Source organism: Phaseolus vulgaris, chromosome 1 (assembly GCF_051622355.1).
Source record: "Phaseolus vulgaris cultivar YP4 chromosome 1, ASM5162235v1, whole genome shotgun sequence".
NCBI lineage: Eukaryota > Viridiplantae > Streptophyta > Magnoliopsida > Fabales > Fabaceae > Phaseolus > Phaseolus vulgaris.
This window is the reverse complement of record NC_143498.1, coordinates 7328264-7400352: the sequence shown is the minus strand read 5'-3', so window position 1 is coordinate 7400352 and position 72089 is coordinate 7328264. Positions and strand designations below refer to the sequence as shown.

General features: G+C 35.1%; 3 protein-coding genes and 2 pseudogenes across 10 annotated transcripts; 2 read left to right on the top strand and 3 right to left on the bottom strand.

Annotated features, from left to right (window-relative positions):
• Positions 1-17: 17 nt before the first annotated feature.
• Positions 18-2257, top strand: LOC137815377 (zinc finger BED domain-containing protein RICESLEEPER 2-like; annotated as a pseudogene).
• Positions 2258-6408: 4151 nt separating this feature from the next.
• On the bottom strand, positions 6409-7991 carry LOC137813358 (putative 2-oxoglutarate-dependent dioxygenase AOP1; annotated as a pseudogene). The gene is made up of 3 exons (XR_016519094.1): positions 7533-7991; positions 6856-7185; positions 6409-6783 (listed from the first exon to the last, which is right to left on the bottom strand). The product of XR_016519094.1 is annotated as a putative 2-oxoglutarate-dependent dioxygenase AOP1 (transcript).
• Positions 7992-13604: 5613 nt separating this feature from the next.
• Positions 13605-17333, top strand: LOC137815376 (uncharacterized). The gene is made up of 2 exons (XM_090298975.1): positions 13605-13911; positions 14062-17333. Exons 1-2 carry the CDS (start codon positions 13605-13607, stop codon positions 17331-17333), a joined length of 3579 nt encoding a protein of 1192 aa, XP_090155101.1.
• Positions 17334-27205: 9872 nt separating this feature from the next.
• Positions 27206-29996, bottom strand: LOC137813357 (putative 2-oxoglutarate-dependent dioxygenase AOP1). Its single transcript, XM_068615543.2, has 3 exons — positions 29516-29996; positions 28347-28677; positions 27206-27590 (listed from the first exon to the last, which is right to left on the bottom strand). The coding sequence occupies exons 1-3, from the start codon at positions 29893-29895 to the stop codon at positions 27345-27347; spliced, it is 957 nt and encodes a 318-aa protein (XP_068471644.1). The 5' UTR covers positions 29896-29996; the 3' UTR covers positions 27206-27344.
• Positions 29997-51603: 21607 nt separating this feature from the next.
• Positions 51604-66118, bottom strand: LOC137813356 (transcriptional corepressor LEUNIG). 7 transcript variants are annotated; one of them, XR_016519087.1, is made up of 18 exons: positions 65786-66102; positions 65259-65356; positions 65041-65150; positions 61495-61896; positions 61324-61403; positions 60828-60906; positions 60671-60746; positions 60462-60511; positions 59114-59428; positions 58770-58970; positions 56800-57042; positions 56589-56723; positions 54633-54742; positions 54290-54439; positions 53244-53399; positions 53037-53153; positions 52510-52716; positions 51604-52055 (listed from the first exon to the last, which is right to left on the bottom strand). XR_016519087.1 is itself a non-coding variant. In XM_068615541.1 (18 exons), the coding sequence occupies exons 1-18, from the start codon at positions 65815-65817 to the stop codon at positions 51912-51914; spliced, it is 2688 nt and encodes an 895-aa protein (XP_068471642.1). In that variant the 5' UTR covers positions 65818-66118; the 3' UTR covers positions 51604-51911. The 7 variants fall into 7 exon arrangements, 4 of the variants coding, with proteins under 4 accessions (XP_068471642.1, XP_068471640.1, XP_068471641.1 ...); XR_016519089.1 differs by having other exon boundaries at positions 56589-56696; XR_016519090.1 differs by having other exon boundaries at positions 56589-56696; positions 56800-57027.
• Positions 66119-72089: the final 5971 nt, after the last annotated feature.

Here is a 72089-nt window from a genome sequence, read left to right as displayed (position 1 = left end):
TTAATTTTGAAATTGGAATGGCTGAAGAAGAGGATATTAATATTCCCAAATGTGAAAATGAAATTGGGAAAGGTGATTTTGAAAACCAATCTGAAACTGTTGAAGGTGACAAAAAGAAAAGGGATAAGACTACCACCTCTGATTGTTGGAAGTACTTTACTAAGATTGGGGTGGATAAAGATGGAAAAGAAAGGGCAAGGTGCAATAGTTGCAATAGAATATATCTAACTGGTGGAAGAAAATATGGCACTTCTCATTTTTAAATCGTCATATTATGAAATGTGATAAAAGAAAAACTGAAGATGTGGGTCAAATGATTTTAGATATGCAGGGAAAGTTGAAAGAAAAAAAGATAGATCAAGTTGTACATCGTGAATTGTTGTCTAATCTAATTATTAGACATAATTTGCCTTATAAATTTGTTGAGTATCCCGAACTTAGGACTTGGATAAGCTACTTGTGTCCTGATGCAATTATGATTTCTAGGAACACTGTTAAGGCTGATATTAGGAGAATGCATATCAAAGAAAAGACAATGCTTAAGGAATTGCTTGTTTCTATTCCTAGTAGGATATGCTTAACTTCTGATTTATGGACATCTATTAATACTGAAGGTTTCGTATCATTGACTGCTCATTTGTTGACCTAAATTGGAAGTTAAATAGCAAGCTACTCAACTTTTGTCATATGCCGCCCCCCATACAGGTTTTCAGTTGTCTAAGAAAATTTATGAATTTTTACAAGATTGGGGATTAGAGAAAAAAATATTTTCTCTCACTTTGGATAATGCTTTTACTAATGATGTTCTCCAAAATACTCTAAGAAACCAACTTCTTTTACAAAACGGTTTGATATGTGGTGGTGAATTATTTCATGTTCGTTGTTGTGCACATATATTAAATTTAATTGTTCAAGAAGGACTAAAGGTGCTTGGTGAGGCTTTGAACCAAATTAGAAATAGCATCAAATATGTGAGGGGTTCAGAGAGTAGAATGGTGAAATTCAAACAAGGAAAGGTTTAGTGATATTGATGCATCATGTGGTTTGTGTCTTGATGTCCCTACAAGGTGGAACTCAACTTACTTGATGCTTCAAAGTGCTCTTAAATATCAACGTGTTTTTGGAAGTTTGCACTTGGTTGATGAATCTTATAAATATTGCCCTTCAGAGGAAGATTGGGAGAGAGCAGAAAAAATTTGTAAGTTCTTGTTACCCTTTTATGATATCACTACCTTGATTTCTGCTACAAGTTATCCAACTTCCAACTTGTATTTTTTACAAGTTTGGAAAATTCAAAGCTTGTTGATAGAAAATGTGAAAGATGAAGATGCACTAATTAAGAATATGGTTGAATTGATGATAGTCAAATTTCAAAAATATTGGGATGAATATAGTGTTGTACTTGCATTTGGTGCAAGTTTAGACCCAATGATGAAGTTAGAAACATTGAGTTTTTGCTTTGAAAAAATTGATTCATTGACTTGGGAGTTGAAATTGGAAAACATCAAGTAAAAATTATACAAACTTTTTGCCGAATATTCTAGCAAAGGTTTGAGAGCAACAACATCAAATACTCTAAAGCGTAAGCAAGGACAATCTTCATCCCCATCTACTTCTAAACCAAGTCTTTTTTATGTAAGTTGCTTACTTGAATGTACTTCAGTTCATTTTTTAGTTTTTGTTCTACTTGCCCCATGTTACTAACTTATTACATCTATAATAGGAATTAAAAATGCGCAAGCTTCAAGTAGCTAATCAAAGTGGAAAAACACAACTTGACACTTATTTGAATGAGCCAACTTTGGATTTTGATTTTTTGGAGCATATGGATGTGTTAGAGTGGTGGAAAAATAATAGTCAACGTTTTTCAGATCTTGCTTTAATGGCCAGAGATTTATTGAGTATTCCTATAACCACAGTTGCATCAAAATCTGCATTTAGCATTGGTTCTCGAATTCTTAACAAGTATAGGAATTCTCTTTTGCCTGAAAATGTGGAAGCAATTATTTGTACTTCTAGTTGGAAGCATGGATTTTCTGAAGGTAATTTATTTATTTTAACCCATTCTATTGTTATTGTATTATTTTTGGAAACATGGATTTTTTTAGGGTAAATTCATTCTTTCATTGTCATTGTTCAAATGTATGCAGATGATGGAAAAAATTATAATTATCAAAAAGTAGAAGATGAAAACTCTTCTAAGGTTGCATCTAATGTTCTTGAAGTGGAAGAAGATGACATAATAGCAACTGCATAACAAGTGTTTGATGTGATAACTGCTCTTGATTGTTAATTGTTGCTTATTTATTCAGTGTTGTTTTTGAATTCATCAAATCTCTTGTAACTATTGATGATGTGTACTTGTTTTTTGGCCACCTTGTATAATCAATTTTAGAATTTGTGAGGTGTATTTGTTTGTCATACTTTCTAGTACACCGCAGGTTTGATTAATTCATAATTTCATATTACATCTATACATAATCACGAAAACTGGCCCGCATTATTTTTGCGGGGCGACCCAACCCGGCCCGCATTTTGCGGGCCTATGCGGGGCGGGCCAGCCCGCTTTGCCACCCCTATTTACGACAGGTTTTTGCATAGGCTATTAGCAAACAGCTCTACCCGTAAAGCTGTGAACATATGATACATGGCCACATCCGAACTTAGATTTTGAATATTCAAGGTCACCTTACTAAACCTTTCCATAAATAGCCTAAAAGATACCCCCTTCTATTGACGAATATTGACCAAGGTAATTGAGGTCAGGTGGTGCGGTCGGCTAGTAGCAAACCGCGTTCCAAACTTAGACACCAAAGTCTCAAAGCAATCAATAGAGCATGAGGGGAACCCTGTAAACTAACTCAATGCTCCTTCCTTTAACGAAGTTGGGAGCACTCGGCATAAAACAACATTATTCGAGGTATACAAACTCATATGAGTAGTATATATGTCTGTGTGCTCATCAGGGTCGGTCGTTTTGTCGTAACGATCAATATTAAGTCCCTTCCACACGAGGGGAAGCTGCACTCCCATCACATAGTCAATGAAAGGGTGTCTTCTTGTTATATCTAGAGTCTCAGTCGTGTAAAACGACTTGTTGAGTCGGGACTCCTCCACTGTCTTTTGAGGACAAGTGGGTGCTGGATCATCCATGGGACTTAATAGGTAGGGTTCGAGCATGTGATGTCCCAACGTGTTGACGGGGCTCTGAAGATGGAGCTCCTTCGGTCAACTTCTTTTTCATTTCCTCATTCTTCTTTCAAAGAGCTTGTATCTCCTTCTCATTCTTCTTTTTCAGTTCAGCCATCTCCCTCTGTAGAGTCATCAACAATGTCATCTACTCCGCATCCGACATCTTTTCGCTCTCCATGTTCCTAGTTGACACCATTTGATCTTCTCTTCCTTCAAATTCTCTCGGCCCCACGGTGGGCGCCAATTGTTCTCGTACAGGAAGAGACTGAGAGAACTATTACTTTTTTCTCCGGTTATTCTCCTTCTTTCACCTCACTAAGCAGCTGCCTCCTTCGCACACTCTCGGTCGGGATGGTACTTGCAAAAGGTACTGCGACGCTCAAGTAAGATCTCGGTACTCAGTGCTTGGTGCAATTAATGCGTAATATTTTTTTGAAACTTGTGACTATTTATATGATTATCATGGATTCGTTATTATTGGGTACTTAAGGCTTAATCATTGTATGGACTTGCTAATCTTCCATTGAGCTTAAATATTTGACCATATCACTCGGCTCAAACCAAATATTGACTCTTTCAGGATTCGTTCGGTTCCGACTCATACAGGTACCAAATAAAAATATATATATATATATATATATATAAGTGTATTCAATTTAATTGAGTGGAATTATCATTAATAACATTTTAGTGGCTAAGTTTTTGCGTGCTTAAATCTATCTAACCTTTTTTATGTGCCTTTTCCGTTCATGAGATATATTTCTCATTCTTTTTCTAGTTGTTTGCATTTTGTTTAACACCCTTACATGTGAGCATAACTTTGATGAGAAAAAAATAGACTGGGTGACAAAGTTTAGATTTCTTCTATCTTTAATTTTTGGAATGTTCTAATTAGATACGAAGAAAACAAATATATTTATTTATATATTATTTTCCTTTACATTTTTATTATGATTTTTTATTGGAACCTATTATACATTTACCAAAATTCTGAATTTCTTATAAAAAATGAAAATTATAATATTATTTATATATTGTATGTTAATTGTATGCTCTTCATCTGTCTCTTACATTTAGTTATGTATCTCTTCAAATGGAATTATTGGGTAAAGCTCACCACCACTGAATAAAATTCCCTTTTCCAGTAAATTGGTTTGGTTGGGAAGTGTGTTCCAATTTTTAACATTACTTTCTAGGTTATGTGCCTTTCTTAGACATACTTAAGGAGTCAAGTGACAAATATGCATCAACAATTTTTAATATGTACAAATCATGTGTATATGTAAATATTACTGCACGTGCATGGGTCAATTTACTAATTTTAAAGTAAAAAGAAAAGCTTGAAAAGTGGATTGAAAGGGTGCAGCCAAAGCCAATGCTTTCATCATACACCAAAATAGGAAACTATCACTGAGGAAAGTTTCAACTAAATCCAAAGTCTTCATCAGAAGACAATCACCACAAATGGGATATAAACAATAAAAAAGGAAACAATACCAGAAAGTGAAAAACTCTACCTGCACCTCTTCTTGGACACGTCATTATATAATGACGCGGTCCAAAAAGAGGTGCTGGGGTGGGATGTGGGAGAGGAGGAATAGAGTTGTCTTTAATCAAGTAATTTCAGATGGAGAGGAAATTTTCCAATCACCTCAACTCCTCTTATGGACGTGGTTGAAATATAGGGTGCGTTCTTTCTCCTATGCTTTCTCGGATTTGCACATGAACCCAAATCAATGCATTAAATGTATACGCTGAAGAAAGAAGGTAATTGTGGATACCAGAAGCAGTGTTGGCAAAGAAATCATACTAATGGTTTAGATACTAAAACCGCAACTGAAACACCTAGGAGGTGCTCGCTTGTTGGGGTTGTTGCAGATGCTGAAGTGGAGAAATTGCTGGTATTAGCAGGAGAAAAGAGTGTCAATTGATGAGCTTGAATGGAGGGGTTACTCATGACTGTACTGGAATCTGACAAGGATGCTGTTATGCTGTTAAGTTGTTAGTATATGTAATCCATTGCAGGTGTTTCTGGTGGCAGAGGTGGCAGCAACTATTCAGGGCCAAATCAGGAAAGGGAATCACCTACATTCAAATTGTAGGTGTAATCTCTTTATTTGTTAGCTGTGGTAACCAGGTTTGTTCCCAAGAAATCAGTACTTTTTCACTGGATGTTGGTTGGGATGTGTCACGGTCTGTGGAGGTTCCCTTAGTAGTTGCACGTCTGCACCTTTTAGGATGCTATCTATCCCCTCTGGTTGTGGGGATTGTATGTGCTGCTGGTTTTTATGGTTTTGTGAATTGGAGGAATGTGTATCTCTGCTTATGCTGGAAGCCGTGGAGGATCCTTGTGATTACAATGCTTTTGCAGAGATGGAGGAATGAATGAGCTAGGGAAGTAGAACATCCACATATCTCTTGTCAATTACATCATTGATCTAAAATGTAAAGCTACTATGGAAAAGCTTAAAGCTGAGAAAGTCAGCATCCACAAGGTCAAGATGTAGCCTCTGAAATGCAAGTCTGTCACCTTTTATGTACATAATATGCAGAAGTTCTCAAACCAGCTTTTTTGTCGGCAAGAATTAGAGAGGAATCATGTTAAGGATGGGAAGATTTTTGGGATTTCTGTGGACTGAAGTTGGCAAACGTGGTAGATAGATGATGCAGCTGGGTGGGGCATTCATTATAAATGACCACTTAAGAAAGGTGCAGGGGCGGGGTAGAGTTATGTGGGTATAAGTAGGAGGTGGGTGGGTACAAGCAAGTATTACATTGCTGAATCAATGGAACAATCAAGGTATTAGGTGCCAATCACAGGAATATTTGGCAAAGATCCTAGGGGCTAATACAATGCATAAGTATTATGCAGCTGGTGTATTTGGTTTAGGCCCTGCAACCAGTTTCTAATGCTTTCTTATGCACCAACCTTAATGATGCTTTGAATGATTTATGTGGTTGTTGGTTTTTTATAAGGATTAGGACACCCTGAAGTGTACCTCTTAATTTAATTTTATTCTTTTCTTTTCAAAAAAAAAAAAGAAAAACTCTCCCCTGACCACATTGCAGCAGCTTCTCCAAACCCATCAAACCAACCAAAATGACACCAAGCAAGAGAAAAAGGCAATTCTAAAAGATCATATAAGGCAACAACAGCACTAACAAATCAGTGTTATTATTTAATCCTAGAAGAGACATGTTATGAGAACCAGTATGGACAAGACAACCTTAAACTGCTGGTCAACAATTTGATATATCATGATATGTATAACATTGGAAAAGTAGAAGAAAGCATAATTGTTATTAGGGAGACATAGGTCTAAGAAATTGATGTACACATACAGAATCGATTAATCTTATTTATGCACACCAGCAAAGACCTCTAAAGCATTCGGATTGAGAGTAGAAATAAAGTAGTTGAAGAATTCTCCATAATTGAAGAGGGTGAATGTTGTCTTCCACAAACTCAGCAGGCACCTCAATCTTCACCTCCTCTTTTGGCATTGCAAATAGTGCAAACGACTCTCTCTCTTTTACTTCCTTCATCATAACTCTGTGTGTGGCAGAATGAAGTCTCCCATTGCTCCATGCCTGTGAATCAATCATAAGACAAAATATCACCAATCATGAGATGAACATCAACATCAACAACTACATGCATACCTTCAATACGTCACCAACCATCACCAATACCCCTTCCTGGGGTATCTTCACTGGAACCCATTGGCCTGATTTGTTCAGCACCTCAAGACCCTCCCGCTTGGTTTTCGCACAAAATGGTTAAGGCACTTTTGTCTGTGAGGCAACAGTGCAGGTTCACAAACTTCACCATTTTCATCAACTTTGTACTTGATCAAACGGAAAATACTACAACTCTTCAACTCCTCAATCTCCGAACTGTATTCCTTTGGAAGTCCATATCCCTCCACAATCATCTTCAGAATCTCCAAACTCAGATCAAGCAGCTTGGAGCTCATCGAGTTCAACGTCTCACTGCATGCATGTGCGCAGACAACAACCCCAGATCACGTTAAAACATTTATCAAACTAGTCAATTCTCTGCAAATAGAGTTACTTAGAAAAGGAATTCGTTTAAAATCGGTTTAGGGTAATCTTTATCTAAACCCCAAAACCATACCTAGAATCATAAGTTTAAGATTTAAGTTTTGTAAACATAACAATAAATTTAATATCTTAGATTTTAAGAAAAAAAAACTTTTCAGATATACATAAAACTAAGAGTATAAAACATTTCTACACTCATCTGAACACAAATAATCGTTTTCAACTATGATAATATGTAACAGAAGCAGTCAAAAGTTAAACTCTGAATACTATACCAGAAAGTAGGGTTTCCTTGTGGCCACATGAGGTTAGTGAAAGCCTGAGATGTTTGAGGTAGAGGAGCATCATCAATTCCAAAACTTTGACTAGGAAAAACTGGATACTCACAAATGTAACCCCTATAAGGCTTGGTGCTGCTGTACTTCCTCTTTGTTTCTTCAGGCAAATCAAACACCTCTTTCATGCATAAAAACATGTCATCATGTAGACCCTTTGAAACCTTATCATAAACCATGATGAAGCAACCATGGCTCTCACAAGCATCCCTCACTTTCTTGCTCATCTCTCTCCATTCCTCACTACCCTCTTTCATTCCCAACTCCACTCCAGAAAAATCCAGACATGGAATCCTCAAACCCTGATCACTTGTCATGATTTCTTTCTCACTCTCTAAAATTCTGTCTTTCTATGTCTTTGTTGTAAAGTTCTTGCTCAAGGTTTGGTATTTAGAGAGAGTTGTGGGGGAAGATCTATATCGTGTGGTCATACATAGATCATTATTATTTGTTCACTGTAGTTAATATTTTTTTCTTCTAAAAAAATACTTATAAAAAGTTTATTTAAACCCTTCCTTGCTCTGAAGAAATTTATGTACAGGTGTACAATTTAAGAATTAAACTAAATTTCATTTGAAACTACTTACACACTGTAATAAAATATATATTTTTGGAGATTGAATTAATGATAAAGAGTTAGTTATTAAAGTAATTAGAATAAAAAATTAAAATAACTAAAACATTGTTTTTTAATTTTGAAAATTGAATTAATGACTAATTCGGAAACTTATTTAATGGAAGTAAAGCATGTAAGGCCCACTTTTCAAGATAGAGAATTTGGTTTAAGTTAAATGAAGAAGTTTATAAATAAGTTTAGAAAAAATAGTTTAATTTATTTGAATTTTTTTGTAAATAGGTTTAGAAAAAATAATTTTTCATTTCAACTAAAACTTCTTCTCATTAGATATTGAACTCTCTAAATATTCTCTCTTAGATTCTTAGAAGATCATTCTCATTTTTTTCAAAAGCAAATTACACTAATGGGAAAGTAATTGTGAGTAGATTTATGTGTCATCATACCTCTTAGAACAAATAACTTACTTCCTCTAGCTTAACATTTATAACATGCATATCCAAAAAAATCATTAAATAGAAACTAATTTTATATATAAAAAATAATTAGTTGTTATAATGATCAAATTAGAGACTATCATCATTTTGGAGACTAAAAATAATTTTGGTTTCTAAAATAATCCTCATCGATCGATAGCTCAATTCTGGTTGACACATGGTAGATAATTATCAACATCATTAGCATCTTATTTCATTAAACATGGGCTATGTCTAAAGCATGTCTGCATATATAAACTGAAATAGCTAGAAAACAATGACAAATGAATAAGCTTAGGTTTCACAACCTTTGATGATGTATTTGTTTTCAAGTACGTAAATCTGTTGGACATTATATCAGAAGGTGGGGTATGATATGCTCTTTATCTTCCTAATCCTTGAAAGTGATGTCTAAGACAATACCATGCGACTATATATACACTATTTCTTGCACTCAAGCAACACAAGCTTCATGTGCATCCTCAATAAATTTTTCCAAGAACATGACTCCCCTGTAACAATGTCTATGTAACCATTTCTCAAGAACATGCCTCCTACCTCATGGTTGTGGAGTATTACTGTCTTTGTGCCTTAATATTGCAGGCTTGAGAGGACCATTCTTGTGTATTATTTTATCTTCTGTCAATTTCAGAGATGATTTATGTACCACTATATTTATAAGATTTAAACTTTATCACATAATTCTTGTTCCATCAATTATGTTTTTTTAACAATGTCTCAACCCTTATACAAAATATTCGAGGTGGTAATGACTACTCATTTTTTTCTTCCTTCCAAAATTCCTCTACACCTTCACATGATCCCATTTATACAAGTTTTCACCCCTCTTCCACATCATACCCAGAACCAAGGGTGCTTAGAATATATCTGTATCAATTCCAGTTCAGAACAAATATTTTATACCATCCTCCCTTCAGCACCAACTCCTGCATAGCATGCCTTCGTTGTGGTTCTGCTATACCACCTAGATGGTTCAGCTGGAAGCATATCAAGCCTTTGACAACACCTTTTCCACACTTGACAGCAAGCAGATAACCCACAACCAAACCTCTACAGATTGGGACATCAACCAATGTACAATTGTATTTGTGCATCACTCTGCTGAAACTCCAGGCCTCCAGCATAAAGGATTTCCCATTGTTCTAAAAAATTGTTTGACAGTCAAACAGCTTGGTCCCTACGCTAATAAGGCTTAGCTATTGACACTCCTAAGCAACAACATATACCAAACACCTCCCCCAACATCCTTCGATTTACGCTTCCTGCTCTTCTACACTTCCCCCGCTTATAACTCCCTATTATACCTAAGTTAGATTTGAGCACAAGGCCCTGTGACGTTAACTCAGATATGCCAGCAAATCCTTCCACTTCTGCAGGGTCCCTTGGACACACCAACTAACAACCATTTACTTATAGCTTCTAATACAGATAAGTGGGTTGTACCCAATCTACACAGGAGTAGCTGAAAGAGTGACTCTATGCTTTAACCACAGCCATGACTTGAGTTGGACCATTTGAAAAATTTCTTCCGCATCTATTACCCCTTGCTTGAAAACAATAGAATTCCTTTGCTCCCAGATACACCTCACTATAGTTGCCCATACACCTTTCCACGGAAGATTTTGCTTACTGCTAACTTGGGACAAATGGAAGTTCTCAAAGTGAGTCAAAAGATCTTTGTGCTGTACAAACGAGATACCAATCCATTTAAAGCACAACGAACAAACACTTTGAGCAAATTTGCATTCTAAGAAAATATGTTGGCATGATTCATCCTTAATCTCACACAATGCACATAAAGTTGTATTTAGCATCACCCCTCTCGTGCTCAAACACTATCTTGTTGGGATTCTACCCAAAAGTACCCTTCATGTTGTGGTTATGACATTGGGAAATGCTTTGGCCTTCCATGGGTACTTAAACACATCATGATGAGGACTTCTGACATGCTTAGCTAGGTATTTATATGCTGAATTCACAGAGAACAACCCTAATTCTTCACACCCCACACTTGAACATCTTTCTCTTCCCTTGACATGTTGGCCCGAGATATGTGCAAAACAAGATTTGCTTCCATCAAGGATTCTCACTCAAATCTAACACACCTCCACCTTAAATTTCATCGCCATACTAATTCTTCTCATGCACCAACCTCTTCCACCTTTTGACCCTGGTTTAAGGAAAGTGAGAACAACCTGGGGTAAAGAGTTTTGAGGTTAATATTGTTAACCCACACATCCTCCCAAAATCTAGCTTTGTCTCCACCTCCTAATTTCCATACTAATTGTTGTTGGAACCAACCTGCTCCTCTTCCCTTTCTACATACTTTATGTAAGTCTTTCCACCACCAGGTATGGAATTTCATTGGTGTTTGTGGACTTTCTAAATCCATCCCATACTTTAAGTCCAACAACTTCTTTCACCTCCCTTTCTCTTCAGATACAAGGCGCCATCTATTTGGCCAGTAGGGCATAGTTGAACTTCCGCATGTCTCTAAAACCCAAATCACCCTCCTCTTTTGATTTACACAAGTCTTCCCAACTTACCCATGAAATTGGCCTCTTCTCCATCCCCCATTCCCATAGAAACCTCCGTTGTATACTGATTATGCTTTTGCAGATAGAATCTGGCGCTTTGAAAAGGGAGAGGTAGAAAAGCGACACAGCAGTGATAACTGATTTGATTAGACATATTCTCCCTGCCATGGATAAGAATCTTCATTTCCATACATTGAGTCTAGCTTTTAATTTGTTTAGTACAGGCTCCCAAAACTTACTATTCATTGTGTCCCCTCCCACTTCTAAACCCAAATACTTAAAAGGAACTCTCGTCTGGGCGCAGTTCAAAGTCTTTGCATAGTATACCATAGCGTTTCTATCAACATTTACGCCTGCTAGCTTGGATTTATGAAAATTAATCTTCAAGCATGAGGCTAGCTCAAAGCCTCTTAGAATAGCCTTCATAATTACCACATTGCTGTGAGACTCCTCACATAAAAATAGAGTGTCATCTGCAAATTGCAGGATACTGAACTCTACCTCATTTCTTCCAATCTTGATACTTGACAACAAACTGACATTATTAGCTTGTCTTACTAACCCGACTAAGCCTTCAGCTACCACAATAAAGAGAAAATGAGCTAAAGGATCACCCTGCCTCAAGCCTTTTGTTGGTTTGAATTCCTCCGTAAGACTCTCATTAACTAACACAGAAACTGTAGCAGATTCTAGACAACCTTGAATCCACATAATCCACTTACTGTGGAAACCCATCCTATGAAGCATATCATATAGGAAATCCCACCTAAACGAGTCGTAGACTTTTTCAAAATCCACCTTCAAGCATAGTTCGCTCCTCCCATACCTCCTAAGGACCTCTGCCACTTCATTAGCCATAAGCACGCTATCTAGCATCCCTCTGTCCTTTAAGAATGCTGACTGGCTTTCATCAATAACTGAGATTAGCACTTTCTTTATTCTGCTAGCCAACACCTTTGATATGACTTTGTATATAGCCCACACTAGAGAGATGGGTGTATATTGTTCTAGCTTAGAGGGATCCCTTTACTTTTGTACTAGAGCTATGAATGATGCATTACAACCCTTCGAAATAGATTTTACATATAATTTATTATTGTAAATATGCACATGAAAAATGAAAAATGAAAAATGGAAAAAATATTAAAAATATTATTAAATATATTACATGTAATTACACCAAGAAAACTATTAAATTCAATTACATTTGAAAAGCATTATAAAATTGAAAATTTGATCAATGGTGAGGAAAAATAGAAGACTCATAACTCATTGATTGATTAACTACTCAATTTATTTATAATAGATTATGAAATTTAAAATTATGTATTCATGATAGTATTATTAATTACTTAATCAAAACATTATAAGAAAAAATAGTTTTCATTTACTTTAAATTCAAAAAAATATTCAAATAAATATAAAGATTGAAATTCATAAAAAAGGATGATTAATAAAAAAAATATTCTATGCTAATAATAATGATTTTAAGGTCATGCATTCAGTTAAAAAAATAATTATTTTACTTATAATTATTTTACAAAAACGTCAAATGGTGGATTTATGTTATTTTATTAGCAAGTTATTTGAAAAAATTAAGATAAACTCACTTTTAACTTTGTTTATTCCATTCCCAAACCCAATATTTGATCATTTTAAAAGATAATGAATTAAAAAAATGGTATTGCAACAATCTTGAAAACAAATTTATATTTTAGCGAGCAGTGTAGAATTATATTAAGGCTCTTGAGTTGTTTTTGGAGGAACTAAAAGAATACTCATAAAAGAAAGTAATGTCTCGTTTGAAATAATAAACTATATCGAAAATATGATTCTTTTAAACACTACTAATACTTATATTGTAAGCTTCAACCATTCCTCTCAATTTAGTTTTTATGTTTTTTTGTACCGGTAGATACCGGACGGACGTGGCCGACCGACCGAGTACATAATAAATAGAGTATTTATGTAACAAGATAAAGTGGTTAAAGATACACCTCCGAAGAATAAGGAATACGCGTCTAAAGAAGATATGTTCCCCGGGTATTCCGGAGCACGATTGGTAAGACCTATCCCCATAACCACCCTGAGCCCAAGGGATAGAAAGCCCATTAGGCAATCCTATAAATACTGTGCTCAAGTCAGAGAAAGGTACGTTTTCATTCACTTGCTAAACCACACTTAGAATCTCATACTTACTTGAGCGTCGGAGTGCCTTCGCAGGTACCCTCCCCCGCCCGACCGAAGGAGACACCAAGAAGGAACGACCGACCGAAGGAGAAGAAGATCGACACGTCAGCAGTTACACTACGTCAACCGACCGTGCCTGGGCCCCATCTCTCCACTCAGGTACAATTGGCGTCCACTGTGGGACCGAGGCAAAATCTCAATTTTTAAAGCTATAATGGTTGCGACAAGGAACAACAACGACACTATGGCAGAACAGATGGCTATGATTCAAACCCTCCAAACTCAGATGGAAGAACTGCGGCAAAAGGGGATAGAAGACCGTCGTCAACACGAAGAGAATAGACGCCACCAAGAGGAAGAAATCGCCTTATTGAGAGAGCAGAATGCACGACTCCAGCGACAGGTCGATAATCCCGAACGAGAAGGCCAATCCCATATGGCCGACCGAACCGCCTCTCGCATACCTACACCGGCCGACACCAATCCTACTTCCAGAGCTGAAACAGTCGAAAGAAAGTCAAGTAAAAGGGGTCATCCTTTTACAGATGAAATCATCACCACACCACTTCCTGACAAATGGAGAGGCCTCGCCATTAAACTCTATGATGGCTCGACCGACCCGGACGAGCATTTAAATGTTTACAAGACGCAAATGACTTTGTATACCACAGATAATAATGTGTGGTGTAAAGTATTCCCCACGTCGCTTCAGGGAGAACCTCTTACCTGGTTTACAGAGCTACCTCCGAACTCCATTGACGACTTTGACATCCTAGCCACGAAATTCTCCACTCAATATGCCACCAGCCGACCGCATCACATGTCCTCCATGTCTCTCCTAGCGGTACAACAAGAAAAAGGTGAATCTCTCAGAACCTTTTTAGATAGATTCAACAAGGCATGCATGAATATCCGAGGGCTCAAACAGGAAGTCGCGTTACACCATTTGGTTTCGGCCATCCGGCCGAGTCGTTTTACCGAAAGTCTCATCAAAAAGGTGCCTCAAGACATGGAAGATCTTCGAACTCGGGCAACCAAATTCATGCAAATTGAGAAACACATTGACTATCACCAACGGTTCAAAGTCGTCGGATCCGGAGTCCTCAAAGATCAAACCCCGAGCAAAGAAAGGGAATTCGAGACCGAACGGACCGTTCGAACCACCCCAAGGTCCGACCGGAACAGAGGAGGCCGAATCCCCAGGTTCAACAGTTACACCCTTTTAACTGTTCCGAGGGGACGAGCCCTAGATGAAGCACTGCAAACGGATTTAATTCCGACACTAAAACAGTATCAAACACCACCGAATGCAGATACTGCTAAGCGTTGTCAGTACCATCGGAATTTTGGTCACACGACCGAAGGATGTCAAGTGTTGAAGGACAAAATCGAAGAGCTCATCCAGGCTGGCCACTTGCAGCAGTTCGTCAAGAGGACAAGGAATTCAAGATCCCCACCACGGAGTACCGACCGTCCATCCCGTGGTGTCGACCGGTCATACCGTAACGATTACAAACGCCGAACTGACCATAGCCAGGCTTCGCGGAAACGCAGTGAAAGCCCCGTTCGGCGTACACGCGCCCGCAACACAAGTCCCAACCGAAACGCCCGCCCTCGCCAACGAGTCCGCGAAGTCATCAACATGATTGTTGGACCCGTTACCTTGGGCGAACCGAACCACGAAGCAAATTACATAGCCGGGGGCTTTGCCGGTGGCGGGTGCTCAAATTCCGCCCGAAAGAAACATCTCCGGGACATCCAGTCCGCTCATGCTACCACGAGGAGGCGTCCACACATACCTCCGATCACTTTCACTGACGACGACTTCACAGCCATAGATCCAGCCCAGGACGACCCTATGGTAATCACCGTGGAAATTGACAAGTTCGCAATTGCCAAGACTTTGGTCGACCAAGGTAGCTCGGTCGACATATTATACTGGGAAATCTTCAAGAAAATGTGCATCCCAGAATCAGATATTCAACCCTATAACGAACAAATTGTAGGGTTCTCAGGTGAACGGGTCGACACTAAGGGATATATAGACTTATATACAACCTTTGGTGAGGAAGACGGTCTCCACAAAACAATAAACGTGCGATATCTTCTGGTCAACGCCCAAACTTCCTACAACATCTTGTTCGGTCGTCCGTCCATCAACAGATTAAAAGCCATTGTTTCCACCCCACACTTAGCCATGAAATTCCCTTCGGCAAATAACGACATTGCAACAATCCATGTCGATCAAAAAACCGCTAGAGAATGTTATGTCGCAAGTTTGAAAAGTGAGCCAACTCGACGGCTCTACACGACCAATCCGGACGACCGACCTCCGCAAAAAAGAGGACGATCCCCGACCCGACATTCCGGACGGCGCATGTCCCGTCGACAGATGATAGCCCTTGTCGATCTCGACCCTCGTATGGACGATACCCGTATGGAGGCAGGAGAAGACTTGCATCCGTTCCCACTTCGCGATGATCGCCACGCTACACATATCGGCACTTCGCTGAAGCCGGACGACCGAATGGCCATAAGCACGACACTTGTTAAAAATGCCGATCTGTTCGCATGGACGGCCGCTGATATGCCTGGCGTAGACCCACAAGTTATCACCCACCGATTATCACTGTATAAAAAGGCTAGGCCAATAACTCAAAAGAAAAGACATCTAGGCGAGGAACGACGTCAAGCCGCACGTGACGAAGCCGATAAATTGTTACAAGCTGGATTCATTCGGAAAGCCCATTACACCACATGGCTAGCCAACGTGGTTATGGTAAAGAAAGCGAACGGAAAATGGCGAATGTGCGTTGACTACACGGACCTCAATAAGGCATGCCCAAAAGACTCTTACCCTCTGCCTACCATTGATCGTCTCGTTGATGGGGCGGCCGGACATCACATCCTCAGCTACCTTGATGCCTACTCAAGTTATAATCAAATCCAAATGCACCCGGCCGACCGAAAGAAGACAGTCTTCATGACTGATTCCGATAATTTCTACTATGAAGTTATGCCCTTCGGACTCAAAAATGTCGGGGCCACTTATCAAAGACTAATGGACCATGTATTCCACGACATGATCGGCAAGAATGTTGAGGTCTATGTCGATGACATTGTTGTCAAGTCCGTCTCATGTAAGCAACATATTGCTGACCTGAAAGAAGTTTTTCAGGCCCTCCGCCAGCACCAGATGCGACTCAATCTTGACAAATGTGCGTTTGGCGTCGAGGGGGGGAAGTTCTTAGGTTTTATGCTCACCCATAGAGGCATAGAAGCTAACCCTGAGAAATGTAAAGCTATTTCCGAAATGAGAAGCCCCAACTCCATTCAGGAAATTCAGAGACTTATCGGCCGGTTCACCGCCTTATCCAGATTTGTTCCTAAACTTGCAGAACGAACGAGACCCATCGTCCGATTATTGAAAAAAGCGTCTCACTTTGAGTGGTCGGCCGAATGCGAGGAAATTTTCCTCCAATTGAAAACTTTTCTATCTTCCCCGCCGGTCATTCAGAAACCGGACGCCCGAGAGCCCATCATAGTCTACCTCGCCGTTTCACACGAAGCTGTCAGTTCAGTCTTAGTGCAAGAAATTAACTTTGAAGAACGACCAGTTTATTTCGTTAGTCGCGCCCTCCATGGCGCCGAAATCCGATACCAAACGATCGAAAAGGTGGCTATGGCTCTCATCATTATCGCCCGACGAATGCGTATGTATTTTCAAAATCACCGTATTATTGTTCGGACAATTTACCCCATTGTAAAGATTCTCACTAAACCAGATTTAGCCGGACGAATGATCGGATGGACGATAGAATTATCCGAATTCCATATTCAGTACCAACCACGAGGAGCCATCAAGTCGCAAGCTCTTGCCGATTTCGCAGCTGAACTCACTCCTTCCTCAGCCGAGACTGAACACTCATCGTGGATCTTATAAGTGGACGGCTCCTCCAACGAAAGGTCGTGCGGCCCTGGAGTCGTTTTGGAAGGCCCCGACGAGATTGTCATCGAGCAAGCCCTCAAATTCGACTTCAAAGCTTCAAACAATCAGGCTGAATATGAAGCCATTTTAGCCGGTCTACGCCTCGCTCAAGAATTGGAAATCACAAAGTTAATTTGTAAAAGTGATTCCAGGCTAGTCATCGACCAGCTTAAAGACGAATATGAAGTCCGAGAAAGCTTTCTACAGCGATACTATCACTTAGTCAAACAGTTGATGAGCACCTTTCCTGAAATTTCCATGCAACACATTCGACGCGATCACAATATTCGCGCAGACGCCTTGTCACGGTTGGCAACTACGAAGTGTAAGGGAATGCATAGGTCGGTCATCCATGTTACGCTTGCACGCCCAAGCATCGACCTACAAGAATGCCTAACGACCGACGCGGAATCTACTTGGATTACCCCAATTAAGCAATATTTACTCGACGGCACATGTAATCCTCTCGGTGAAAAAACCATGAAGCTGCAGGCCGCCCGTTTCGTCTTAATTGGTGACGACCTTTACCGCCGAGGTTATACCCGACCACTCCTTAAATGTTTGACACCCGACCAAGCTTCCTATGTCGTCCGAGAGTTGCACGAAGGAATTTGCAGAACTCACTCCGGCGCGCGAACAATGGCTGCCAAAGTATTCCGGGCCGGATACTACTGGCCGACCGTCTAAGGCGACTGCACCAATTTCGTCCAAAAATGCCTTAAATGCCAAGAGTTTGGCACTTTGTCACATCAAAAACCTGAAGAACTTCATTTTATGTTATCACCTTGGCCGTTCGCCCAATGGGGTATGGACATCATTGGCCCCTTCGCCCCCGGGAAAGGCCAGTGTAAATTCTTACTGGTCGGCATTGATTACTTCACCAAGTGGATCGAAGCCGAGCCTCTGACTCCAATCACCGCCCGCAATGTTCAAAATTTCGTATGGAAAAATATTGTTTGCCGCTTCGGGCTTCCACAGATCATCATCACCGATAACGGTCAGCAATTAACCGACCGAACGTTAGCTGAATTTTACGAGAAACTCCACATCAAACACATCGCCAGTTCAGTCGAACATCCGCAAACAAACGGACAAGCTGAAGCTGCAAATAAGGTCATCCTGAACGAACTGAAGAAACGTCTCGGCCCAGCAAAGGGTAACTGGACTGAAGAACTCTTAGAGGTCTTATGGGCATATCGCTGTACTCCTCAGACGACTGCACAAGAAACGCCGTACAACCTAACATATGGCACTGAAGCTATGATTCCCGTCGAGATTGGAGAACCTTCTCTCCGTCGACAAACCCTTGATCTTGATCTAAACAAGGAAAGTCTCTCGGTCGGTCTCGATCTCATCAACGAACTTCGGGACAAGTGTAGAATTAGAGAAGAAGCATGCAAAATTCGGGCGGCCGGACGATACAACTCCAAGGTCAAACTGAGACTGTTCCACAAAGGAGACTTAGTATGGCGAATACGGAGTAGCACCCGGAAGGAAGGAGGCAAGTTCTCTAGCAATTGGGAAGGACCATTCCGCATAGCAAATACGGCAGCCAGTGGAGCCTATTACTTAGAACATTTATCTGGGAAGGACATACCAAGAACGTGGAATGCCATGCATCTCAAATTTTATTACAGTTGAACTTAATAATAAAAGTGTACTCTTTCCTCGCTCGGTCGGTTTTTCCCTAAGGAGGGTTTACGACCGAGAAGGTTTTAACGAGGCACTATAAATTAAAATCCAAGTCTCCTATTCCTTTTATTTCTCTCAATCTATGCCTTGTTCGGCCTCAGAATTATCTAACATAATCGGAATTATTTATGCCTCGTTCGGCATCAGAATTATTCAATTATTTATGCCTTGTTTGGCATCAGAATTAACTTATTACTTTAACGTAATCGGAATTATTTATGCCTCGTTCGGCATCGGAATTATTCGGAATTATTTATGCCTTGTTCGGCATCAGAATTAACTTATTACTTTAACGTAATCGAAATTATTTATGCCTCGTTCGACATCAGAATTATTTATGCCTCGTTCGGCATCAGAATTATTCGGAATTATTTATGCCTCGTTCGGCATCAGAATTATTCGGAATTATTTATGCCTCGTTCGGCATCAGAATTATTCAGAATTATTTATGCCTTGTTCGGCATCAGAATTAACTTATTACTTTAACGAAATTGCAATTATTTATGCCTCGTTCAACATCAGGATTAACTTATTACTTTTCACATAACCAGAATCATCCAGACCTCGTTCGGCATTCGAATTATTACTAACGAAATCAACTACGCCTCGTCCAGCATCCAAATTAATAAAATCTACTTACAACAAACAAACAAGGTTCAAAAATACCAATCCGGTCGATCAGCAATCAAATATTACATCCAAACTAAAACCATCATTGTACGATGCCCACATGCCGAGTCCAGCAATTTTCTATGGGATATTCATTAATTCTTCAAACGAGGCGTCCGGCTGTGGTCCCGGAGTCTCCGTCTCAGCTTCCTCATTAATGTCGCCAGGGTTGGTCGGCACAAGTTTTCCATCGACCACCATTTTCTCAATGTCATACCGGTCGTCCTCCAGCGGCGCACCGTGCAGACAAGCCACTTGTTGGATGCCCAACCGGAAGTATTCTTCGCTAATGCGAAGCATGAAGTCGTGACACTTGGCCACTTCCGCTTTCAAAGCCTCCTCCCGGTCGGCTCCTCCTTTCAGTTGCGCCTCAAGACTCTTGTTGAGTTCCTCTTGCGCTTTCAAAGCCGTCTGCTTCTCCTCCAACTGGACCTTCAACCTCTCTGCCTTCTCGGTCGACACCTTGGTGGCTTGAGTGGCCTCGGTCACATCTTTCTTTAACCGGGGTATGGTAACGGTCGTCACTCTCTCGAGCTCTTCAACCACCGTTCGGCTTGCCATAAGTGCCCGGCTTTGTAACTCTAATGTTTCCACCATCAGTTTAGTTGTAGGGATGGTGGCAAAAATCTCATTCTCTTCGGAGGTCAGCTCCGCCTGCAGGTGGGCCGCTATGTCCAGGCCGACCGCCAACAGCGTTGGCTCAGAGGTCGTTCGGGATGGCCCAGCTCGGCCCTCCTGATTTCCCTTCGGGAGTCGACCCCTTTTCTTCGCAGCAGCCGAGGCCCCCGCCGCAGGAACCGTTGTAGACGGAACGGCCGCCAACGCCCCGGCCGTGTCGACAGAGGCCGACTGACCATCCATACTCTGGCGCAACTTGTTCATATACTCATGCAAAGAAGCGTCAGCCCGACTCAGGATTTCTGCAAAACACACAGGAATTAAACACTATTAATGAAGTTATTCAATCAAACCAAATTTACAATCACATACCAATAAAATCCGCCCAGGGATCGGACGACGCATATAATGAAATTATCTCCCTCGTAGGTAACTTGTGAGGGAGTTGGTCAAACACCACCATAACGGCCTTATCCAAAGCCGACAGGGCCGTACGAGAACTCGTGTTAAGCACAGTCGGATTCTAGGTCCAATGGAACGGAAACTTGGTAACATCATCATTATAAAAATACTCTCGATCGTCCGGCTCCACAAATATCTTGAAATATCGTTTCTTGAAGTTCTTGTAGGACGTGGTGAAGGCCACAAAACGCACACTCCCCGGACGGCTGGTCAATGACACCCAACTTACCGGGTTGGACGAATGTGTGTTATAATAAAATAAAAACACTTCCGCTCTGGGCGTCAAGTCAAAAAGTTGACACACCATTCGGAAGGCCTGCATGCACGCCCATGAGTTCGGATGAAGTTGGGTTGGAGCTAGGTTGAGAAACCGTAGCACGTCCATCGTGAACTCATCGAACGGCAACGTCACTTTCAAATCAGCAAATAACGTACTATAAACATAAAAGAAATCTACCGGAGCGTTCTCCCTTCCATGACAGACACGGTCGGTATACCCACATATTTCGGCAATTAGAATATCTGAAGGTAAACCCGACCGCACGACAGGGGCCCTAGCTATCACTTTATCCAGGTCGTCCGGTTTCCTAAAAACAGTGGGTATATTCCTAACGCTAATATCTACCCACTCATAGCTCGGACCCATTGGCCCACTCGTACTTTCGTCACTTCCGGACAATGACTCCCCACTCGCACTCGACTCTCTACTACCTACCCTATTTGAAGAAAGTTGAGACATAACTAACCTTTCATTCACAAATTAACACCCCGGTCGGCAACTATGGTTCGTACAGCGCAACAACTCGCAATGTGGACTCGGCAATCGGAGCAACTCGGATGCCGAACTCAAGGAAACGTGGTCTCTCTGCAACTGGAGACGCTATTTATAGCATTTCCCTCTCACCCTCATCCGTTAGATTCCCGTTCATCCTACGACCTATATTAGCCGGAAGTCGAAGCGTCACTTAATCCACACCGCCGGATCCATCTCCGCCGTCTTCGACAAAAAGCGAACGTCCTGTCATTCTGTTACATTTAATGCCTGACACCTCGAAAGGCACAACAATCATTATGACTCTTCGACATTTATTCACCTCGAGCCTGGGGGGCAAGTGTACCGGTAGGTACCCTCTCCCGCCCGACCGAAGGAGACACCAAGAAGGAACGATCGACCGAAGGAGAAGAAGATCGACACGTCAGCAATTACACTACGTCAACCGACCGTGCCTGGGCCCCATCTCTCCACTCAGGTACATTTTTGAAAAACAACAAATATGTGAAGCTTAGTATTTTTCCATTTCAATTAATATCTAAAACTCCTTCCATCTTTTCTCTTCCTCCACATTTTCTGGAGGCTCAATCTATTATATTAATAAGTTTGAGAAAAAAGTGTAAAAAAAATATATAAATATATAAAAGGATATTTGGATTATTTCAATTCATTTATAAAGAGACACTTACATATAATTATGTTCACAAAATGTTCATCCTTAAAAAATAACAGACAACAACTAGTCATCATACTGGTCATACCGGAAGGATATGTCCAAAGGTCATAAAGTCGAGAAGTCGAAAGAAGTAAAGAACAAGAACAAAGTTAGTGAAAATCTTGCGTGAAAAAATATATATGTGTCACTTTTAATAAGAGACATGTACAAAAGACAAATGAAATTAACTAAGTGTTGGAAATCAATTAATAAACGATAAGTAGAAATTTTAATGTGATGTTACAGACCCAATAAGCCTATTAACAAGTAGTATAAATAGATAGAGTATTTAGTTTAGTAGTTTAATTTTTTTAATGAGTTATTAATACAAAATATTGACTTAAGCTTCGGAGAATTCCTACCTATACAACACCTCATACTGAGAGACCGGAAAATAATTTCAAAAACACGAGTAACCGAGAGAATGAGTTAACGGAGAAAGGAAGAAGAAAAAGAACAAAACAAGGACGGATTCTCGTAAAGTTTGTACAATTACACAACCTATTGTTTGTCCTTTCCCAACATGACTAAATTTTCATCCTTATGACAATTCTCAAAGAAAAGATGTTATCTCTGTGACATTGTCAAGCATCACCTTATTAAATGATCAACCAATAAAAACAAAAGTAGAACTCCTTCATGATTAAATCATCAAGGCACATTGTCGTCATCACAGGTTTCCATCACTTAGACATTGTATTATGCAAAATTTTCCTGCATGATGGATGACTCTTCTGTTTTGATCTATTCATCCCTGCAATTAAGAAAAAGAACCAATCAGTACCTTTGTACATATAGAAAAAGGGAAACTTGATGGGAAAAACGCACGCGGAAGCAACACACATAATCACGAATCAACTGCAGAAAATAAACAACACAGGATTTAACGTGGTTCGGTCGCCAACTACAACCTACATCCACACGGGCAACTATTAGGTTTTCATTCTATCCTGTTGCACACCAATTACAAGTACAATGATCTCTTTAAATAGAGATTATAAAAGGGACACAATGATTAAGCTCACTCACTAAACATGGTGTCTAGTCAATCCAACCCAATTGGTCATGGCTTCATACCCAACAATCTCCCACTTGAAGCCACAGAAAAATGTTTACATGCGCTTCAACTGTGTACAATAATTAAGCCCACTCATTAAACATGGTGTCTAGTCAGCCCAACCCAATTGGTCTTGACTTCATACCCAACAATCTCCCACTTGAAGTCACAGAACAATGTTCACTTGCGCTTCAACTGTGTACATGTATTTCTGTAATCTGTCGACGGAACTCAATGTTCCACCTCTAGTTGCTACTAGCCTTCTTAATCATCTTGAAGACTTCATTGAAACTCCCATGAGTTTCAACATGTTCGTCATGACTGAAACTGCCACTGATCCATCCTCTGTTCCTATCGGCTCCCACTTACACGAACTACCGGATCCTGGAATAGCCTGAGAACAAACATACTTCATACGCAACAAGAAATTTTCTAGAGATGTTTCAACAGATGGAATACTGGTTCTCCTAACCCCTATCATCTAGGAACCTCAGTTGAAGCACGACCCGTGCTCCCACTGCCATAAGTACCACTGATTGGTCTACCTGAACCTTTCCATGCTCGTTCATTCTGAATCTGACCTATGGCTCTGAGTTTCTCTCTTGTAAAGACAACCCTCTTTTGCCCATGAGATTCTGTGAACCTGACTTTGTTTATCTTCCGAACTAGGACAATCACTCCCTCAGATGGTAAGCCGACCATATACAACGAACCTCTCTTTCTTCCGCGGGCCATGACAATATTTCCCTTGACGAATTTTCACTATTGATTTCCGAACGAACTTCACATCATGTCCCTGTTCGTCCAACTGCCTAACAAAAATCAAACTTTTCGTTAAGCTTGGAACAACTCTGACATCCTTCAAAGTCCAGAAACCGACTGGCGTCTTCAACACTATGTCACTCATGCCCGTAACATCAAAAGTTTTATTGTCTTATAGTCTTACCTTTCCAAAGACTCCTTCTTCTAGTCTTGCTCCCACTACCTCTGATATTTCTCTTACCTCTGATGGCATTTAGTGATTCACTAGATAATTCTCAAAACTCCTTCTTCTGACGCCCTTGCCAAGAATGAGATCACAAATCTTCTCTAAAGTGAATCCATCGGGTCCCGCTAAACTGGTAACTGCTGTAACCGATCTGGACCAACTGTCAGGTAATGACGATATCAGTAGTAAAGCTTGAACTTCATCATCGAACTTAATGCCCACTGACATAAGTCTGGCTAAGATCGAATTCATTTTAGTAATGTTCTCAGTAACTGAATTGTCTTAACTTCGTGTCGTAGCAAAAAGCAGCCACACCCCGCGCTTAGCACTACACAGTCACTGCTACACTAGCAAAAAAATGCACGCACCACCCTACGTCTTTCGTCACTGTCATTGCACTGTACCTCCGTGTCATCTCGCTTACCGCAAGCACCTACACCTGTTCGTCGTGAAACACGATCCGCCGCCTTACTGGCGCACTTTGTCGCACTGCCTGGACACGACCCTACTCTGAGCAAGCCACCTGCACAACGTCACGAGCCGTCACCACTCCTGCCGCGACCCACACCACTACACGTCTCACTACTTACTGCGTGCACCTGTCGCGAGTCGCAGATCTGGGTTGTGCGAATCTTGGGCCACCGTGAAACCCTAACTTTGAGACATCACTGCAGCCTCTATGAAACCCTAACTTTGGGATGCTGATGCCGCCTCTGCGAAACCCTAACTTTGGGACACTACTGCAGTCCTTGTGAACCCTAACTTTGGGACACTGTTGCCGCCTCTGTGAAACCCTAGCTTTGAGATGCTACTGCAGCCCTTGTGAAACCCTAGCTTTGGGACGCTGCTGCAACCGCAATTTTCAAGTCTCGTCGATTAATTCTGCTGATCGGATTTCTACTGTGTAAATGTACCAAGCTCTGATGCCACTTGATAGGAAACACGCATGCGGAAGCAACGCACATAATCACTAATCAACTGCAGAAAATAAATAACACAAGATTTAACGTGGTTCGGTCACCAACTACAACCTACATCCACACGGGCAACTATTAGGTTTTCATTCTATCCTATTGCACACCAAATTACAAGTACAATGATCTCTTTAAATAGAGATTATAAAAGGGACACAATGATTAAGCCCACTCACTAAACATGGTGTCTAGTCAGCCCAACCCAATTGGTCCTGACTTCATACCCAACAAAACTCCCAACAAATTTGTGTACTGCTCAAAAGCCTAAACAACTGTTTAAATACAATTAACCTTTCAGCACCTAAAGTCCATCCCATGTTGCCTTACCCTCGAAGTACCCACTTCTGCTAGCCCAAAAATATTATTTTTTTATACTTCGGATACATGTTATAGGACACATGCACCAGCCCGAATATGAAAAAATTGTCTTTGAAATTTTGTTTGTTATTCATGCTTATGCTCTTAGTCCTTTTGTTTTAAATACTTCTCACCATTATCACCCACGTAACTTGAGCAAGATTGTTTCAAGTTAGAGATTATATTTTTGTAGATAGATAAGGATAGACGTCGTGTTTACATGTCTCGTGTTGTCTTCTTTAAAACTCACAACATGAGTGGTAGGCTAAAGGACGTTGTTGTTTTTGTATAAGGATTGAGCTATGTCTGAAATATCTTCATTTTAATTCATTCTTTTTTTGTCGATAAAAAAAAAAACAACTTTCCAAATCATTTTTTTTTATGTGTTTAAGTTTCTCATTCTCTAAAATGAAAAAAAATTGTTCTATGAGACACACCAAATTCTTCAAAATCCATTTATAATACATGTTCCAAACAGAACATGCTACTTTGATTCATAGATTCCTTTTCTAACCTACACATAACACAACAAGTTGAGGACTATAGGTATATCTTTTTTCTTAAGATTGCCCTTTGTGGCTACCTATTCAATCTCAACATCTGAGCGGCTTTAAGGATTACTTTTACTTTCCAAATCATAGTATAAAATTCAAATATTTCCTCCTTATATCATTTTTATTTATATTTTTGTAAGTTGATATGACAATATAGCTTCCTTCCACTACAAGAAAATCATGAAATAGAAACTAAATTTTAGAGACCAAAATAATTAGTTGCAATAGTAACTAAATTAGAAACAATTTTAGAAACTAAAAAAAATGGTTTCTAAATTAGTTTCTATTATTGTTAAATAGTTTCTAAATTGGTATCTAATTAGCAAACAAGGTTTTTGCTACCAAATTTAGAAACTAAATAATTGGTAGTTAAAAACTTGGTTGCTAATTAGATATTAATTTAGAAACTATTTAACAATAATAGAAACCAATTTTTTTTTTTTAGTTTCTAAAATGGTCTCTAATTTAGTTACTATTGCAACTAATTATTTTGGTTTCTAAAAATTGATTTCTATTTCGAGATTTTCTTGTTGCACTATTTCCACTTCCAATTATCACTCCCATCTTTTAAATGTTTATGATTTTCTATCTCTTGTAGAAAATTGTTTAATGATTGTAATTTCTATCGAAACCGTTGTCTCCCCGACCTAACCTCATATCCACCTGTCATTCTCCCAAACCCCATCTTTGAGATTTTACCATGCTTATGATCACTATTATTAAATAACTTTGGATACCTTATTGTTAAAGAGTTTTCTCCAATCCATTACCTACATTTCAGCTAATACTATTATCAAACCAGTTATCATTATTCCCCGCTCCACACTCCTTTTATGTCTTCCCACCAAGCAGAACCATTATTGCTCTTGTGAAAATTCACTTTTAATCTAGAAACAACTTCAAAGCATCTTAAAATCATCACGTTTTGAATGTTATCCTCACATATAAAAAGAGTATGAATATCACGTATATTGAAGCATGTTAACATTTATTATATCTTTAAAAACAAGAGTTTACAACATTGGAGAACTACAAGAAAGCATAACTGTTATTAGTGAGACATAGGACTGAGATATTGATGTTCACATGCAAAAGCAATTAGTCCTATTTATGAAACACCAGCAAAGACATCTAAAGCATTGTGATGGAGAGTAGAAACAAAGTATTTGAAGTAATCTCCATAAGTGAATGGCCTGTAACGAAGAGGGTGAATGTTGTCTTCCACCAACTCAGCAGGCACCTCAATCTTCGTCTCCTCTTTTGGCACTCCAAATAGTGCAATCGAGTATCTCTCTTTTCCTTCTTTCATCATAACTCTGTGTGTGGCAGAATGAAGTCTCCCATTGCTCCATGCCTGTGAATCAATCATAAGACAAAATATCAATTATCTGAGCAATGCTAGCAAGAAGCAAAATCTGGTATGGAAAGGTGTTTGGGCATCTGTTATTAGGTGTATCTAGGACCAAAGGAACCTGATTGTATTTAAAAAAAGGGCTAGTAGATGCGGAGGAGGTGTTTCAGAAGGCTCAACTCAAATCCTGGCTTTGGATGAAGCACAAGATGCATTCCTTTACTTATTCCTTCGTAGACTGGATTCTTAATCCAATGCTTTGCATTAGAAGTTATAATTAGGACTCCCAGATGCCAAGAGTTTTAAGACTACGGCCTATACTGGATTTATAGTTGGTTGGAGGTGTTGGTGGGTTTGTCACGGCCTGCAGCTGGTGCAAAATGGAAAGGACATATGTGCTTGTATGCCAGGGAGTCAAATGGATTGTTAAGGACATGATGGAAGATTTTGTTTTGATGTGTCTTATAATAAGACCAATAGAGGCAGGGTGTTTTTGATGGTTTTGTAGCTGCAGTTTGCAGTGCTTATAGCATTCCAATACGAGCACGATGCTAGCTGGAATAGGATGTCTAGCTTATGCAGCAAACATTATCTATCTATTGTTTCTGGGGTGTTTGCTCATCTCTTTTTTCTTGGAGATTCTTAGTGTGATTTGGTTTATGTAAAAGGGTTGGGATACCCTTTTGTATCCCTCTTAATTTAATTTTATTCTTTGCTGATAAAAAAAAATGAGATGAACATGAACATGTGCATGCATACCTTCAATACGTCACCAACGATGACCACAAAACCCTCCTGGGGTATCTTCACTGGAACCCATTGGTTTGATTTGGTCAGCACCTCTAGACCCTCCACTTGGAATTCGCACAAAATGGTTAAGGCACTTTTGTCTGTGTGAGGCAACAGTCCAGTTTCACAAACTTCACTATTTTGGCCAACTTTGTACTTCATCAAACGAAAATTACTACAACTCTGCAACTCCTGAATCTCCGAACTGTATTCCTTGGGAAGCCCATAACCCTCCACAATCATCTTCAGAACCTCTAAACTCAGATCAAGCAGCTTGGAGCTCATCGAGTTCAATGTCTCACTGCATACATAAACAGACACCAACCCCAGATCACGTTAAACCCATCTATCAAACTAATCAATGCTCTATCATAAGGAATATTTCGTTTAAAATCAGTTTACCTTGACATAACAATAAATATAATATCTTAGTTTTTAAGAATAGTTTTGCCTTAAAACAACCCTTATATCTCAGAAATATTCTATAAGAATTAATAAAGTCTAATAATATTCTATAAGAAATCTCAGTGCACTGATTCTGGGACGTGAACTTTTATCACTTATGGCATAAACTCGAAAGGCCACGATTCAGTTTACTATTACCACTTTTGAGAAAAATCAAGCTGAGTTAGATATAGAATAAACTCTCTCTATATCAAGAATGAAACCAAATAGTTGAGTGCATGTTTTGAATTGCTTTTTCTAAAGAAAATGATGTTTTAAGGGAAAACTTCTCCTGAAAACCTCATAAAGGTAAGAGAAAAATTAAAAGTTTTTTTCAAAACGAGTTAGTGTAAGCATCCCTCGGGTATGCTCATAGAGAGGTTCTAATTAATTTATGAAAAAAAGACCAAAAAATAGTTAAATAAACGTAAAGAATGAAAAGCACTTAAACTGACAAAAACAGTCAATTTCAAACTGTCATGCACTATATAATTTTATGGCTAATGGCATCTTGAAATTCATATCACTAGTTATAATGATATCTCAGCATCAGGTAGAGTTCTCTTATTAGTTAACAACATTTAATAATACTAAGAGTATAGAACATTTCTACACTCATCTGAACATAAATCATCGTTTTGAAGCATGATAATATGTAACTGAAGGAGTGAAAAGTTAAGGTCTGAATAGTATACCAGAAAGTAGGGTTTCCCTGAGGCCACATGAGGTTAGTGAAGGCCTGAGATGTTTGAGGTAAAGGAGCATCATCAATTCCAAAACTTTGACTGAGAGGAATAAATGGACATTCACTATTGTAACCCCTATAGGGCTTGGAGCTTATGTACTTCTTCTTTGTTTCTTCAGGCAAATCAAACACCTCTTTCATGCATAAAAACATGTCATCTCTTAGACCCTTTGAAACCTTATCATCATAAACCATGATGAAGCAACCATGGCTCTCACAAGCATCCCTCACTTTCTTGCTCATCTCTCTCCATTCCTCACTACCCTCTTTCTTTCCCAACTCCACTCCAGAAAACTCCAGACATGGAATCCTCAAACCCTCACTTGTCATGATTTCTTTCTCACTCTCTTAAATTCTCTGTCTTTCTATGTCTTTGTTGTAAAGTTCTTGCTCAAGGTTCGGTATTTAAAGAGAGTTGGTCACACATAAGCATAGGTGCGGAAAACTCTATTTAGGGAATAGAGAAAATGAAAGAGATGTATTTAGTGTGGTCATAAATCAAATTAAATGTATAAATTCAAACATTGACTTCCAACGCGTATATTTAATGACAGCATTTATAATTATCCATCATTAAAGAAATCATTTATGAGAATTTAAAACAAAATACACGTTTGTATACTTTATTCGTTCTCATCAAATTCACTACTGCAAGAAAAAAATACTTTAACATTACAAGAAAATCATGAAATAGAAACCATTTTTAGAAACCAAAATAATTAGTTGCAATAATAACTAAATTAAAGACTATTTTAGAAACTAAAACAAAAATTGGTTTCTAAATTAGTTTATATTATTGTTAAATAGTTTTTAAATTAGTATCTAATTAGCAAACAAGGTTTTAGAGACCAAATTTAAAAACTAAATAATTGGTAGTTAAAACCTTGGTTGATAATTAGATACCAATTTAGAAACTATTTAACAATAATATAAACTAATTTAGAAACTAATTTTTATTTTAGTTTCTAAAATGGTCTTTAATTTAGTTACTATTGCAACTAATTATTTTAGTTTCTAAAAATTGGTTTCTATTTGATGATTTTTTTTTAGTGTAACGACGGTTAAAAAGATCATATAAAAATTATTTGAGAACTTTCGATATTTTGGATATTGTTATAAATCAATAGTTTATAAAAACATATTAACGACACGTGTAAAAATAATTATTATTCTAAAAATATTGTTGTATTATTGTATATATATTCTAATCCTGCATAAAATATCAAATTTTCAGAACAATAATGCATATAATATCATAATTTAAACATGAAAGACTACATACAATAAATTAAGTACATATTAGATTCTACAAAATATTCCACAATATATGAAAAAGTTCTATATTATTCCAATCATTTATCTATCCTAAGGTATTATATATGGTTACAAAATATTTTTACTATTTTGTCTTTACATACTCTAATGCTTCTGAATCTAGTGGTTGTGGGTCATTGAAAAATTGACATTTGAAATTTTTTTGACTTAGTGCATGAATAATAAACCCCAAATTTTAAAGTGGTTGTATTGACACTACAAAAAAAATCAGTATTATCTACGTATTTTTATCCACAGATCTGAATTCGTAGGTAAATTTAACATTACCTACGGATATTACCTACGGACAACATTACATACGGATATTACCCACATAACTGAATCTGTAGGTAAATTCAGCACTACCTACCAACTATTACCCACGGATATCTATTACCTACCAACTATTACCCACATGTCTTTAAATTAATAATATTAACACTATTTATAATATTTAATAATATTAATAATATTAATAATATTAATAGTATTAATAGTATTTAATTAATAATATTAATAGTATTTAATAATACTTAATAATATTAATAATATTTAATAACATTTAATAATATTAACTGTACTGGACAGAGTGCTCAAGGCTCAATGCTCGGGGGTCGGATCTTGGTGCATGGTGTAAGCAGGTCAGCTCAGCTGTTGGGCCAAGAAAATGGGCCACATGGTTGGACACAGTTTGGTCAGTATGTCATAATTGAAGTAATCTTTTATATGTAAGCATAAGGCTACTAATGAAGGATATTTGTGAACATAGGAGTATGTTTAGTATATGTGGTGTCTAGCACAAGTAAAATGTTCTCTTTAAGCCAATGTGTGTTAGGGCACGGTAAGTTTTTTTTTTTATCGGCAATAATTAATAAATAAAATAGAACCACTTCAGGGGTGGTTCAACCCTTATACATATAACGTTATACCAGTTCCAGCTACTAACTTCCAAAAACCAACCCAACTCTTCTTACCCTTAAAAACCAAGCAAAAAACCTCAAGAAACTAACCTCGTACACTCCAAAGGAGCCAATCAGAATAGGAGAACGAAACTAACCGGGAATTTGTTGAGACCCAAGACCATGCCTTTACCTGTGCCAACGCAAAGACCTCATACTCGTCTACCACTCCTCTATTAAAAATTATACGATTCCTGTGGCTCCAAATCTCACTAATCACCCCTACCCAGATCGTGTTCCAAACAACCAGACCCGTCTCCGAAGGTAAGCTCAATCTAAATTGATCAAAGTTTAACCTTGGCTCAATATGAGTCACAAACAGGATTCCTAGCCACTTAAAACATACACACCAAACACGCCAAGCAAACAAACATCCAAAGAACAGATGGCTACTCGACTCCTCCTCCTTCCCGCACAACACGCACTTCAAGCTTTCTAACTGCACCCCTAAGATTGACCCTAGTAGCAAGCTTGTTTTCCATCACCCTCCAAGCCAAAACCATTGCAGATGGAATTGCCTTACTCCTCCACAACTTTCTAAACATCTGCGAGGAAACCACCTCATTATCCTTCCTGATAAGGTTGTAAGCAGAGCTAACTGTAAAAGACTGAATACCCCCACCCTTCCAAAACCATCTATCTGTCTCTCCTATGACAACCTCAACCCCAAGCAGGAGCTAACTTAACTGATCCGCCGCCGACTTCTCCCACTCGAAAGTCCCCAAACCCATCTCCCATTAGACCAAGATCCAAGTTCCGACATTTTTGCGTTTTTGTTAGAGCTAATTGAAAAAAGTCTTGGAAAAACATTCTTCAACGCCTCACCCATCAACCAGCTATCCTTCTAGAAATAAATGTCCTTCCCATCACCTACCTTCCACTCAAAACTATCTTCGAAACATCTCCCCCACCCCTCCGAAGACCAAACTTCCTTCAAATCCTTCCACCAAAGAGAACAACTCCTACCATTACCTGCCTCTCCCGGATATCTCCACCCACCGTACTTAGAAAAAATGATTTCCTTCCAAAGGCCTACCTCAACCGAGCCCAACCTCCAGATCCACTTAAGTTGCATGTATAATGCGTAGCGCCACGCTGAGGGCGCCTACTTGAAACAGATTGGACCCTTGATGCTGGTACATGAATTGGTACCTGGTGGTTATTCTGTTAAGGTTTTGTGCACTCCAGTGAGAGAATTTTGTTCGGTTGCGGCACTAAGAGAGTATGCCCCTAAACATAATATTTTCCTGTTGAGTATGCTTTCAGTTGAGATGATATTCTCCTTATAGAAGTTGTTACAAGAGGTAGGCTATAAAAGGGACTTGAGATCCCAGGTAAAGGTACATTGTTTCTAAGACTGAAACTTTATTTCTTTATAAGCCCTATATTGACGTGATCGTCGGAATGCAATCAACAGATAGGATCCCTTCTGTTTCAGCGGAGCCGCGTTCAAGCGTGACAAAGAGAGGTGTAGTTTCCGACGGAGATAAACGGAGCCAAAGCTTGTCTTCGAAGTCAACCGGTGACTAGGTCAACCGACAAGAACATTAATATAGTTAATAATATTAATATTATTTAATAATATTAATAATATTTAATAATATTTAATAATATTTAATAATATTAATAGTATTTAATAATATTAATCATATTTAATCATATTAATGATATTCATAATATTTAATAATATTAATAATACTTAATAATATTAATAATATTTAGTAATATTAATAATAATAATAATAATAATAATATAAGCATATTGATAATCATACTAATAAGTATAATAATAATCATAACATGACAACAAAACTTGATTAGTGTAATAGTTAAAGCTTCTTTGGTCATTCCTCGAGACTTGGTTTCGAATCCCACATGTTGCAGTTTACTTCTAACTTTAACGGATTTTGTAGTACAACGGTACATCACTATGGCTTCCAAAAACATTTGCATCTTATGGAACCTCTACGACGGTTGTATCTAAAGTTGTAGCAACTTCCACCAATGCTACCATATGATCATCAATGGAGAATTTTTTCTTTTTTTGCAAAGGCAGTTTTGTCTTAGGTTCCTGCTACTCATCAACAAACAAACAAATAATTAAATTAGTTATAATATAAAATATTTGGTATATAATCCTATTAGTGCAAAAATATATCGTAGAGTATGATATAGGTCTGACGAGATGTCTAGGTCAGGCAATGAAAGTATGTAATGCCTCTACTACAATTGTCACCTCTGATGTTGACACAGGAACTACAACATCACCATAAAGGACCTTCTCCACCGTGACCTTTATCAAATTAAAAGGAAGAGGCACATTGTGTAACATTGTCTAGTTGAGCCAAAGTCATCCCCCGATAGATCAATCGTTGAATAGCTCCCTTTAATGTTGACTCTCTTAATAGGAGGCGGGTCATCTTGGACCATAGTAGGTGGTTGTTACGAGATTCCTAAACCCTCCCACCATTTTTCAAACTCTCTATCCATCCGTTTATTAAACTCCTCTATTAAGCTTTCTTTAATCTCTTAGGTTACCTCCACCTTTATCTGTTTCCGTAATTCTAGTAAATACTCTCGGTTAGGTTGACTGAACGAATGTTCCTTGTTATGTGAGGGTATCCAACAACACGAACATGTCCAGGGTGCTCAGGTTATCAAATAGAAACATTAAGAATATCCTCATGACCATATGGATTAAAAGTCCCCTGTGTTGTTTGTTCAACAAGAGAATCACACAACAACTGAAAAGAAATTGTAAAACTTCCACACACAATGAATTTAAAATAACATATAGAGAACATATTTCTTACAATTCGTTCAGTTGTTCGTTGTGATTCCTCAGAAGTCCATGTCCCTGATGGCTTTAGACGGGCACTCTTCCATTTCTCATGTCACGATGGTGGGGATGGAGGGTTCAAAGAATCTACATTATTCCCTTCCTCAATATAAGCGGAAAGTGCTTTACTCTTTTGTTCAACCAACTTCTGCTTTAACTTCTTATAACCACCACGGGACAATAAGTGTGGGGTCTCATTATGTGCCTGATTAGATTGTGCTTTGTTTTGAACATCTTATCATCAACATTCAAAAGTTAATAATACGTTAATATAAACTACATCTAAATAAAACAAGTGATATTAACCTGTCATTTCTCAGTTTCTCGGATCTTCACAAACTGCTGCCAAGTTTCTTCATCAAGGCATGCATATTTTGTACAAGGGTTTTCTCCTTTCCTTGCACCATATATATAAGTTGTTGTCAATTCTGATTTAAACTGACAAAATATGACACTCACTGAAGATAGAACCTTCACTCTCAACGTTTCCACATTCAGGATATCGTAATGTGTGTACATTCCACATTTGGGATAATTAGTTCATAATAAACTTCATATTGAACAAAGTATAAACAAACGTCAGATTAAACAAAGTAAAAACAATTACATACCAAAATATCTTTCCAAATCATGTTTCTCTCGTGCTCGGTGACATTATCCCAAGAATCAGTTAAGATAGAGATCCTTTCACAAACAACTATTCTGAGATAACTGCTAAATTTTTTTGAATTTGGCCTAGTGGCCACACCAGCATTGACATCAATAATCAATGGCATTTTTTGACCTTTATTTATCTTCATACACATAGTATTTAATCTAGTAGGTCATCTACCAATTCTTGAACGAGGAACTTCATCATTATCCATGTTCCTGTTATCAAACAAATATGATAAGCATTAAGAATATGAAACATAATAAAAATTCTATATTTTAAAACTAAACATGAAACATATTACATACAAATATATATTCCATCATCACGATCATTTCGAGTTGCATGTACAACATCACCAACATCCTCGTACTCTTTATTGATCGTCATTCTTGTAAGTGATTCAATCTCACAAGTGTCATTATGTTGTTTTTTTACATGTAGCACAACAAACCAGTTTTCAGAAGTAGGAACTTGGATATTGAAAGCTTAGGAAGCTTGATATACCATTATGAATGTTTCTTCATGATAACCTATCTTTCGAAAGTCAACCAAAGTCATTCATGATTCATCAACTTTGATACCAATCTTATTGTCAACCCACTTGCATTTGAAAACAGGTACAGTAAAATTGGTATAATTAACTTCCCAAATCTCTACTTTGACACCATAACAAGGCATTGATCCCACAACAGAATTTTGATCTTTTGAAGTTGAAAAGTACATGGACTCTTCCTCCAAAGTGACTCCACTATTTTGCATTGTACTCCTATCATCTCAAGACTCTGTTTAAAACAAATAACCATTTACTTCATAGCCAGAACAACATAAAACATCAAACTTTAGACTGTTTGCAAGATATGTTAATGTTTCAGATACTGATGGATCCTTCATGATTTGTTGCTTAAACCATGACATGAAAGTTTTGTTATGCTCAATTAATACCCATTTTTTTATTGCCTTAGATTCTTATATTTGACAATGTTTGTGTGTATCTAAATATGGTAACACCTCACTAGTGTTATTCAGGATATACAAATGTTCTTGCAGAACCTCTTCTGTAGATTTTCTTATAACATGAACATCTTTTGAAGATTTACTTATCAATCTACGAGAGTGCCAACATTTTTTAGGAACTCCTATAGATTTGGCTTTTGACAAGTGCTCGGAACAAAACTCAATAGATTCTTCTGAAATGTATTTTTCAATAATGGAAGATTCCGGACGACATTGATTCTTCACATATCCCTTCCAAATCTTCATGTATCGTTCAACTAGATACATCCATCGCATATAAACTGGCCCACACGATCTGATTTCTCTTACGAGATGAACAACCAAATGTACCATGATATCAAAAAAGGATGGAGGAAAACCATCTCGAGTTCACACAAGATAACAATAATTTCTTCTTCAAGTTCATCCAACTTCTGAGAGTCAATCTATTTACTACATATCGAATTGAAAAATGAACTTAGTTGAGTGATTGTATGTCTAACATTTTTTGGTAAGATTCCATGAATAACCACCGGTAGTAATTGTTGCATTAGAACGTAATAATCATGAGACTTTAAACTAATTAGTTTCAAATCATTCATAGATACAAGACTTTTAACATTTGAAGAGTAGCCTTGTGGTACCTTAACACCTTTAAGACATTCACAAAAAACTTGTTTTCTCTTTCTTCGACAAAATGTAACATGTTGCAAGCAAGTATGTACGTTTACCAAGTTCTCGTGGTGTCAATTCCTCTCGTATATTCATCTTAATCAAGTCCAGACGTGCATTCACACCATCATTTGTTTTTCCTTTAATGTTCAGAAGTGTTCCTATTAAATTGTCACACACATTCTTTTCTATGTGCATTACTTCTATACAATGTCTGACATCTAACTTACAACAATATGGAAGATAAAAAAAGATTGATCTCTTCTTCCATATTTTAGTCACAGTTTTCTTCTTCATTTTTCCAAAAGTCAGATTAACATTTTTTATCTTTTCATAAATTTGAAGGCCAATTAAGGGAGTGGGACAAATGTCATGTTCTTGGTATCTGTTAAAAGATTTTTTCAATCTACGATATGGGTGGTATTACGTTAGAAATCTATGATGCCCAAGATACATAGTCTTTCTTCCATGTTCCAACTGCTCATATGATGTTTTCTCTTCACATATTGGACATGCTTTATGACCCTTCACACTATAACTTGACCGGTTTCCATATGCAAGGAAGTCATTGATAGTACAAAATGACATTGCATGCAATCGACAAGATTCATTCTTAAACGCGTCAAACACATCAACCCCTTCATTCCACAATAATTTCAAATCTTCAATTAATGGATTCATATAAACATTTATGTCATTTCCAGGTTGTTTTGAACTAGAGATCGTCATAGATAACATCATGTATTTGCACTTCATACACAAAGCAAGAGGTAAGTTGTAAATCTCTAACAAAACGGGTCATTAACTATGATTACTACTTAAACTTCCAAAGGGATTCATTCCATCAGTTGTCAATCCAAGTCTTAAGTTTCTTGATTCTTTTCCAAATTTAGAAAATTCTTTATCAATGTTCTTCCACTGCAAAGAATTAGCTGGATGATCAAATAGCTCATCACATTTTCTATTATATGCATGCCACCTAAGGTTTTTAGCGTCATCTCTATTTGCAAATAAACATTTAAGCCTTGGAATTATTAGAAGATATCAAATGACCTTAGCAGGAGGACCTTCCTTTATGAACTCATCAATTTTATCATTTTGACCAACTTAACCTTATAACGTGACAAACCACACCTGGGACGTCTTCTTAAATCTTCATACTTATTTTTGTATAAAATACAATCATTAGGACATGAATGTATTTTTTTATATTTCATACCCATCACACGGTATTTTATTTTTGCCTCGTAATTTCGATTGGATAATGTATTTCCTTCTAGAAGCATGTACTTCAACAATTGAAGCAATTTTGTAACGCTTTATCGGTCCATCCATTCATTGCCTTCAAATTCATCAACCTTAACACTACTGATAATCGTGTGAAGTTAGTTAAAGCAGGATACAAAGGAGTCTTTGTATCATTAGACATATTTTTGAAAACTACATTAGCAAAAGATCCTACTACCACATCACGAATCATGTCCTCTAATCTATTGTCCATTGAGAAATCAATAAACTCTGAAGCTCCGTGCATACTTGGCAAGTGTAACAATTCACCTTGTCACGTTAATGTTGTATAATTTAAAAAAAAAAATCATCACATAAAAGATATTCTCTAATTTCGGAAATACTCAATATCCTTCCATTCAAACAATTGACACAAGGACACTTTATTCTTACTCCATTATGATTACTAACGGCATTATGTTGTGTAAATTATGTGAATTCTTCCACCCTTTTTCTGTAAGCATCACTTATCCATGATGTATTAATCCAACTCCGATCCACAGAACTGGTAAACTAAGAAAATCTAAATCAAAATTGCCAAGGGTCGGACACCCCCGGATTCAGAATCAACATGTTCAATATATACAAATACTATAATTAAATCAAAATTGTCGAGGGTCAGACACCCTCAGACTCAGAATCAACGTGTTCAATAAATATAAATACTATAATTAAATCAAATGTGTTGAGGGTCGGACACTCCCGGACACATAATCAACGTGTTGAATACATACATATACTAATCATTGTTAATCAACACATACATGCAATGTGTATGTTTTATACACATTGTGACCGTTGATGACTATTTTACGACAAGTGTACCATGTCAGAAGTAATAAATTTTTCCCTAAGGACGGATATTAAACCCATAAGAAACAATTGAATTCTCAAGTATAGTATTCACTAAATAGAAAACAATATATAAAAATTTGTTGGATATTTGTTGTGTATGAGATTGCAATAATGTAAATAAAGCAAACTAAAGAGTTGTTTGATTCAATTGGGAAATTTGAGATTGGGGTTCATCCTTTCTCACTCTTTTGTATTTTGAAAAGCATGTGATATTCTATCTTTGATTGATACTGACGCCCATATAAAATTCATTTATATTGATTCCTCGCGTATAAAATTATTAACATAGTCTCCTAAATATGGATTTCTCACATATTTCTAAAAACCCCTTATCGTTACGAGTAGATGTTGATAGCAACTAATATTTCAAATCTATTCCTAGCATTCAATGTTAAGCATTATTATTTAGGTCAGATATTTAGAATTATTTTTCAGTCAAATCTAAGGATCAAAATCATGATAAAACAAGCGTTAAGAATAAAATGACAATACCAATCATCAATCAAGAACAATATTATGTTTATTTATCACCTCAATACATAAGAGTTTGAACAGATTACTCTCAATCCCAAATGATCAAATTAACCATTCATGTTGGTCATTACAAGCATGGAAAGCAAGAAAGGAATATCCAGGATGTCTCTAGGGTTTTATATCTCCTTCTATTCTCTCAATAATGTCTAGGATTATGCCTCATGCCTCGTATTTAACCTAGTTGGGCTTGAGCTAAGTGATTTCTCGCTTGGGAGAGTTGGACAAGAAAAAGCCCAACTTCTCTAGAATGAACTCGTCTTGGCGAGTTATAGCTTGCTTGGGCGAGTTTCTCTAGTGAGCTGGCTTGGGCGAGTTTTGAGCGAATTTTGAGCGTTCCAATTTTCCTTTTTCATCTTATTTATTCCCATTTAGCCCTTTCATCTTCATTCTCCTCTAAAATCCTGAAGTTAACACAAATAAATCGTTCTTATTCATATTATAATCACAAAATATGTAAAAAGGTTTAAATTCATAAATTAAGGGTTAAATTATAGTTATTTTATCAATAAATATCCATAAGTGTTTGTCTTATAATATGAAATATTACTGAAATATGACACTTATCAAATCCCCCCAACCTAGAATCTTGTTTGTCCTTAAGCAAAGCAAATGAATATAAATAAATCATATTTTAATTTAAATATCAAAACAGCTTCATTCACTAAACAACTGCTTAAATTAGAAACTTATCTTGTTTACATCTTCAAATATAGCAAAATATAGATACAATCAACTTTCAGAATTAAACTAAAACAATAAAATGACAATTCATCAAGGAATTTCTTCTCATATGCTCACACATAAGTGTTTCTCTCTATTTTCACTGAATCCTAACAAATCACAGTTGCTTTTCATTTCATCTTCATATCACAATCTTATTAGAAACATGAATCTTAAAGTCTTTTACATGGTTATAATGAGGTTAGACTTTCAAAAAGTATTGATTTTTCAGATAACAAAAATAGTATCTAATTTAGTTAATATAGCAACTAATTATTTTCTGTCTCTAAAATTAATTTCTATTTAATGATTTTTTTGTAGTGTTATGTTGGGAAAAATGGGTAATTTTCCCACTAAAACAGAACCCTAACAGAGCTACCCAACAAATAATATTGAATAAACAGAGTGGAATAATAAAAAAGATAAAGAGGAAAAAACACACCAGAAAATTGTTAACGGAGTTCGGCCAATTTAGCCTAATCTCCGAGCACAGCAAAAACAGCTCACTTTTATTATTATGGGAGAAGATATTACAAATTGGGATATATTACAGTGAAGGAGGAGAGTTTAATTTATAACCCTCAAACCTCCTTCCCAAACAATGAACCCACCGATGTGGGACTTGGGATTAAGTCAAAATCAACAAATCTCCACCTTGGCTTAATTTCAAGTCCCACCTAAAATAAATCTTCTCAAAACATAACAAAAACAAACTTTGCAGTGCTTCAAATTTGTGCCTCTGGGCGCCAACTTCAAATGTGCAAGATATTAACCAAGTCTAAACAGTGTTCAAACTTGGTCCTTGTAACCACCTTGGTGAGCATATCTGCAGGATTCTCCGTAGTGTGAATCTTCTGGAGAACAATCTCCTCTTCTTCAAGAATCTCACGCACAAAGTGATAACGAACATCAATGTGCTTCGTCCGTGCATGAAAGACTTGATTCTTTGTTAAATGAATAGCACTTTGACTGTTAGAATATAACTCAAGTTGTTTCTGACCAACTCCCAAGTCTTTAAGCAACCCATGAAGCCAAATTGCTTCCTTCACAGCCTCTGTAATCGCCATATACTCTGCCTATGTCGTAGACAAAGCCACCATAGACTGCAAGGTAGACTTCCAACTAACTGACGCTTTTGCTAAAGTGAACAAATAGCCAGTTGTAGACCGTCGCTTATCCAAATCACCTGCATAATCAGAATCACAATATCCAACTATGCATTGACCAAGTGATTCATCTTGCTCAAATGTCAATCCAACATCTAAGGTATTTTGGAGGTACCGTAGAATCCATCTCACAGCTTGCCAATGTGCCTTGCCCGAATTATGCATGTACCTGCTAACAACACTCACAGCCTGTGAAATATCTGGTCTTGTACACACCATTGCATACATCAAGCTTCCAACTGCATTTGCATATGGGACTTTTGCCATGTATTCTCGTTCTTCATTAGTCGTCGGAGATAAACGGCTACTCAATTTCAAATGAGGAGCAAGTGGGGTACTTACAGGTTTTGTATCTTCGTGTATACCAAAACGTTGTAGTACCTTCTGCAAATACTGCTTCTGTGACAGCCAAAGTTTTCCCCTCTCCCTGTCCCTGTTTATCTCCATGCCGAGAATCTTCTTGGCTTCCCCCAAATCCTTCACCTCGAACTTTTTACTCAACTGAGCCTTTAACATGTCAATCTCAACTTGGCTCTTTGCTGCAATCAACATATCATCAACATATAAGAGTAAGTAAATGTAGGAACCATCTTCAAGTATGCGCAAATACACACAGTGATCATATTTGCTTCTCTTGTACTTCTGATCCTTCATGAACTTATCAAATCGTTTGTACCACTGTCTAGGAGATTGTTTCAGTCCGTACAACGATTTGCTAAGTTTACAAACCCAATCTTCTTTACCATCAGCCTTGTATCCTTCTGGTTGAGTCATATAGATTTCCTCATTCAAATCACCGTGTAGGAATGCGGTCTTTACATCAAGTTGAGCAAGCTCCAAATTCAACTGTGCTACTAAGGCCAACAAAATTCGAATGGAGGAATGTTTAACAACTGGAGAAAATACCTCATTATAATCAATTCCCTCCCTTTGAGCAAAGCCTTTAGCAACCAACATTGCCTTGTAGCGAACATCTTCTTTATTAGGAAATCCTTCTTTCTTTGCAAATACCCATTTGCACCCAATTGCCTTCTTACCTTTTGGTAATTGTGCCAGCTTCCACGTTTTGTTCTTCTTCAAAGACTGCATCTCCTCTTCCATCGCACCTGCCCAATTACCACTCTCTGAACTCAGAATGGCTTCTGGGTAAGTGGATGGAATGTCATCAACAACTGGAAGTGCATAGGCAACCATATCCATGAAACGAGTAGGCTTCTGAATATCTCGTCTTTGTCTTCTAACTGCAATTGGCGCTGATTGCTGTTGAGATTCTTGGGTAGGAACCTCTTCCTCATCTGACTCTTCTTCTGCCATAGGAGAGTCACTTGTGGTATTTCGTGTTGTGATCACCACTGTCGGCTCAAACTCCACCTGCTTCCGGGCACATTCCACCTGTTGTGGAGTACTATCAGCTCCTTCTTGATTTACCTTCTTTAACATGGAAGATTCATCAAAGGTAACATCCCTGCTGATAATCGTCTTCTTTGCCTCTATACACCACAAACGGTATCCCTTCACTTCAGGACTAAAGCCCATGAAAAGAGCCTTCTTTGCTCGTGGATCCAACTTTGATTCAATCACATGATAATATGCAATAGAACCAAAAACATGCAAAGAATCATAATCAGTTGCAGGTTTTCCAGACCATACCTCTAACGGGGTTTTGCCATCTATAGCAGATGATGGCAAACAATTGACGAGATGTTGAGCGTATGTCACAACCTCAGCCCAAAACTTTCTGCCTAACTCAGCATTAGACAAAATACAACGAACTTTCTCCACAAGTGTCTTGTTCATACGCTCTGAAGCCCCATTCTGCTGTGGTGTTTTTCTAACAGTGAAGTGTCGAACTATGCCACAATCTTGGCATACCTTCAGGAACGAATCACTCTTGTATTCTCCTCCATTGTCTGTTCGGAGAACCTTAATCTTCCTTCCTGTCTGGTTTTCAACTTGAGCTTTCCACTTAAGGAAAATTTCAAGCACATCATTTTTGTTCTTCATAGTAAACACCCAAACTCTCCTGGAAAAATCATCAACAAAAGTGACAAAATAATGCCTACCTCCGATTGACGGAGTCTTGGCAGGTCCCCACACATCTGAATGCACATAATCCAGAATACCCTTGGTATTGTGAATTGCAGTGCCAAACTTCACTCGTCGTTGTTTTCCCAGAACACAATGCTCACAAAATTCAAGTTTGCAAGCCTTCGTACCTTTCAACAATCCCTGCTTGGTAAGAATTTGCAAGGATTTCTCTCCAGCATGTCCCAACCTCATATGCCACAACTTCGTTGCCTCAACATCCTTCTTAGAGCTAGAAGTTGTTGTCGCTACTGTCCCCACCACTGTACTACCTTGATAGTAATACAGATTGTTCTTCCTCACGCCTTTCAACATCACCAGTGCTCCTGAAGTTGCTTTAAGAATTCCATCTCGCATCGTCACAACTAGGCCTTTAGATTCTAAAGCCCCCAATGAGATGAGATTCTTCTTCAACTTTGGCACGTACCGTACATCCCGCAAAATTCTGGTGGATCCATCATGATTCCGCAACTTGATTGAACCTATCCCAGCTGCCTTACATGGATTATCATTACCCATGTAAACAACCCCACCATCAAGTTCTTGAAATTCAAAGAACCAATCCCGAATGGGACACATATGATAGGTACAACCTGAATCCAATATCCACTCATCTGGATACGATGATGCTGAAAGCGAGACAATTAAAGAGATATCTGATTCCACATCACTTTTGCATTCTGCAACATTTGCATCTTGCGGAGTCTTCCCTTTCTTCTGCAGTTTTGGACAGTCTTTATCCTCTACCTCTTTTGGTTTCTCTCCTTCAATAGCAATATCAAGACCCTGCTGAAAAAGAGAGTCCAAGACCTCTCCTTTCCACATGCCAAAATGTCCAGTGCCATCAAATATTTCCACCGCCAATTTCAAAGTGGACACCGGGAACCTCGACCATGATGACGAGGAGCCCGACACTCTGGATACATCCTTCGTTTCTTCTTCTTGATTTGCCATTACAAACTCAAAATATATTATTCAATATTACAAATAATTTCAAATAACCCAAGGCGAACTTTCGGCTCTGATACCACTTGTTGGGAAAAAGGGTAATTTTCCCACTAAAACAGAACCCTAACAGAGCTGCCGACAAATAATATTGAATAAACAGAGCGGAATAATAAAAGAGATAAAAGAAAAAACACACCAGAAAATTGTTAACGGATTTCGGCCAATTTAGCCTAATCTCCGAGCACAGCAAAAACAGCTCACTTTTATTATTATGGGAAAAGATATTACAAATTGGGATATATTACAGTGAAGGAGGAGAGTTTAATTTATAACCCTCAAACCTCCTTCCCAAACAATGAACCCACCGATGTGGGACTTGGGATTAAGCCAAAATCAACATAAGGAATTATATGAACTTCTATTGTTTTAATTTTTGTCTGCATATAAAAACACTTTTTTAGTATATATAATTTCTTACAGTATTTGTTATTATCAAAACTTCATAGATAACTTATATACATAAGACCGTCTAGCAGGGTCTTAGACCGTCTATAGGTGACTAGACCATCTAGTGTCTCAACAACATTAATTAAAATCAAATATTATTTGAATCATAGTCACTCCTGGCTAAGACCAACTATTTTTTGAAATACAGTACTCTTAACTAAGATTGAGTATTCATTAGAAAACAACCACTCCTGGTCTAGGAAAAGTATACTTTAGAACACAATCACTCTTGGTTAAGACTGAGTAATATTTGGAACACAGTTACTCCTAGCCAAACAACTTAGTATTCTTTACACCTAGTCACGCCTGTCTAAACAACTTTGTTTACAGAAAAGGTGTGATCTAAACGATCACAGATTTCGCTCACTAAGAGAGGGTAACATCCTAAGACGAATACAAGATTAAGAATACTCTTTGAGGTTTCTAATGAACATAGTAGTATTCTTGCTCAAAAACTAAGACTTAAAGATGGCTAAAGATTTTAAGAGTTTTATTGTTCTTGTCAATGTTGTCAATAGTTCTTCTTCAAATAGGTCTTCTTTATGGAGATGTTTAGAAGAAAAGAGTTATTCAAATATTTTTAGACTCACTGAGAGATTTTGCGTAGATCTTTTCTTTTTCTTGTGTTTGTCCACGTCCAAACTTGAAAAGATGCATTAAATGATTTTCATCCAACAGAAAATGTACATATCTTCTTTATGCAACTCTTTTATACACAACATGACTTATCAAGCCTAGATCAAATAGTTTTTTTTTTCAAAATGGAGTAAAGAGTAGGACCTAACAAGGTTGTCAGTCTTTACAAAACTATCATTCCATCTTTACGAAATGGTTATTTTGGTGAAACAACTTTAGGCACGTTCTTCAAGAGATCTATATGTAGACACTTAAATGTGAGATCCTCTTGTAAGAAACAAATAGATGAACATTATTTTTAAACATAAAATAAGCATTTATAATATTTTTATGTATCCCATGAAATGCTTCAGACTATGTGCACTTATCATTTGTCCATGCAAAAAGCTTATCAGATAAAAGTATATAACCAAAATGTTTATGCATTTATTTAGCTAGATGAAGTATTTGCGTCTGTCTGGATTTAATGTTTATAAAATCATGTTTTATAATTTTTTGGTAAGCACATAATCAAAATTAAATATTGTGTTTGTTGATTTTTTTTCTCTAACATATACCTTATAAACAATTCCTAAAGATATACCATATGCCTTATAAACAATTCCTAAAGATATACTTAATTAATATGTTCTACTAGCAAGATTAAAAGAGGTCATGACATTGTCTCAAGACTCATGCCTTTTCAATGAAGAGCATTTTTTTCAATTAAACTTAATGCTTTTGGCCAACCTATTGGTATTCTTTTTTGCTACATTGAGCAATTATTTTGGAATATTAGCTTAGAGTGCAACCTAGCTCCTTTAACTTTCACTAAAAAAATATTGGGATAACCTGCGAAAAACAATCATAATATTTAACTTTGCTCACATTTATCTTCAATTATATATATATATATATATATATATATATTTTGCATAAATTCTAATATTTATTAATTGATTAAAAGATATCGTCAAAATTGATATTGAAGAATATGTGTGTTTTAAAAAGTATATGCTCAATTTGAAAGAATCATAAACGTCGATTGAAGGCAAAAAAATTAATTATTGTAGCAAGAAGAATATTTTAATCAAATGATTATAACTTAAAAAATCGATTCCTAAGTATCCCTTCAACAATGAAAAATCTTCTTAAATTTTTCAAATCTAAAATTTTAATTTGATTATAGGATTATTTGTACTAATATTTTGATTACTATTATATTTTCTAATATCATTAATTATTGTAGCAAGAAGAATAGAATAAGTAGAGAAAAAATTATTGGTATACATAACACGATAACTAAAACTTTTGCAAAGATAACATATGAAGAGGTTAGACTAATGACATAACTAATGGCTTTATTTGTTTTAGACTAACATTTTTCTTTTATATGATAAACAATGAAGAATTTTGATGGAGGGTGGTTATCTTGTGAATAAAGGTTGATCATGATACATAAGCTTAAGCTTAAGAATAAGTATACGAAAAGAATTATTGTATGATAACCTCAATCATGATCCCTGCTTTTATAATAACCTTATTTGAAACACAATTATAATTTTAATTTCTTTTATTTTTTTAATTAAAATATTGAGGATGTAAATGTTTCTCATTAAAAAAACCACAAAAGCTCAACTCCGAAAGATATATTTTTTAAGTTTTTAAAAAGATTGACATGGTTAAGCAAAAAATGGGAGTAGTACAAACTTATGAGAAACTAAATCTTGAAACATATAAATTAATTGATAAAGTTCAAATGTTCAAGTATTTTTTTTAATAATATATTTTTTATGTGATGACATATGATTGTTGTTACTTGATGGGTTAGTTTAGCTAAGATGTATAATAATACTTAACATAAATTTTTTTATAAAAAAAATTAAAGTATAAAAAATAAATAGAAAAAGAAGTAGAAGTAAAACTAAAAGAACAAGTTAAAGTCATGAAAGTTGAACTTTTAGAACATTTTAAAATTGCTTTTATTCACTAGCAAAATATTAGTAATATCAAATACCTAAAAGAAGAGTTGTTATTGAGGTATATAATTTTACATTGAGGTTATTATTGAATTAGATATTTTAAATTAAATTATTTTTTTTTTACTTTGGTGTTAGAAGCAAAGTCATACTACCTTTATGAGAGAGAAAAAAAAAGAAAAATAACCGAAAGTTAACTAAGAGATGAATTGTGTAACATATTTATCTTTATTTTATTTTTATATCATTTATTAACTAGTTTTGATAATGCGGCTGAAGATTCTAAGGTTGAAGTGGTCACACTTGAAAAATATCTTCAAAACTTAAATATTCATTCAATATTTTTGAGCTCTTCTTGAAAGTCATGACACTCTAAAGTGTGTATTTAATTAAGTCTAAGTTTTTTTTTATTTTTAAGAAATTTAATATTAATTGAGCTTCCTATTTACCGTATTTGAATTGGGAAAAAGAACATTATCTTAATATTATAACTAAATTTAAAGGAAAACTACATTTCATACCATTAAGAAAATATTGTTTCTGTAATTTATTATCACATTATAGCTTTCGTTTATAAGAATTATGATTTATGTCACTGTTTATTTATTTATTGTTGGTTCTAAATATGTAATTTGTTTATTTTGTTTTGTTTCATTATGCTAATTTTTTGTTAGTGATGGGACTTTTTAGTGATGTTTAATCTTGATTAAGAAATAATTGGGTCCATAACTCATGTTTCCAAATTGAATCATTCAACATTTCAAATTTTATATATTTTTTAACTTGTTCACATATATTTTTTGTAATTTTATGAAGGCATACCTTAGTAATGTGTATTTTTTTTATTATATAAAGGATATTTTATTTTATTTTAAATAAATAATTTAATAATATTTATTTATATAATTCTAATATATATATATATATATGTTATCTTTTAATTGAAAAAACGTGACTACAATTTTATAGTAACTTTTTAAAATGTTATCTTTTATTTTAAAAAAATTATTAATATTCCTATAATATTACTTTCTATTAAGAAATTTAAAAATATTTTTAAAATATTATTACCTTTCTATTTAAAAAAAAAAATATCATATTTTTAGTGACATTTTTCTAGAGAAAACATTAATAATATAGGATGTATTTAATATTTGATAAAAACTTACTAAATTATACTAACAACATTTCTTATATTTTAGTAACATTTTTTAATATTATTAAATGTTATATATACAGTAGTGTTCTGTACTAATTTTTAAATGAACAATTTTAAAACACGTATTTTATAACAAGAGGGAAATATCACAGGTTATATATATAATCAACAATAACAGATGTTTAGGAAATATTTTAAAAGTATATAAAAAAATTAGAGATATTAAATATATAAAATATAGTAAAACATAAAAGAATTATTTTAATTTATATCTATGAAAAAATCCAACAAAACTCCCTCACTAATAAATAAGAAAAGTTGTTTTATTATTTGCATATAGAGTAATAAAAATAGAGCCTCTAGGACTTTGGAAGTACACGTAATTGACATAAATGAATGGCTTGGTACTTCATCCAAGCACTGTGTTATGTGAACACATTACCACATCTAGTTGTTTGATCATGACTTCACAACCATATAATTAATTGTATGAAACACTTCCACACTATTTCAACTTGAAAGGAAACACTTATTTTAGTTCCTGAATTTTATGTTTTAAATCCTAAATTATATTAATCTAATAAAAATCTTAAAATTAAATATTATTTTAAAAATTAAAAAATTATTGATATTTAAAAAAAATTATCATTAATAAAAATTTATAAAATAGTTTCTAAATTGTTATCTAAATTAACTAGAAATGTTTTAGCTACTAATATTTTAAAGTTTAAATTAGTTAGAGACTAATTTAAAAAATAAAGTAGTTCGTAACTAAAATCTTGGTAGTTAATGAATAGATATTAATTCAAAAATTAATTTATATATCAATAATTTTTAGTTTATAAAATAATTTTTAATTTAATTAATATAATAATTAATTCTTTTGATCAATAAAATTAATTTTATTTAATAATTGTTTTTAGTCATATGACGATAAAAAAAATGTGATAAAAATGATAATATTAACATGCTATTAAGAAGTAAAATAATAATAAGTAGCTAAGTTTGAAACTTGTTTTATATTATACAGATTCATTTTCATGGTTTTTCAGTTTTAGTAGTGTCTACAACTTTATGGAATCAATTTGAATGAACTTTTTCAGGTAAAAACTGAATATACTTTTTTTCATATGTTAAAAATGATTTGTGCATAAGATTTTGGAGAACTTGCAAAGTATGGTAGAGGGTAATTTTAGTTTATGGAGAAGCTTATTTTATTTTTCTACTTCTTTTTCTCTTAAAAACATGTATGGTTGTAGTCATAGTTATATTCTTTGTGCATACATCTAAAGAAAGTTGTTGTGTTTATGTTTTGTATATACTTTGCAGTTTTTTCCCAATCTGATGAGGCAAAGGAAATGGTCCTAGTTGGGTTGTCCTAACTAGAAGAATGCTAAGTTATGCAGAAATGACAGAAAAAGAGAAGCAAAAAAAAAGTTTGATTGAGTGAATGTCTGAATGAAAAAGGATAAGAAAAGAAAAGAGTGGTGGATGTTTGAGACATTGTAAGCACGGTGTTTGTTATGTTTGCTTTGTGCAGTGGCAAAACATGCACTTTCTCATGTGGTCCAAACTAACAGTATAATAACTCTTCCCATTATGCATGGATAAGTACATAATTAGAGGATTCCAGCAGTTGAAGGGGACCACAATACTGTGTTACTTTTTTTTATCCTTTTGCATTTTCTCTCTTTAGGCTTGTGTATTCACATAACTTCAAATTCATGCCATGGAAAATTATGTGCCATGGAAAATTATGGTATGGTGAGTTTGTTTATTTCTCTTTTACCCTTCTACTTTATACTTTTCAAATGAGTCTTACTATCAATTAAGATAACATGTATTTTTGATTTTGTAGTCTCACACACAAAACATTGCTAATTTAGACCAAAAAAAAATGAAAATCTAAAGTATTAATTATGTTGATCAAACTATTGAGAAAATGAGCACGATCCCTTTCAGACAACCCTTATGATACAACCTAACCCCAACACATTTTCATCTCTAAAAAGAATGATCTCAAGAATTTTCCATTAATTTTAAAGAAAAACATTGACTCTACATAAGGGTACAATTAAAATTGTTAACTTTTTTATCAATGCTACGTTCAACAACATTAATGGTAAACAACACAAGACTATTGACGTCTAAATTGGCACAAAGATGCAGGACATAATGCTGCTATGCATTTCTGAATATTCCCTTTTCATATCAGCATTGAGTTGCTGCAGATATGGACTATGCACAACAAAAAAAGGGTACCAATAATGAAACTTAAATACGTTTTCACTACTTAAAATATATTTGCATTTTGCTTTTGGTTCGTATAGAAAAATCTTAAATATTGATTCCTGTAAAACTAATTTTCAATTCGGATCATGATATTTTGTTCTAAACCCAGTAAATTATTTACATTAGTTTAATCCTTCCAGTATTATGATTATTTTGAAATTGTGCATTTAAAAATATTCAACGAGAACTAAAAAGTAAATCTTCTATACAAAAACCCAATATTTAGAGGGACTAGAAACACCAAAACCAAAACAAAAATCCAAATACCAAAAGTCAAGAAAAACATTTATAGGCAAAAACAAAATATGTTCATATTTCAGGTACCAGAAACTTTTAAGCCTAATTAATAACAAGAAAAATGCTTGCAATCCACTATGAATAGTAAAGTATATTAGAATGAATACCAAAAGTGAGGTGGTAGCAATCATAATTATAAAAGTGAATCTGGATGACACAAGATTAGAAATCTCCAAATAAAACAACTATGAAACAGAGTACAACAGGGGTGACAATATTACAAAAGTCAGTACCTATGATTACATAGAAAATCAGATTATACCAAACGGCAAAAGGGGAAGGAACGGTGACTGATCAAGCTACATCATAAAAGAAGGGCACATAAACTAATGATCAAGCTACATAAAAGGGAACATAAACTACAAATATGTTGTGAGGGGTGGTTGATCAAACTACAAAAAAGGGGACAAACTACAAACATCATCATTATCAACACTGATAAATCAACATGTATTGATGACACAACCAACTCACTTCCAGAGCTTCACAAACTTGTCATGACTGGCAGAAGCAACCAAACCATTTACAGTAGAAACCGCCAATGCAGCAATAAGACCTTCATGAGCGGATAGAGTCATTGTCTTGTTCTCAGTCATGTTCCAGAGCTCCAATGACTGCACATCATGGTATCAGTTGTAACAAGTCAAAATTAAAATCTTACTATGGATTGTATTTAATACTATTTATCATGGACATGAAACATGGTCAAATATAATCAAATGTTATGTTTTTAGAATTCATTATAAAAAGAATATGATTTGAAATCATTCAGAGATCAGGTTTGGAAAGTCTAAACGATGAATTGAAGGGTGCCAAGGTGGGTAAACTAATGAGGATGAAATCATCACTTCAAATAATCACATTTAAAACTAGATCAAATGAGAATCAAATCAAACCAAATTTGAGTGGATATCTGAATACACAACTTAAATCCAAAAGGATTTCAAAATCAATTCTACTTCATAACATTTCAAACATAGAATTCCATTCATGAATCAAATTAATTTCCAAAATATGTGAGTCCAAACATACTGAAGGAAACAAAATAAGAAAAGGATGTATACTTGCCTCGTAACAACCAACTACCAACAGCGAAGAAAATGTTGGATGGAAAACACATGAGTGGAACTTATTGCCATTGCAGCTAAGCTCGTGAACACACTCCCCTTCACTCCCTGATCCAAGAGTCCAAACCCTGACAGAGTCCTCACTGACAGATGCCAGGAACTCCCCAGAAGGATCCCAACACACAGAATGTATTGATTTTGTATGTCCCTATAATCATATCATAATAAAATATGCATAAGTTTGAATAAGACAATACTTACAAGAATCAGAAATTACTGTTGAAGTCGCCAAAACAACAAATATCTAAGCTCAAAGTTGCTTTTGAAATATATACAATGTTACAAGTATTTGATTCTTATAGAAAGAATAACCAACGTTGTTCCTAGACCTCTCCTCAAGCAAAAACAATTAAGCCAGATAGTGTGAGGAGCATTAGACTAAAGCACAGACACGCTCAAGAATAAGAGCATGTCTAACTGAAAGAATTTATCCTAACTCTAGCAATACGTAAACAAATTCAAACCAACCTTTAATGAATATCGACATGCTTGCGTTTCCACATCAAATATTGAAACAACATTCTCAGCAGCTGCAGCTAGGAACCTCCCTAGACGTGGTTGAAATCTCATCTGAGCAGTGCCACCCTAACCAGAAGGAAAATTTGTCAGTTTAGCAAACTGAAAAGAAAACACAATGCACAACCAATTAAACAAATGCATATGCTAAGATTCTACCTTTGAGACTCTAGCACAACTGCCATTGTTAATGCTCCAATATCGTATCTCACCATCAACATCACAAGAGCAGATAAGATCATCTTTATTAGGGTGAAAATCTAGTGACATAACAGATGAAGAATGACCAGTAAAAGTACGAAGCGTATATCCAGGCTGCATTGGAAATTAAATATCAGCTAAAGCAGAACACAAACAAAGAACAACACAAGCACATAATCCATCAAAATCCAGATAATGTGCAATCATTAGCAACACCGTCATCTTACAAATAGACCTGGCATTAAAATCTACCCACAATAACTAGTGAAATTTCCAGATCCCATATAACTTTAAATAGACAAAAGCAGTCATAGATTTGTACACAGATCATTGGGATGTTAGAATTCATAATGCAATTTAAGCTACATCTGCTAACACTAAATATCACAAAAACTGAAATTCCTATGCTTCTGAAGCACTAAGCTTGCACCTTGAAATCAAATCATATTTTATCATTAAAAAAGTTCAATAACTTCACTAGGTAACTTCCTATCTACAAAGAACATCAAACCATTGTGTCCCTATCACAGTGATAATTACAATGTTTTAATGATAACTTGTAACCAATTAAGATTCCTATCCAGAGCCATGAATAAACATTTCCATCGCATCATCCTTGTAGCATTATACTACAGCAGAACCATGTTTAAGAAATCATATCCCAGGAACTCATCAGCAAACACAATATGTTTCAAATCCATAATTCACCAAGGACAGGAGTAATTTGATATATTCTGTCCTCCTTTATAGTGTAAGTAATTATATTTATAATAAGAAACAAGCACAAAATCGTTATACTGTAATTATTTCAATAAGTACATATTTTCAGGAATAGATAAGCAAACACATTTTGTAAGCACCTTTGTGTCATGCTTTAGAATCAGAGAAAATTTTATTTGTATGACATGCATAGCCAAGTTATTACAAAATATACATACTAAATCTTTAGGGGGGCATTCTCAAAAAGCAGAAATATTAGAGTAAAATAAACATTATGAACTAACATTATCAACATCCCACACCCTGACAGTTCTGTCATATGAAGATGTAGCAAGGCGAGGCATGCTTGGACTGAAACGGACATCAGTGATTAAAGAAGAATGTTCTTCAAGAGTAGTCTTTTGTTTTAGAGAATCTGTGAACCATAAAACAGCCTGCATTACAAAAAAAAAACAGAGAAAATGTCACATTCTATATATAAACAGATTAAGTAAAATAGAGGCATTTATAATTTTGTTTTTAAATTTCGAAGCAGATTAAATGCTACGTTCACGAAAATTTGAGTAAAATTGGTTGAAAAACGAAAAAATAAAGAAAATTATTTCCCAGAATAATGCATTAACTAACCTTTTTGTCATGGCCACCACTAGCAAGCAATTTCCCATCAGACGAGAAATGGCAACAGACAACTTTGTTAGTGCTTGCAGGTACAGAATTTATTTCAGAAAATGTGAAACCTGAAAATAAAGTGAACCCATGGCCTCAGTTTCTGCAGGTATAACTATTTATGCCAGTCAATAAATTAAAGAGCAACAACCCACCTTCACAAACAAAGTATATAGCTTCAATACAATCAATTAATAGAGTCTTTTGGCATAAATGAATTTGGCCTAATGAGCATTCTAGGGTGTTTTTGTCCAAAACATTTTATGGCCCAGCCTTTCATTTGAAGTTAGAAATACAGCCCTTAATATAAATATTACTGATGACATGCAGGTTGATAGGACCCCAGAAGTTATATAACTAATTACAAAGTAGTTAAATATTTGGCTTTTGTATGGAATCTAGGAGGGAAAAATAGTATTTACATAAAATTATAAAATAAAACTCTTTACAGAAGTGGGTGTTTTGCATGGAATAAGACAAGCCCTAACAAAGTTGGTGCCACGGATTGACGAACACAAGGCCATCAGAGCTCAGCAGCAGAAGTGCCACCATAGTTGGGCCACCTTTTTGGATTCCATGCTTTTAATTTTTATCTCGAGCCTTGGTTGACCAAAACCAAAGTGGCATCTCTGCTGTTGCAGCTCTGATGAAATTGTCAGTCAGTCTGGCGCCAATTTTGTTAGTGCCTCTTTCTTATCCCATGCAAAATCACCCCTTCTGTAAACAGCTTTTTATACCACTTTTATTAGTTTTTTATACAACTTTTATGTAAATACTTTTTATCCCATCTCGATTCCATAGAAAAGCCAATAGAAATAGCAACATGGTTATATTATTAGAGAGGGGTTTAGCTTAAACAATAAGAGGGAAGAAAGGAGATTTGTTCTGAACAGATAGCTTCAGGAATTGAGTAATGGCACAGTTGAGCCCAAACAGACTCACCAAAGCCATCCCAACCCACTCCAGGGGGTGGTATTGACCAGATATGCATCATTTGTTCCAGATCTAGAGTCACCTCCTACCTGTTTCTTGTTCAGTGTGTTTTATCCCTGGAAACTCATAGGAACCTAATCCTAATTCCAAAAGCCCCTAAACCCCTTCAAGTGTATACTCATAGGCCTAAGATTAATTAGGCTCATTATTACCAAACAGCTCATAGGTGAGGTGATGAGTTAGTTAGAGAGAGAGAGAGATGTTGTCAGGAATGGAATTGTCAGGGCCATAGATTCTTTTCTGACCTGGGAGCTACTGCTCTCTGTTATTTTCCTTTCTTTGATTAGTCAGATAGAAATATATGCAATACTGATAGTAGTTGGTTGCTATCAAATGGTGTATGCACACAAGAATGACTTCACAATTAGAAGCTTTGGAGGCAAATGTTGACAGGGTTGAGTCAGGTTTTCCTCCAACTTTCATGTGTCAACGCCCAAACAATTTCCTCCAACTGTAGAAAACACGGTTGCGACTTTAAAGCACAACCTAATGAAGTTGTTGTCATGCTAAAGTGTCACTTTGCACCACTCTAATATGATAGCAACAACTACGAGCACTGTTGACTGCCTAGTCTATTCCCAACCTACCTTTATGATGAAATTAACTTCTTATTTACCAGAACAAACGGCGTCAAGGATTAAACTCTAGACCACATTTATCAGTGGCTTTGACACCATCAATGAACCAACTATCCAAAATGCTAAAAGCTTAAGTTATTGGGTGAAGGCATATGAACAAAATAATATTTAAGATACTTCACAAAAGTCTAATACTAATAAACAATAACCTATGAAGGAGAAAAAGAAAAAAAAATTGCATTGCAAGCAAGGGAAAATAATACATGCACTTCAGAACCTCCTTTGCAATGGGAATGCTAGAAGATTTTATTGTCAACAAAAACAATGGTACTGCACCTTTGCTTACATCCATACAACGACCAACAGTATCTCTCGGGTCGTTATCATCATGGGATAAAAAAGACTCAACATTATCGTCTAGAGATCCATCCTCCACAAAGCGATCCACATCAGCCTGCAATTCAAGATCCTTATCATCCCACTGCCAAAATGGAATGACAATGAGCCTACATGCAAGGAACTTATTATTCCTTCCATCAATTGAAGGAGCCACTTACCAACTGGTTTGAAGGTGATGTAAGAGTTCCAGCACCATCAGCGCCAAACATCATTAATGGCTTTGAAGAACTACCACTATGAGGCAAAGCAGGCATTGACATCACATCACTGGGTGTATGTGTCGAGGGAGTCGAGGGTGCTGAACTTGGAGATGGGCCAGCTGTATTAGCTGTTCCAGAACTATTGGCAGGACCAGAAGATGCAGCCTGCTTTCTCTTTCTCCCAGTCTGGCTTTTGGAAACCTTAAAATGCATTTAGAAGAAACCATGTTAGGAATCAAATTAAAGAAAGACTATAAACATACACCAGATTAATGTCTACCAAATCCAAGGGCAAAATTTATGCTCAGATGATCAAACTTATAGAAATAAGTAAATTCATTAAATTCAAAATCATCCAACAAGTCACCATCCATTTATACATAGGGTTCAAAACTCAATGAAACGAACAAGTAGTGGAAGTTGCATTTTACAATTGTATATCTCATCTGAAAGCATCACAAAATCCTTTTCTTACTACTCAAGTTTAGAAAAGTTGAGGTTAAAGAAATTAATGTATAATACTTGAGCTCAACCAATTCAGGAATTGACAAGCAAACAAATACACCATCCCTGATGGATTTCAAAACAGCTTCGAAATCCAATTGCAGTGAAATTATAAAAATCATAAAACATAATCCGCAGTGTCCAAAATTAAGAGAAAAGGAGAACACAAAAACAATAAAATGAATGGCTTTTCAATATATTCAGCATAAGAGACAAATCCATGCATCAGAAAATCACTATTTACTACACGTTAATTGCCAAGAATCTATATACCCATACACATGAAAATTCCATTCAAACATTAAAGAAACTAACAAGCTACAAACTATTAACCACTAATTTAGGAAAAATAATAGCTATGAGAATCAAGTAATGACACTATTATATATATCCAATTAATCAAATATTAAAATATCAAATATATTTTGTACATAACTAAAAAGCACATAATTCTTTTCAGCATAAAATACTTTTAGTCAATCTTAAAATGATTTATACATGGAAAAGTGAAACTACAAATTTAATAAAGCTTTCATTTAAAATGTGATAAAAAAAGGTTATCAAACATGACCAAGAATGAGTTTACATAAAATTAACAAAATTGCATAAACAGTAAAATTCATGAAAGCTATTATGTTATAAAACTCTTTTTACACTATCTCCCAATGACAACCTATAACATAATTTGCAAAGTGTCATATTATAATGTATATAAGCCTGAAACAAAAACATGTCCTGTAGAACAGATAAAACAAAAATCATCCCCTATAATTGCTGATTTTTTAACGAGTCGCTAACTTATTCTTTGGGTAACTACGAAAAAAAATTATCTTGCATTTCAAAAAATACTTCTAAAATCTCTATAAAATATTTTTTAACAACTTTTTCAGTCCAAATAAGATAATGCCAATATTTAATAGGAGAGGTTTGACAATCAAATATAAACTCGGTTATACACATGAAATTTAAATTTAGATGCTTATAGAAATTCAAAAGAACTACAGAAATTAATAGTTATGAATTATTTACAGAAATTCACCTGTCGCTCAATGTCAAACTGTCAATAGTTCTGCATTATATTACAAGTCAGAATTTTATATTATCAAGATTTTCTATGTCAACTGTGGTCAAATTTGAACAACAATAAAAAGTTAATCAAATGTTTCATATTTTAGTATATTTTGAAAAGTAAATATATGTCAATTTTAATATATATGTACATAATATATATTATCTTATAGAAAGTTATTGAATAGAGTAATAACTGGTAAAAGTCACATAAATGTAATTTAATCTCTCCCCACAAATACATAATATATATATATATTGGTGTATTACACTAATGATTTGATAAGAAGAAAGCAAATGATAGTTTATACAAAGCCTCAATCTCTAATATTAATGGCAACAATAAAAGGACTGACCTGATCGTTGCCTCTAAAGGAGTTTGACATGCTACCATCCACATTGACACTACCACCACCTCCCCCCATTTTATCCTGCTGATGCATGTTATGATTTGAAGACTGAGATTGCTGATTTGATAGAGTATGCTGTTGCAGTTGCTGCTGTTGTGGATTGGCATTCTGCTGTTGTTGATGTTGGTGTAAGTGTGCCAGTTTCAACTACACAAACAAAAACATTTTTAAGATGCAACTCATGACAGTTGCGGCAACTCCAAGCAATTACAAGTAGGACATTTGAAAAAATTATGCAAGAATGATTAAGAATATGGAAAGACAAATTTCAACTTCAAGAGAGCAAACACCTTCATTAGCATGTCTGTATCACTGCGCTGGAAAGCGGGGCCACCTGCTTGAAGAGGTGATCCAACATTTGATACAACATCACCAACAGGGTTCGAAAGACCATCCTTAGCTACACCCATATTCCTGTTACTCAGCAGCATTCTGAGTCTTCTATTATCATCACTGCCAGATGGTGATGCCAAATTTTGCTGTGCCAGAATTAGCTGTTGCTGATGTTGTGGTGTCAACATTGGAAGTTGATGAAATGGTTGAGGAGACTGTATGAAAGGTGGTTTCTGTTGCTGAAGTAGACCAGAACGTAGTTGCTCCAACCCCTAATAAGAAATAAAAAAAAGGATAAACAGAGCAGCTTAATAACTCAATTTTTAGTTTAATCATTAGCACTCTATTGGGATAGAAAGAGAAGTGAGAAGAAAGTATTAGGGGAGAAAAATGAACGAATAGTAATTCAAGTGGTTTTTTAGTAGAATTTCGCATTGTGTAGATTGGTATAATTAGTAGGGAACAATATAAGGTGATTTCATTTCATCTGTTTGGTTATACGGAAAAATGAAGGAAAACAAATGATAAATGTTATAAAAATATAATTTTGTCTAAATGATGAATTTTAATTTTAAATCAAATATAATTTTAATTCAAATCTCACAAAATATGCATTATAATTATGACATGTTTACTTATTTTATATTTAATTAGTTTCTAATAAAAGTATATTAAAATTAAAACAACTATTTAAAACTAATTACTTAAAAAAAAAAACATTTTCTTGCTCTAATTTATGTTCTTTAAATTAAATTAGATTATAATAATTTTTTTAACACAAAAATATGGCTAACTAACACTTGTATTATTTAGTTCATGCCTTTTAAAATTAGTCTTTAGGATGCATAATAATATACCAAGATTAAAAATATGTGGGGCTCATGGACTTTTTATCACTTCTCCTTTCAAATTTCCTAGTAAACAAACAATGGAAATATTTAAATATTCGTCCTAACTCTCTCCTTTCGAAATCCCTCTATCCAAATCACCCTAAACAAAGACTAAATGATGTCAAAGACACAAAGTTTGCAGGGTGGTTGCTCGAGACTTCAGATAAGAGGCCACTATTTCTATCAAACAACGGAGGCTGTGCAGGGTTAACAAAAAAGGCTACTTCTGCCACCTGACAATGGCTCAAGCAGTATGGATGGGATATGGTTAGGATAAAAAGATAATTGGTTCAATTCCAATGTACAATATAAAAACAAACTCTCAAGTTTAAAAAAAAGTTTAGGAAGACATGATTTTATCCAATAATAGTACCATCTAATTCAAAATAACCATTAAAATAAAAAGAATACTCACCGTTAGTGGCCACCCTTTTAGAGTTAAATTGTTGCTACCTTGATTTGAACCTGACATGAAAAATCTCCTGTTAACTCAATCTGTGTGCAAGTGTAATGATATCCCAAAAATATCAGTTTTAACATTAAACCCAAAATATTCCCCAATAAATGCATGCAAGTTAGATTACAAATTAATAGAACAACCAGTTACATTAAATGAAATAATACCAGGCATAGCTATCAATGATCCTTCAGGACCTGCAGCTCTGGGATTTAAAACAGGATTGATCTCACTCTTTATATCCTGATTAGCAAAGTCAGGGTTAAACGGGTCATAAGAAATATTGTAAGATGTAATGAGTTTAATTTAAGAACACTTGCATACCGGAGTAGACCCTGGTAATTGCTGACTACGTGCTTGAACTTGTGGAGACATTGCACCAGCAGCACCATGCAAAACTTGGCTGAATTCAAGATATTTAGTACTAACAAAGTCACATGCATAGCTATAAAGATTAAAGAATAACAAAAGCTAATATAATTAATGGAATGCCAAATAGATATTTCAAAACCTAGAAAAAAAATAAAGAAGCAAATAACTACTAATTCAAAGTCACGGAAGGAGAAGACCCTTTCAGCTACGGTCCCTACTACCCTCCAGAAAGGTCAATCTGGCTTTATACATTGCCTAGCATACAAGATCCCTTTTTTGTCTCATGTTGGTGAAGTAAGATTCAGCTCATGTGATTTCAGATCGAACTTAAATTAGCTCAGCTACAGCCAAGACTAAACAAGCAAAACTACCTTCTTTACCAAGCATATACCTTACTAACTTAAAGACTAAAACAAGAAACAATAAAAGCTAAGTTCTAAAAAGTTACCCTGAAGGCTGGCCGGTAGCTGCAGATGACTTCAATATTGAGGCATGATTTGGGTCCAAGAGTTGGCCTCCGAATCTTTGCTGTACAAAATACCAAAAAGATAGTTATGATTGTATATGCCATTAAAAAAAGTAGTTCATCTTTATAATAGGCAACAGAACATCTCCTAACCTTCATTGCTGCATCTTCCAAAGAGTCCCTTTGAAGGGGAAGTTTTAACCTTTCCTCATACATCTTTGTTGCCAGTGCATTTGCAGTGCTAGGGTTTCCAACTAACCCATTGGTACCACCATTTAAGAGATGAGTCCTTTCCCTACCCTGCTGCTGCTGAGGTGGTGGCTGCTGATGTTGTGGCTGCTGTTGCTGTTGCTGTTGCTGTTGTGGTTGCTGCTGTTGCTGTTGTTGTTGCTGCTGCTGCTGTTGCTGAGCCCTCTGTAACAGGATTTGTTGCATCTGTATGTGTTGTTGTTGCTGCTGCTGTTGCTGCTGATGTTGCGACTGCTGAGGTTGTGGCTGCTGCTGCTGTTGCTGTTGCTGCTGCTGTTGTTGCTCTCTAGCCTTCATAAATTGTGTCTGCAAAAAGAGTTTCACAAACCATAAACATGAAGTGGTAACTCACATTTTTCCTTTGTTAAAATGTACAGATCAGCATGCCAACAATTTTACTAGGGAAGCATAAACATAATATGATCAGAAAAACAGCTATATCCTGCTAACAGCTACCAGTCCAAGAAAGCACTCAGCCAACCACAAAATCGCTACAGTGTGATAGTAGCTAGGAAAATGACCGATATTATGACGACAAGTTCAAAGAGTAAGTTATTTTAAAGAAAAGAAATACATAAGATCGCCTATCTAGACTCAATGAAAATACAAAATAAAGCATAGAAGCCTTTTCAACGTGAACAAAAAACATCCCAAAGGATGTGGAACAGAGAGAGATCAGAGAACGATATTTCAGAGTTGCAGCATTGTGTTGAGTGTTGACCAGAAACTTAACTGAAGTTCCATGGGTTCACAGAATCATGGCTGGGAGCTATGGGTCAGACGATTGGTGTCAAAGAAAGTTGAGACCAGTGTCATTCAACCTTCGAAAGGGGTGAGGATTGGAAATGTATGGTCAAATGAAAAAAGGGGAGCCAAAATCACAAGATTGCCCTCTTAAACAGCACCAAACATCATCGTTCAAGGGGGGAAGGATTTTTGTCAGAGTCAATAACAGTCACAACAGCCGCAATAGCAGCCATGATTCATGTCACTCAAGACTCAACAACAAACTGCAATGCAACAGGCTCCATAGAGCATCTTGTAGCTGCGACACTCTGAAACACTGCTATAGCATGCAATTGACTACTATGCCTAAGCTCATGAGTTTGGTTTGAAAATTATTCTTGCCTATGACAAAAACAATAAAATTAGTATGTACTATAAAAATTTCTGCAATTCACCAAAAGAAACAAACAGACCTGCATGGATCAGTATTCCTGTTTAGAACCACAACTAACAAGCAAAGGCCTCTCCAAAGATAAAAGATACATAAAATCATTATAAATGGTAGCTGAATTGAGATACAAGTTATGTATCAGAGAGCTTATATTTTGAATTAGGTATCGTTTCGTATAGAAAATCGTAAGATTCATAAACATTAAAAAATGTAGCATATACTTAAGTATATAAGACATATAAACATGCAAAGATACAATTAATAACAAAACAACCACATAGTCAAAAGGAGTGGTTGTATCAATGTGTATTATTTACTACATAAGTTCAGCAACACAACCTTCGAAAAAAGAGTGTTGTTGCTGCATGAGATTCCTATAACCATGGCTACATGTTACTAAACAAATTTTGCATTATAGCCATCTAAAAATAAGTGCTATTGCTGCTGCTATTTGTAGGAATATTTTCACAATACTTCCAAGGTATGATGCACGGATACTTCAATTTGTGCCATATATTTGTATCCGCCACGGATCTGTATCCGATCCTCTTAAGATAATTTATCGACACTTATCAGTGAAGTATCTAATCTGTAAACACTAATACTTTTATGATGACAATAATTTAAACTTTTTTTATTTTGATAGGGTCTAATAAATGTGATTTTAATTTGGAATTGCAATATTGCAATTATATATTTATTATGTTTTAAAAAAAATTATACATTTTTTAAACATGCACATGTCAGATATGTATCCTGATATTTTCAAAATAAACATATCGCCATATAGGATGCACATCGTATCTGATACATGTATCATATTTGTGCATCATAGCTTCCAAGTAATATCAGGCTCCCATTTCTATTCACCCATTTTTATAAAGCAAGAGTCCAGCAGAAAACTCCCTCGGCAGCATTAGCACATGTAAAGCATGGGATGGGACCAGCTGTAACAGAATAACACCACTGCACCAACACGTGTTGTTGAAGAATAGAAAGGACTACCCACTTAATTCTTGATATTATGCTCTTCCCGCTCAGTTCGTGCTAATGGTTGAAGGGAAAGCACGGACAAACCATTAAGCATCTATTTCCGCTCAGTTCACACTAAAATACAAAGCAAATTTAGGGTTTTATTAAACCAGGTTGCACGACCTGAACCAGTTTGGGTGAAACCCGAAGGCAATTTCACCATGATTCAGGGCACGATTCAAACAAGAATCGCAATCCATGCAATTCCAAGATTTATTCGGGAGAAAAACAAGTGTTTTGACAATTCCTATCATGGGGGAGAAGAATAGTATAGTACGATTCGTATTGTGTATCGCAGGATACTTACTACCATGAGCACAATACAAATTTTAAAAAAGAATCATGAGATGAAAAGGAAATGCAAGCAGTCCTCACAAATTGAGAAATATTATTAACCAAGTGAGGAACATGAATTTATAACAGGACATGATGCCTATTACACATTTATGCCTAGAGACTCATTAACCAGTTTATTAATCAACTTCTCAAATTTCTTTTCCTAGATTTATATAAATATGCAATTGTAGTATTGACATAAATTTACAGGCAACAAAATAAAATAAATTTTTGGCATATAATTTATGGTTTTATTTCAGAAAAAAACAAAAATCATTAATAAGTAATCACCAATGAACAAATAATCACAGGCTCAAACAAGATATTTTTCAAAATCATACAGCCACCTAGTCAGCATCCTGGAATTAAAAAATAAAGATCTAACTATGATCTTATTTAATCAAAGAAGAATCTAAAGATCCGAAATTCCCCAGCAGCTAAACCGAGCCATGCATTAATAGGAAGCATGGCATATAATTTATGATTTTATTTCAGAAAAAAACAAAAATCATTAATAAGTAATCACCAATGAACAAATAATCACAGGCTCAAACAAGATATTTTTCAAAATCATACAGCCACCTAGTCAGCATCCTGGAATTAAAAAATAAAGATCTAACTATGATCTTATTTAATCAAAAAAGAATCTAAAGATCCGAAATTCCCCAGCAGCTAAACCGAGCCATGCATTAGTAGGAAGCACAATTTAAAGTTATAATTAATTGAATGTACACACTTCCTCATTAAATACATGAAGAAATACAACAAAAGAATACCAACTGGGAGTTCATCTCAATGCCACCTTTCCTTCACTAAACTTACTAGCACAACCAAACTACTCAGGTTTACGGTGCAAGAAGAAATATGCTAGGTATAACTAACCAGTACAAAGTTAATCAACCAACCTCGATATAAGATGCAGCAACCTCAGAGTGCTTCTCATTGGTCCTGGAAATAAATATGTCCCAGAAAACAGACCACCACTCGAACAGAAATCCTCCGGGTGCATCAATAGCTGCAACCCCACATTCCCATTAACAAAAGCAGCCAAACCAATAAAATAAAATATAAAAAAAGAGGAACATTAAATCCAACTAAACTACTTCCTTTCTAAGTAACTCACCAACAGGGTCCGACGACACTTTCCCTTCAGCTTGAAAAGCCTGAGCTGAGGCCTTCAAATCCCTCTTCACTAGGTAATCATGGATGTAAACATCTAACCTGAAAATTTTTCAGAGCAAGCAAGCAAGCAAAGTTTGAACTATGAGAACCAAAGTTTGGATCTTTACACCATGCATATCATACAAAGCAGTAGACCAAAACCCACGTCAACACAACAACAAGCCTAAATGCAGGAACCAAAGGGTACAATTTCATCCAATCTAAAGAGACCCCTTATACTTGCAGAGGCAAAAAAAAAACCCTAACACCCATCAAAACATCCTCACACATTCACAACAACACAACCAACCCAAAGGAAATAGACCAACCCAAATCAACCCCAAAAGAAACAAAAGCAACAAACAGACCCAGAACCCAAATCAATAAAAAAATATTATTTTTTTTTTAATGAACAAAATCCCATATTTCAAAACTCAATCCCGCAATTGAAAGTTGAAATAGAAACATGAATAGAGCAATAACACTCACATCTTATCAGCTTCCCAGTTAGTCTGAGACATGGTGACAGAACAAATACTGATGGGTAATGAAGGAATGAATTAGTTCTGTGAATGTTTATGAAAGTGAACAGTTGCAATTGCAAAAGACACGAGCTTTTGATGCAGCAGAGGGACAAAGAGACACAGAAGGGATGAGAAAAAAGAACAGAGAAAAAGGGGAACTGAGAGAAAGGGAAAACGAGGGAGGCACAGCACAAAAAAGAAGCAAGTAAGAGAGAGGATTTAGGAGAAAAAAATCAAAAGGGTAAACAACTAGAGCAAGCTTCAAAGTCTTCTTCTAGGCATAACTCTCATTATATATAATAATAACAATAATATCATCTAATTTATCACTAATTCAATTTTCACTGTCTTCCAAATTATCTGAAATCCGTTATTCCACCAAAATTTCATTATTTTTTATCCTCATATTTAATAAACATATTAACTTGGTACTAAGGATTCTTATATTATTTTTTAATTGACTTTGTATTATATTTGTAACATATCAGTAAGTATTGTGTTTGCAGTATATTAGTATGTGATATTATTAAGATTAGTATATTAATTAAATATTGGATAATAGAAATAACAAAGAATTTCTGGAAATAAAATTTTAATATGGATCAAATTTAGAGGAATGATAATTTATTTAATCCTTTAATTTATTATTGATAAGATAAACTATATGATGACCAAAAATATCTATGTCAGAACCAGAACCAAAGTATTCAAATTATTATAATGTTAACGTTAATGTCTTCTATTATTCAAAAAGAAACAGTTTTTTATATGATTTCTCAACTTATTTTTTATAGGATATATTATAATAAATTATTTTTTAAAAAGAAACAGTTTTTTTAGAATTTTATATTATTTCTGTTTTAAATCATTTGTTTATACATTATAATAAAAATAAATAAAAGAAGCAGTTTTTTGGAATTGTATATTATTGCTATTTTATATACGTGCATTAGAATAAAATATTTTTGAAAAGAAACATTTTTTTGGAATTTTTATATTTTTTTCGTTTTTTATATTCTACAATAGATTATTTTTCAAAAAAAGTAATTTTTTGGAATTTTATATTATTTCTATTTTGGCTTATATATTTAAATATCATACAGACAATAAAACAGAATATGTTTCGTAAAAAGATATATTCTCCCATTTCTAGCTATGTTTTCCATGTAAAATAAGTTGTTTCTGATTGAATGTTTGGAAAATCAACTTTTACTTTGAAAATTAAAAAAATATATATATATATATATATATATATATATATTTATGTGTGTGTAAAAGTATAAAAGCAAAAAGTATTGCATGTTAAAGGGTTCTCTAAATGAATTATTATCATTTTAACTAAATTACATAAGGACAATATTAAAATTTTATTTAAATAGATATATATTCAAATAATTTATGTATACATCATTATTTGTTTACATGTGAAACTCAGAAAAATATAAAATTACTGATAAAGCTTTAATTTAATATATTAATTATTTTTTATTGAAGGAAAAATTGTGTGGTGTGTATGTAATAAAATAATATATATAATTAAAAAAAAAGGTAATGAACAACAAGGGTAAAATTTGGAATCATTGGTCAATATTTGAAATATGAAAAAAAAAGAAATGAGTGAAGTGATTGGTGCAGATGCTTTTCTATCCAAAATTGAATAATTGTTGTTTTTTCTCTTTTTTTATTCTTTTCAGCTTACAATGCAGAGTTCTGGAAATTATTTTTTATTTTTAGGGGTTTTGGTGAATGAAAAGTGCTGTTATTGTACAGTGTAAAGAATATCTATTTGGTTAAGATTTTCTTTTATACTTAATTTAAAAGGTTGTTATTATTTTAATGTTTAATCTTTTCACAGTTTTGATTCTTTGTCATATAAAATCCTAAAAACAGTTAATTTATTTTTTATATTTTTAAAAGAAAATAAATAATTTTATAAGAATAAGAATTGAGGAAGTATATACTATGAAAGATTGAGTGAATATATTTAGTTGGAAAATTTATATTATTATATATTTTATTAAATAATAAAATTATTTTTAAAATAATAAATTTATTTTTATTTAATTATGACATTGTTTCGACCACTATATCACTAATTACTATTTGTTTTGAAACTCAAAATTTATTTATGATTTTGTGATATTTCCATGGATTAATAAAGAAAAATATTTTAAATTATGTTTGATTTTGACTTATAAGTGATATAAAATTATTGGGCATATCAATACATTTATAAAAAAAATATTATTTTATATAATTATATAAAAAGAATTAGAAAAATATCTTATAAATTATTTATATTGAACAAATTTGCAATGAATTTAATGAGACAAAATAGTTTATTTGACATTATTTACAAAGTGTCACATTTTTTTTTAAAGTTTATCAACATTTTTCCTAAATTGATTATAGATAACTTTATAATGTCTTGCATCTTTTTTTATTCTCTCCATCTTTTGCATCATTTCATGAATTTTGAATAATAATTTTTTTTTAAAAATAAGGATGTGAATGAAATGTTATAAGAGGAATTGGGTAATTCAATAATGGAGATTCATTCACTTTGTAAAAGTAGTAAAATAGAACAAAGAATAATGGATATTCATTCATTTTGTAAAAGTAGAAAAACAAAAGAATGAAAGGAATTGACTTGTGCTTTTTTCTTCACTTTTTTTTAAGGTGCTGTGAAACAAATTAAAACATTTTGAAAACTTTTGTTTAGGCTGAAAAAGTAATAAAAGTTTTCAATTTAAGGTTGATATTTAGCCTTGAAATCCTACAATAAAGTCAAAGTAACTTTTTCTTTTTAAAAATTGTTTTGATTTATTTATTTTTTTAAAATTGTTTTGAATTTTTTTTGTACTGGTTAAACAATTAATAAAAAATAAACTAAGTGAGACAATATTTAAAAATTTATATTATTTCACTTTTTAACCTGTTTTCCTCTTTACTAACTTTATCGTCAAGTACTAAAATTGTAATTATTTATAATTAAATCATTTTTACATATATTTTCAAATACTTAGTTTAATTTTTTTTATCAAATTTCTCTACACTAAGACTTACTATTGTACTTGCACCTATTTTCAATCTTTTACTTTCTTGTGAATTTACTCTGACCTTTTTCTATTCATTTTGTCCACAAGTTTTCAAAGTGTTGTGATTTTTTTATATTTTTATTAAAACCAAACAACACTGACATTTGTTTTAGCAAGTTTGATTCATCAATAAATTTATGTATTTAAATTAACTATTTAGTAACACATTTAACTCTCAGACAAAAAAAAACACATTCCTGATAGTCTTTTTATTCATTTTTCTACTAACATCAAATCTACTACCATTCACTTATTTTCATGTTTCATCATTAATATCAAACAATATGGAAATTAAAAAAAAAATTAAACCCTTCAAACATAACAAGAATACAAACACAATAAAATATAGGAAGGGATATCATAGAACTAACTAAGGTCATTATTCTTAATTCTTTGATGGATAATATTATCATTGGTTGAGAGTTTGATATGAAAGTAACAAGATGTATGCATGAACATTTAACCTTCTTTTATTCTACTGGAAGTTACATCGTTTAATGGTTTGCAACAAATGTTTATTTTAGAGGCAAATTGCGAGACTTTATTTGGTGGTGATGAAGTTTTGTAGAGGTTTAAATCTTGATTCATGTTTGGTTTAAGGATGCAATAGTTTGCCTCGAGTTAATGATGCAATGGTTTGTCTCGAGTTAATGATGATGATAATAAGGATATGAGTGCTCAAAGAGCATCATGTTAGATTGATTTTTTGTGGTTTCAATTGATAGATTTTTTTCCTTTTTAAATTAAGAAATAACTTGAGTGTTTGATCTTTATATTACTATAGCCACTACTATAGACAAAACTTTTTTTACGACGGTTCTATAGGACTTTTCATGTCAGCTCTAAAGACAGCATAAATATAAGTAATATAAAAAATTTACACTTTCTATGTCAATTTGAAAATCATCAGAGTAAGTCAAATTTATTATGTCTATTTATATAAATCGTCATAAAATGTATAAAGTTAATGTAAAATACGATAGTTGTGCAACACTTTTTATGACAGTTTTGGTGAGAATAATTATAGAAAATCTAATTTACTATGACAATTTTCATAATAATTGGCATAGTATATATTACATATGTAACTTTATATAACATGTATTTATAGAATCGTCAGAGTAAATGAGTTTCTATAACATGTATTTTTAGAATCGTCATAGAAAGTATGACTTACTATGATAAGTAGGGTCACAATCGTTATAGAAAGTATGACTTACTATGATAAGTAGGGTCACAACCATCATAGTAAGACAAAGTTTATGTTAATTATTGCAATAATCATCATAGTATGACTTATTATGATAAGTAGTGTCACAATTATTATTTTTCTCATAATTATTTGCACTAATTTCATTTTCTCATTCTACTAAGTGCTCAATAGTCGTAGAACCCTAAGTGTAAGTTTCACACACATTACTCTCCTTTTTCTCCTTCCATAAAGTTAAGCAAAATAAGTACCCCTCCAGTACCATTTGTTGAAGATGGATGAAGCCTCTTCTCTACCTAGTGTTAGTTTGTGTTTGATGTAGAAAATGCTAGTTTGTTGTAAAGTTTGTAATAGGCTTAGATGATCTTGTATTTAGGCTTGTGGTTGTGTAAGGTTGCCTTTTGCTACATGATCTATCCTAGATGCCTAACCAAGCCTAGATCAAGCACATGATGTGGTTAAATGGTTTTTGAAAAGCTTTTAAAAGTGCTCATAAAAGATTTAAATCAGTACAAAAATAAATTTGTTTTATGGAGAAAGAATCAATTTATTTCTTCTCTGTTAAAAGGTTTTTTCTAACATTCTATTAGGGCATCACAGGTAAAGCTTAGTTCGTTATTTCAGTTAAGCTGAGCTGGTCTGTTCGTTATCTTTTAAATATGTTTCTCTGTGAAAGAACAGGTTTATTCTTTGGTCAGCTGAAAGATTTTTCGAAAGTTAGTTAGGGCACCAAAGGTACAACTCAGACAGTTATTTCAGTTAGCTGAGTTGGCAGTTTTCACAAAATAAATCTGTTAAGTTTAAAATTGAATCTGTTGTTTTCATAACAGCTTTTCAACTGTTTTTTGAAAAGAAGTTTGAAACTGTTTTCTATATAAAGAAAAGCCTCTCTCACATGAAAGGATGCTGAACAATTACGTTTTTGACAGAGATCAAACATTTTCTATGTGAGAAGAAGGATTGAAAGGTTTTCCAAAGGAATTTTCAAGTGTGCTTGTTATAGGAAACCTTTGATCTTGGTGAAGGTGCTAGTGCAGTTCTGCAGCAAATTGAACTACTAGTTTTGAGTTCTTGCATCTTCTTTTCAGGTGTAATCTTTCCTTTATTCTGGTTTGTAAAGGTGTAAGTGTTAGTCACTCCTTGATAGGGTTTCTTGGAGTGCAAGGTGTACTGAAATAGGGTTTTTCAGCATTGGTTGTATTGTTCTTGTAGTGTTCAAGAACTGATGTGTTTGTAAGTGATTGGTACTGTTTTTAGTGGATTCCACCTTGGGGTAAGGTGAGACTGGACGTAGCTCTGTATGAGTGAACCAGTATAAAAACTTGCGTGCCTTTTCTTCTCATCCCTGCACTCATTTCTGGTTTTGATTAATTCTGTCAAGAACTTAATCTGTTCTTTTGAAATTGAATCTGTTAATTCTGGGTTTAAGTAAAAATTGTTCTTCCTTATTTGTTAAAGCTCTTTAATCACAAACAAGGCAGTTGTATATGATGTTTTAAGTGATCTGTGAACAAACAGTCTATTCATTAAAATCTGAGAAAGAGTCATTCTCCTTAAAACCTTGTGTTGAGTGAATTTGTTTGATTTCTAAGCATAGCTGTATCCTTCATCCTCATAATATCCAGCTGATCTGATTCTGTTATAATTATCTGTTGATCACAATTTTATATTGAACAAATTCAAATTGTGCTAGACTGCTCTGAAGAATCAATCTGTTTCATGTAAAAACAATTTGTTCTTTTTGCCTCTGATATACTGAAAATTGTGTGTTCTTGCGAAAATTTTATAAGTTCAATTCACCCCTCCCCTCTTGAACTTAGACACTAATAGACCCAACACTATTCACATCCCTTTTCCATTTCTTCCTTCTCTCTTCCTCTATCATTTCTTACTCCAATTCAATTCAATCCAATGTAATCTCAACCTAACCAAGCCAAACTAAATCTTCCCCACTTTTGTTT

What these genes read in the sequence shown, in the direction of transcription:
- LOC137815376 (XM_090298975.1), top strand. Translation starts at nt 13,605, where the DNA reads ATGGTTGCGACAAGGAACAACAACGACACTATGGCAGAACAGATGGCT. An exon ending in AACAGTCGAAAGAAAGTCAA is followed by an intron (nt 13,912 to 14,061) that starts GTAAAAGGGGTC and finishes TGTATACCACAG; the next exon opens with ATAATAATGTGTGGTGTAAA.
- LOC137813357 (XM_068615543.2), bottom strand. Translation starts at nt 29,895, where the DNA reads ATGACAAGTGAGGGTTTGAGGATTCCATGTCTGGAGTTTTCTGGAGTG. An exon ending in CAGGGAAACCCTACTTTCTG is followed by an intron (nt 28,678 to 29,515) that starts GTATACTATTCA and finishes TTATGTATGCAG; the next exon opens with TGAGACATTGAACTCGATGA. An exon ending in TCGTTGGTGACGTATTGAAG is followed by an intron (nt 27,591 to 28,346) that starts GTATGCATGCAC and finishes ATTGATTCACAG; the next exon opens with GCATGGAGCAATGGGAGACT.
- LOC137813356 (XM_068615539.1), bottom strand. Translation starts at nt 65,817, where the DNA reads ATGTCTCAGACTAACTGGGAAGCTGATAAGAT. An exon ending in AGTGTCGTCGGACCCTGTTG is followed by an intron (nt 65,151 to 65,258) that starts GTGAGTTACTTA and finishes GTGGGGTTGCAG; the next exon opens with CTATTGATGCACCCGGAGGA. An exon ending in CATGTCGATATTCATTAAAG is followed by an intron (nt 52,717 to 53,036) that starts GTTGGTTTGAAT and finishes ATATGATTATAG; the next exon opens with GGACATACAAAATCAATACA.